General features: G+C 43.8%; 1 protein-coding gene across 1 annotated transcript; it reads left to right on the top strand.

Moving 5' to 3' along the window:
• Window positions 1-23,100: 23,100 nt before the first annotated feature.
• On the top strand, window positions 23,101-33,116 carry LOC134456605 (uncharacterized). Its single transcript, XM_063208022.1, has 11 exons — window positions 23,101-23,254; window positions 23,529-23,725; window positions 27,207-27,284; window positions 27,390-27,506; window positions 27,584-27,739; window positions 27,840-28,049; window positions 28,857-28,976; window positions 29,208-29,324; window positions 30,317-30,367; window positions 30,564-30,615; window positions 32,895-33,116. The coding sequence occupies exons 1-11, from the start codon at window positions 23,101-23,103 to the stop codon at window positions 32,945-32,947; spliced, it is 1,305 nt and encodes a 434-aa protein (XP_063064092.1). The 3' UTR covers window positions 32,948-33,116.
• The last annotated feature ends 38,973 nt before the right edge of the window (window positions 33,117-72,089 follow it).

Below are 72,089 nucleotides of genomic sequence, written 5' to 3'. Positions count from 1 at the left end.
AAGTTGCGTCCTCGCTTGACACTGATGCATGCCTGAACGCAATCAGAAGATTCATAGCAAGAAGAGGACAAGTCAGAGAGATGTATTCAGACAATGGGACGAACTTCAGAGCAGCTGAAAGCGAGATGAGGAAAATGATACGTGAGTGGAACACAAGCAAGATCGAAAAGCACCTGCAACAGAAAGGTGTGCAGTGGCACTTCAACCCTCCGACAGGTTCCCACCACGGAGGAACCTGGGAGCGGCTCATCCGCTCTGTGAGAAAGATCCTGAACACCACAGTGAAAGAACAGATGATGGATGAGGAAAGCCTCCACACCCTGTTGTGCGAAGCGGAGGCCATCATAAACAGTAGGCCCATAACCAAGGCGTCCTCTGACGTCAATGATTTAGAGGCCCTAACCCCTAATCACCTCCTGTTACTGAAAGTCAAGCCTGAGCTGCCTCCAGGAGTGTTCAGCAAGGACGATCAGTACACGAACCGCAGATGGAGACAGGTCCAGTACCTCACAGACATATTCTGGAAGCGCTGGTGCAGGGAGTACCTCATGCAACTACAAGAGCGCCAGCGATGGACAACACTAGAGAGGAACTTCAGCGTCGGTGACGTGGTGCTGATCATCGACGACACATCTCCCAGAAACTCCTGGCCGCTTGGAAGGATCACAGAGGCTCTTCCAGACCGGAGGGGTTTCGTTCGGCAGGTGAAGGTCAAGACCCGGACCAACGAGCTCCTGCGACCAGTAACCAAGCTGGTCCTGCTGCAGGAGTCAGAGACTGATTAATGGACTTTCCCATATCCTTTTCATTGCTGAATGAGTGACATAGTTCTGCACTTTAGCTAAAACTTCCGTGAGCTTAAAGTTAAGATAACGTGATGATTGTGTTATTAGGCTCCTTGTGATTTAAGTTTTGAGTAATTGTTTCAGGGCATTGATAACAATTAGGGGCCGGAAATGTAGGAGCCTAAATGCAGTTTATTTTAGTTAGAATATTTTTTATTTAAAAAGATGCTAATTCATAAGTAAGATAATTATTGTTTATAATTTCATGATTCAGAAGGATTTAAAAAGATTTAAAAATTCTATTTACATATGTACAGTTCATTGATATTGTGTGAGTAAGATACGACTTTTATTGTGACATCTAAAAACCAGCCTTTGGAGGAGATTCATCTTCATGCCAGGGCATGCCAGTGGAGCGTGGTCATTAGGAAGCAGAAGGAGATTGGAGCGCAATAGTTTTTTTGACCTCGCCCTCAGGCTCTCATTTGGACTTTAAAAGATTTCATTTTGTGGATATATTTTATGTTTTTGTAATGTTGCGTTAAGTTTTCATATAAACGGTTAAAATCAAGAAGTGGACTCGTGGATTCATTTTTTTTGAGTGTTTTGATACAAGGGAGTCTGACGAGCGTCAAGCTTAAGTTCCAATTACGACAGTAAGAACCTACACACGTCATCTTGCTCATCATGTTGAAAATGAAGAGGCAGGTGGAATTGTGTGTGCTCATTTGCTTGTACATCTCCCTCCAGTGGGGCATTTCGAGATGACACTTCATCCGATGGCCTACCCGAAATTGTAACACCTGCAAGCCATGCTTGTACATCCTCAATAAACCATTCATTGAATTTAGTTATGCTCACGAACCATTCATTTTGTTTATCTTGCTCCTCTACAGGCATTAGTGGTAACAGGGAGATATGAAGTTCGGTGGCTCTTTTAAGCAGCTGTGTTAATTCATGGAGCTGCGCTTTGACCTGAGATTCATTCTCATCAGCATTCATTAGATCTTTCAGGGAATTAATGATACCTTTCATTTTGTTTACATGTTTTTTCCCTTCTGTTTGAATGTTTTCAATCTTGTTTATCAGAGCCTTTTCGGTGAGGACAATCTGTCTCTTATCTTGAGCATTTTCCATGACAGGAGTTTCTTTAGGCCTACTCGTTTTTGCATGTTTCACACTGAGGTTTTCTTTGTCACACATTTTTGCCTTTGTCATAACTGGGGCTTCTTTATCACACATTTTTGCATTCGTCACAACTGGGGTTTCTTTGTCACACATTTTTGCATTTGTCCCAACTGGGGTTTCTTTGTCATTCATTATTGAAGGCCCATCTTTTTCAATGAGGCATGCAAATCACAGCATCAAATACAATATCGAAGCAACGACAGTAGCCTATTCACAAGTCCACGAACGCCAGACACAGAGCCAACACACAACGCTATGATTCCAACTTCACTCAAACCATCTCTGTTTCAGTGTAGCGTTAGCCACAGTAGCCAGTCCAAACAATGCATGAAAGGTGACGTAACACGACGTCGTCTCCTCATCAAGTAGGCAGCAGCAGCGTTCACCCAGCCAGCGATAATTCAATAAACTTATGTACATTACCGCTGTTGTCTTCTGTTCAGGCAAACGCGTTGATCACGTTGTGTTGGCTGTGTGAGCTCAATGGCGTTTTAGGCTGTGCTCCATTTGCCATCCGAGCAAATGCCGTCTTTTGTTGACAACGTAGTGGCGGCTGATCCAACAAATATTTTAGCCGCCGAGCAGCTATACTGGGGAGAAGTATTTGCCCGACACGCTATTAATGCAAAGAAGCTTTCAAGATCTTCCACGTTTCCGTTTGCTTTATTTACTTATCTTCAAGGGTTAAAGTTTCAGTGTTCCATTCATGACAGTTAAAATCCAGACGTTTGAAGTAACGAAGCCAGGTGTGCAAACTTGCAGGAAAAGTGCTAATGCGCTGTGCAATTTAAGCTCAAAGTGTGCACAGAGTAGCGTGGTCAAGGAGCGGTTCTTGAGCATAAAACCAAGGGGTGTAGCGTGGTCAAGGAGCGGTTCTAAGCATTTAAAGTGCGGTCAACAAAAGGTGAGCACTCCCCAGATACCCACTCAATCTACAACTTAGCTGCCATACCCCCAGCGCCAGGTGATATACCAAATCTAAATCACCACGTGACCCAATCCAAGCACGTCACCACCCCAGCACGCAAAACACATTCCTAAACTAAAATCTGTCCGCAACACCCACAAGTGAAAATATCGCACAGTGTATGCCTGGCTTAAACCTAACCTGTCACAGTTGCAACAGCAACCTGCCCTTTGCCATGTGGCAGCAGTCTACTTGGAAGCAGAGGGGAACATAGAACCCTTCTTTCAAAAAAGGGTCCTATGTTCCCCACATTGTATGTATACGAGTTTTCAAATTGTGCCCTTCCCAAAACCATCCCTAAACCTAACCTGTCAGTAATGCAACGTTTCTGAGTTTTAAATTTGTGCCCTGACCAAAACTATCCCTAAACCTAACCTATCACAGTTGCAACAGGCACATGCACTTTGCCATGTGGTAGCAGTCTACCTTGAAGCAGTGGAGAACATAGAACCCTTTTTTGAAAAAAGGGTCCTATGTTCCCCGGTAGAGGGGAACATAGGTTCCCTGGGGAACTTAGGGATGATCCCCAAAACAGAGGGGCTCACATGTTTCCACAAGCTTATTTTTCTGTCTATTTTCAAGTAAAAATACCCCGTCAGTCGAGTCAATTTTAATTGATACAAGATAGATTTTCTTGATCATGGGTCACTTGGTCAGCATAGCTGGTTATCTAGGTGAAACAGTGTTACAAAAAGTAAAATTAAAAGTGAAAAACTCTGCCACAGGGGGGTCTGCTCGTTTTTCCGACGCCCCAATGTTCCGAACATTTCCCATTGATCCTACAGCACTTCAGATAGGTGAAGTTAGCTGATGAGGCAGCCGTTACGAACGGCACTAACGAGTGTGCTGCCTTGCGCATTTGATGCTACGCCGATTCTATGGCGGGAGTTACGTTCATCACGTTAGCGCTTAGCTTACGCATGCTATTTGAACGGTGAATGATCGTCAGACGGCGGAATCGTAAAATAGGCTATAAATAGATCTAGCGACAGCATATTTAGATACTACAATGTTGATTTATCCATTCGATTTTCAATATCTACATATATAAGTGTCAGAATAAGAGTATGATAAGGTAGTAGCTTGGGTAGTAGCCATGTTTGTTTTTCAGGTTTCCGGTTGAGAGGGAGGTGGCGCACAGCATGTTGGGTACCAAGGCAGCGAAGTCAGCATCTGATGCTGACCTCAAATATCCCCGTTACGCCCACAAATGCAGTCAACTGCCGAGGGAGGAAATAAAGCAATATTTCGTTTCGATCCACACTTCATGACTCGATGTCCAGTTAGCTCACTGGAAGGACAGCTGCCTTCCCTGTTTCGAATTGAGAGCCTCAGTCTCAGATAACTTTTTACCAATTAAATGAAACCCTTTGTCCCGACAGTCCAACGTTCCGACCAAAAGCTGCTTTAGATCACCGTCATCTCTGAAGCCTGCGCAGTGGTCATGCAGCTGTCTGTGACAGGTTAGGTAAAGTTTTGGTCAAGGCACACATTTAAAACTCAGAACCATTGCAATAGCATACTGACAGGTTAGGGTTAGGAATGGTTTTGGGTAGGGCACAATTGTAAAACTTGGCAACATTGCATTAATGACAGGTTATGTTCAGGGGTTGTTTTGGTAAGGGCACAGCAAGACCGACTCAGAAGGCATCTATGTGCTCGTCGCAGCGCATGCAGCTGAAGTCTACTTGGCACCGGGAAAAGCAGGACCTACGACCTGGGATGATGACCAACCCCAAACAGCCATTGGTCGGAACATTGAGCTGTCGGAGCAAAGGGTTTAATTTAATTATTTCGAGTTAGTGGGCTGTAGGATCAATGGAAAATTTTCGGAATATTGATGCATCGGACTAAAGAGATGTCGGAACAATGACATGCTACCGCCACAGGCTATCACTCAGTTTTAGATCAAGAAAATGTCTGTAAAATGCTTGTATTAGCAAGTGTTTTAAACTAGACTTTCGGTCTCAAAATTCTAGTTCTACAATTCTACAAACAATAAGCTTATTTAAATGTGTGGGGCCATCAGTTGTGCCATGTTGACGCCAGGTGGATAGACAGCTGACATTGCTGTTGGACAACAGCTAGAAGTATATTTTTTGGTAAGCACGTAATTCTCCATGTGTTCAAGCAGTTTTGATGCCCCGCATGAAAATAGACAAATCCACGAAAATAAAGAGAATGCATGAATGAGAAGGTGAGTCCACACTTGTGGCCTGTACTGTACATCTGCAAACAGTGTGTCATGACAGACTACAAAAAAAACTTAAAAAATTCCTTCACTCATGAGGAAGATATGCATGTAAAAAGCTCAAGAGAAAACCTATTAGGAGCATGTCACCTGATCTCCATGAAACACTTTCCACCTGAGAAGACATTCACCTCAAGGTAAATAAATTTCTCACTCGTGTGGGCATGACATCGCTCCTCCTCAAGATGAAATACTTGTTCGTTGACAGATAATTTGCTGCTTGGCTAACCATCTCCTGGCAGAAGAGTACAATCAGGGACAGAGACATTGGGAAGCAGAAGGGAGAATGAGTGCTAGAGTTGAAGAGGGAGGTGTAGTACCAGTCTGAAGTGCTGTTTCCACGTAGCAGGATACTTTTTTAGCAGGGTATATCCTCCATTGTAACAAATGCGTTTCAGCCCCCTAAACAGGATATTTTTGTCTCCTGCTTTTTATACCTGGATTTTAAATATCTGCTACGTGGAAACAGAAGGCCAAATCCAATGCAACCAGGAGAAAAAAATATCCACATATAAAAATAACCAGCTACGTGGAAACAACACCTTAATGGCCGAAGGAGCTGTGAAATAAATCAATCTCTTTCTCAAAGCTTTATACATGGGTTCTTAATTTTTTGTTTTCTCCTGACTGCATGAAACTAGCTGCGCACAACTTGTCCTCTGAGTGTTGGAAACTGCTGGTCAAAAATAACCAAGTGACCGTTGGGTTTCCCTGACTATTATAAACCTCATCCAACAACTTCATTGATTTTTTTTGTTAATGTGGCGACTTTTCAAAACTCAGTGACGAAATCAAAATTTCAACATAATTATAACTCTGTGCCACAGCGTTTCCCATGGTTAAGCAGGGCTGCAGATTATACGCAATGGCATGACGTTATCTAGTGTCTTTTTAGCAAGCCAATAGCGACTATGGCTTGAACATTGCTAGTCGAACATGGCTACTGCCTCTCCGTGTGAAATTTCCTGTAATTAGCATAGGTCCATATGTAAGTTTTGGAACATTTCATATAGATTTTTCCATTTGGTGATTTTTTTTTTTTAACTTCTAGCATACCTGCAAATAGTCACCTTTTGGTGACAATCACCTTTTCCCCGGCCAATTAGGTAATTCACATGAATCATGTAGAACCGGAGCAACCTGCACTTTGCCATGTGGCAGCTGTCTACTGTGAAGCAGTGGGGAACATAGAACCCTTTTTTGAAAAAAGGGTCCTATGTTCCCCGGTAGAGGAGACTGGTAAAGAGACTGGTGCACCAGTGGGAGTGGATCTATGTTCCCATAGTATATGGCCTGCTAGCGAAATAACACTTTCACTCTTGGTACGAACGATTCATTGGCTACTTTAACATGGTTTTAATTCCAAATTACTAATTTAGAATTCAATGTTTCAGAATTATTTTCTATCAGGTTTACATTGCACTTTCATTTAATTCCGATGTAAGGACTTTTGCACCTAAGTGAAGTCATTTCCCCTCATTTTACGAATGTCTGCCATTTTGTAAAATACATTACAGACGCCATTTTCTATACTGTACCTGATCAAATTACATACGTGGCTCAGCCCCGCCCCTTACCCCTTTAGGTGTGAATCTTGGCCCGACTCCCTCATCCACAGGTGAAGACAACATCTCGGGACCACAAGTCTCCTTGATGACATCTATTTTAGAAATTATTGAAACTGTAAGTTATCTTGGCCAGGTTAACACTACGGTCGATATATTTCTTCCTTCAACCGGTTTTCGTTTGTGTATCGCATTCCCAGTGCGATATTTCGAGTGATCTTGCGAATACTGCTAGGAGAGCAGTGAGTCAGGACACATGAGGAACTCACGCGCTATAGGATAACTTTTGTACGTGTAGTGGGCGAGACCGTTACAGGAAGTAGTTCGACTACGCCACCCCCGGGGGTGGAGCCCCCGGAGGAAATGAATTAGGGGTAGTTACAGATACCCCGGACCAACACACAATGTACCCGCACAATAGATTACCAGGCAAACACAGGTTCGTGCACAATGGAGGCAGAGACAGTGGTGACCATTAATAATTCAAATCTTTATTATTCTTTGCGTTATAAAAATATATATTCTCACTCTTTGCAATAAATATAAAAAAAGTACTCACAATTCACAAAGTGCAGTGGGGGTGGGTGTGCTGTCGCAATCACCCGCGGATCTATAAACACCTGCCCCAAAGTATGTTCACGTTAACAGTAAAGTGCAGGGGTGGGTGTGCTGCCACCACACCCGCGGATCTGTAAACACCTGCCCCAAAGTATGTTCACTAATTCACAATAGACAACACACCTGGTAGGCCTAAGGCCTTAGAACCCACACTCAGGTTGTCAGACTTTGCCACTAGGGGCTGGCACGGCTAACACAATAGGGCGAATGGCACACCTCAGGGTTAACAAAAGAAAAAGTAAAGAAATAGTTCACAACAAACAGAAATAATTCACGGCAAACAGAAACAACAAGAAATCAGCAAACCATGCAAAATAAATCAAAATCCAGTAAACACATGCAGTTAAATAAGAGATTAGATACTTGAATGAAATAATGAAAAAAAAGGAAATTAGGCACAGCAAACGAAAGAAAACGAAAATCAAAACATGAGGTAAACCAACCCCAGAGGCTCAGCTCAGTGCAGTCCCCTAGGTATCCCCACACTCACTCGTCACACACACACACACACGCACCAACGTACGCACACACTGTGGAATGGCTCACACACCAGCTCACACCGAGCCGAGCGCCCACACACACACACACACGAATGTCCAATTTCCCGAGGCCGGAGCAGCAGCCGAGATACGGGTTCCCGGCTTCCAGAGGCACCACACAACCGGGGCTAAAAGTCGCCGCTCGTGCACCTAAACGCGTGGTGTGTCTGACCACGGCCACACGGATACAACCTGCGAGGGAGGAGGAGAGCGTTAGCCAAGCTAGCAGGACACCCACTATCATACGATTCTGCTGCCGAGAGGTTACCTTACCCGGAGATGAGGGTGCACCGATGCGCGATGCTCACAGTCGGAGTGCCAATACAGAGATACACGGCCGAGGCGCCGGTAGCGACCACACGCTGAAACCATAATAATGGCCGTCGTTAGCAACCATGGTACGAAAACAAACAGTCAGGGCTGGGTAAAGGCACAAGCTAACCCACTATAATACATACCGGCGTGCAGGAGACGGGAAATGCGCAAGGTAACCGTTGGTATTGTCCACCGAAGTCCTTGCCAGTGGAGAAGCAAGAGATCACTCTAGCCAAGTAAGAGACGCCAAGTTGGAATCACAACCTATAGAACAGCAGACGCGAAGTTAGCCACTAGCTGCTGGCTAGCACATAAACAGCGACAAGAAATGGTCCACATACTCACGAGGACAAGAAATGGTCCACATCTCCTAGATCTGAACTGGACACCGCACTCCTCTCGACGGCGAGGGGAGAAGCAACCACAGCATTCGCCGGTGGCGATGAAACGTGCAAAGGGGGACTTTGCAGGCTTACCGAATACTAGCCACTGGCAGTGTTTATGAAGAGACTTCCCATAAGCCTCTACGAGCGGCGTGGTGACGTGTGCCGCAGCGTCAGACTTTCCCTTAAAGGAGCAGCGCTCCACTACAATCTACCCCCCACATGTTGAATCGTCGGCCCGACGATGCAGGTACGCTTTCCCCCCCACTCCCAGATCCAAAATTCCATCAAGAGTTTGAAGTCGCCCCACCAGGCAGCCGATGGGGATTAGAGTGTTGTCCCGCGTTAGACCGGAAAGTCCGGCGTGGGGGCACCTCGCTGCTGCTAGTGCCACGACCGGGTGGCTGAGCGGCCGAACTGCCGGGGGAAGCCTGCGAAGTCCGACGCTGCCCTTCGTTTCCTCCTGAGGTGCCACCCTGGGGTGCATGGGGCTCTGCTGGGACACCCAAGCCAGCATCGCCCACCTGCTCCCCAAGAAGGATATCTTCTTCGCTCGATAGCTCCCCTGAGTCGACAGGGGTAGGTTCGCCTGGTCGGCCCGACCCCGGGGGGGTGTTGGGGGCCAGGGGGCCCACCACTCCTTTCAGCATGCTGCGGTGAACGTGCTTCAGCTTCGTTGGATCGTTGACGGGGGCGATCGTGTACACGGCTCCGGTCTCCGAAGGGGTACGCACCACCATGTGTACCTGGGAGTTCCACACATCTTGGATTTTATTTCGACCTCGCACGCCGAGGTTGCGTACATATACCCGTTGCCCTACTTCTAAAACAGCAGTCTTCACCCGTGCATCGTGTCTGTCCTTGCGATATTCCGCCGCTGCGGCCAAACGCTCCCGAGCCCCATCAAATGCCACTTGAAGCCGGGCCTGATGCTCCTGTATCCAGTCGCACACTCGACCATGGACCGGTGGCCGAACTCGGCCCAGGAGGAAGTCTACGGGTAGCTGTGGCTCTTGGCCGAACATAAGGAAGTGTGGCGATTCTCCTGTCGCTTGATGCGGGGTGGTATTATAACAGAAGATTACGTGAGGCAGGCAAGTTGCCCAGTCGCGCTTCCGAGAGACCGGTAGAGTACGCAGGAGGTTGTGTAGAGTGCGGTTAAATCGCTCACATTGGCCGTTCCCGGCCGGGTGGTACGGGGTGGTTCGGGACTTCTGGACCCCGTACAGCCCGCAAAGCTGCTGAATCAGGGTGCCCTCGAAACAGCGCCCCTGGTCGGAGTGGAGCCGACCAGGAATTCCGAACCGGTAGAACCATTCCACAAGCAAGACCTGGGCGACCGTCGAGGCCCGCTGATCCCGGGTGGGGACGGCGATGGAATACTTACTGAAGACGTCCGTGATGACTAAAACGTTCTCCACCCCCCCCGACGTGGGCTCCAAAAGCGTGAAATCCACAGCTACCACTTCGTTGGGCCGAGATGCCAGTAGGTGGCCCATATGCGCGGCGGCTAGAGGAGGCTCCCCTTTGGACTCTTGGCACCTAAGGCACTTTTCACACCATCGGCGCACCTCCGCAAACATGCGGGGCCAGTAACACCGTTGCCCAACCAACTCCAGTGTTCGATTAATCCCCTGGTGGCCATGGTGCTCGTGGAGCTGGTTTAGGACCTCTGATTGCAGGGCAGCCGGCAAAACCAGCTGGAGGCACTCATCACGGCCACTGGGGTGTAGCACTCTCCGGTAAAGGACTCCATCGTTCTCCACAAACCGTTTCCACTGCCGCAACAGGATCAAGGCCAAGGGTGACAGGGCTTCCCGTTCCTCACGAGTAGGCCGCCGACGCGCCTTCCAGAAGGCCAGAATCGGCTGGATAACAGGGTCTCCTTCTTGCAGAGCGCACAGGTCCGGCAAAGGGTGGGAGGGCAGCACCGAAACAACCAACTGAGAGGCGGTGATGCTACCCCCCGGGACAGCGGCCGGTTGCAGCTGACCACCGGGGTCGCTTGCTTGCCGAGTGCGCAGAACCGGCAAAGCGTGGGGGAACAACCCCGAGACACTGGACTGAGAGGCTGTGCTGCCATCTCCCTGAGCCGCTACCTGTTGCAGCAATCTAGGGACCGCTGTACCCGGAACCAGGTCACTCACGTCTTCTTGGTCTGGCTGATTCTGCCGCGACAGGCCGTCCGCATTACCGTTAGATTTACCTGAGCGGTACTTTAATTCAAAATCAAATGATGCAAGCTGTGCGGCCCACCGGTGTTCGACCGCCCCGAGTTTGGAAGTAGTGAGGTGACTCAGGGGGTTATTATCAGTGTACACGACACACTTCTGGCCCAAGAGATATTCGCGAAACTTCTCGGTGACGGCCCATTTTAGGGCGAGGAACTCGAGCTTCATAGAACTGTAATTGTTCATATTCTTCTCCGTAGGTCTTAACGTTCTACTGGCGTATGCCACCGGTCGGACTTTGCCGTCCACCTCCTGCGAGAGGACCGCGCCCAGCCCGCAATGGCTGGCGTCGACCTCAAGAATAAATGGGCGGCTAAAGTCCGCGTACGCCAGTACCGGCGCCGACACGAGCCTCCCCTTGAGTTCCTCAAAACTTCTTTCGCAATCCTCTGACCATGCATCAAGAAACTGCTGCCCCGAGGGCCGACGGGAACGGCTCCCGTTCAAGGTGGCCACCAATCGATGCAACGGCGCTGCCAGCTTTGCGAATCCTTCGACGAATCGTCGATAATAGCTGGCGAAGCCTAGGAATGATCGGAGCTCCGACACATTGGCAGGTCGCCGCCATGTGGCCACTGCCTCCACCTTGCCAGGGTCGGTAGAGACCCCGTGCTGGGAGATCACATGTCCCAAGTACTGAACCTCCGGCTTAAAGAACGCGCACTTCCCTAATTTAGCCTTCAGCCCCTCCGACTGCAACCGGGTCAAGACCATCTCCAGGCGCTGTAGATGTTGCGCCACGGTGGACGAGAAGATCACGATGTCGTCAAGATACAGTAGAACGGAATGACACTGTTGGTCGCCGAACATACGTTGCATTAATCGTTGAAATGTACCCGGTGCATTGCACAGGCCAAAAGGCATTCTGTTCCATTCGAACAACCCGAAGGGGGTACAGAATGCCGTTTTGGCCCGATCACCTTCTGTCACGGGGACTTGGTTGTACCCACTGGCTAAGTCCATCGTAGAAAACCAGCGGGCACCTGCCAACATGTCCAATGTCTCCTCGATCCGAGGAAGCGGAAAGGCGTCCTTCCGAGTTCGGGCATTTAACAGGCGATAGTCGACACAGAGTCGCAAGCTCCCATCCTTCTTCCGGACTAGAACAATGGGAGACGCGAATGGACTACTGCTTTCTCTGATGACCTTCGCCTGGAGGAGCTGGTTGATATGGGTTTTTACGGCCTCGTAGTCGGAGGGGGCAATGCGCCGGTAACGCTGCCGGACCGGTGTCGGATCCAACAGCGGGATGTCGTGCGAGATTAGGGAAGTGCAACCCAAGTCGCCCTCATGGGCGGAGAAGACCGAAGAGTACCTCAGAAGCAGGGCCCGGACCTCAGCCTGTTCCTCGGCAGGCAGGGGTAACAAGTCCACTGCGCGGATTTGTGTCTCCAAAGGCGACGGGGCAGGCGCCTGAGGGTCAGTAATGGCGGCCACGGAACGGACCTCCACCACGTCCCGTAGCAAGCTGATGATCGACACAGCATTCACCTGTCCGAGTCTAGTACGAGGGTACAGCAGGACGTCCGTACAACCGACGTTAACTACAGGGATCTGCACCAAGCCACGGGTCACCTGCACCAAGGCAGGGGACACCAGCAACCCCCGGTCCGTCGGCTCAAAGAGGGTTCCAAGCCCTGAATGTTGCTCAGGGCAGGTGGCAGGAATCAACTTCATGGTCCCCCCCGGAACCCGCCATGGCGCACGGCCCCGGACATTCACCGCGCCGCTGGTCTCGGGGGTGGGCCGGATTTCAGCCTGATGACAGTGTTGCAGCGCTTTCAGCACCGGTCGAGGGGCAGTTGACACTGATGGGAGATCGAAAAGCGTGGGACCGTGCCGCCCAAAAAGTTCCTTATAACACTTGCCGATAACATTCATACCAAGAACCCCAGGGACCACGGAAGCCGTGCCCCCTGGGGGGTCGCGAACGACCAGAACACCGCAATCAGGCATACTCTTCCCGCAAAGCTCAATATTCAGCTCCAAGTAGCCCAAGTAAGGAATCTCTAGGCCGTTGGCCGCTCGGAGCTGCAGCCAGTGACATGAGCGTAAACGCTCCTGCCCCAAAGATTCGAAGTTGGCAGCGAAGAAACTTTCAGTGACGGTGGACACCATAGACCCAGTGTCAATGAGACAGGGGACCTGAACCCCGCCCATCCGGACGAGCAGATGTGGACAGTTAGAAAGTAACGCCTCGGCGGCATTGGAAGGGTCAAGGGCATTACGTGAGCCAAGAGAGGCCCCCCCCGGACTGTGACTCCTCAGTCCGGTGGGCGTCAGTTTCCCGAGGGCTGGTTCGGTTGGAGGGGCCCGTTCTCCGAAAACCCGGAGCCTCTACGGGAGGGTGCTTGTGGGGGGCCCCACCACTCGTTCTCCGTCACAATCCGCAGCAATATGGCCTATCGCACGACAGCGCCAGCAGGCAAGGGGTCCCTCCCGAGGAGACCGACCTCGCCTCCGTGGCTCCCCCTGTGTGGCCGCACCCCGAGAAAGATGCTGCAACTGAGCCTGTTGATTTTGCACCATTTCCATGAGCTTCGCCATGTCAGCCTGCAACTTCTCCATATCAGATCTGGTCGGCGCCCCACCACGGGGATCCATGCTTACGGCGCAAGAGGTACCAGGGACCCCAAGGGAGCGATCGAGTGAAGATAAGGAAAAGCTACGCGGCCGCTGCGGTTCGGCGGCGCCCTCCCGTTCCCAACGCATGGCTTCCTTACGCACCGCGATCAAAGTGGCTAACGGCGTGGTCCGAATGAAACTCTTCAAGTGACGACGCAAGGCGCCCTCGTTAACATGCTCCACAAACTGATCACGCAGAAGAACGTCAGCGTTAAGAATTCCCTCAGGCGCATTTCGTCTAACCTTATCAATAAGGGTCATTAATGCGATTGAAAACTCTAGCAGCGTCTCTCCCTCTTGCTGTTTTCTCGAAAAGAACGCCTCCTGCAAGGCCACGTATGACTGTGGGCAACCGTAAAGCTCTTGTAAAATTTCAAAAATTTTCTCTGGGTTTTCTTTTTCTTCTCTCGGCCTATAGCGGATCTCATCCCGTGCCTCGCCATCCAAGTGATCGTAAAGAAAATAGGCTCTCTCGGCAGCAGAAAAATGGCGCGCCCGCATACATGCCTCCGCCTCCTCCTTCCACGCCTCGATACTTATGCCCCCATTTCCCCTAAACAATGGGCACTTCTTTTCCCTTGGGACAAAGACCAAACGTTCTGTAGCGGACCCTGCCGGGGCGCTACCATTTACTGTGCTCGTACTTGTGGCCCGCTGGGCGAGGGAGGCCTTTAAGCGCTCATTCTCGGCTCTTACCTCAGCCAACTCATCCCTAATCTCTTGTGCGTCCCGCGACATGCTGCGGAAACCGATCAAGACAAATTTGGAAAATGCAAAAACTCACAGGGATGGCTGGTCCAAATCTCGAGAGAGGGGCGGTCTCCCAACCTCGGCTGCTGCTCCGCTTCTACAGGAAAAACACAAACTCGCAGCGCTTATTCAGTGGTGCTCTCACTTTCAACCAACCACATACATACACTCATTCAACCATTGACCATATGACAAATTTCTATTACAAAGAGTGACAAAACAAAAACCTAAAAAAATGAAACCAGTGTCTCTGCTCCTATGCCAATCCTGCCCGACTATAAGCCAAAATGTAGTGGGCGAGACCGTTACAGGAAGTAGTTCGACTACGCCACCCCCGGGGGTGGAGCCCCCGGAGGAAATGAATTAGGGGTAGTTACAGATACCCCGGACCAACACACAATGTACCCGCACAATAGATTACCAGGCAAACACAGGTTCGTGCACAATGGAGGCAGAGACAGTGGTGACCATTAATAATTCAAATCTTTATTATTCTTTGCGTTATAAAAATATATATTCTCACTCTTTGCAATAAATATAAAAAAAGGTACTCACAATTCACAAAGTGCAGTGGGGTGGGTGTGCTGTCGCAATCACCCGCGGATCTATAAACACCTGCCCCAAAGTATGTTCACGTTAACAGTAAAGTGCAGGGGTGGGTGTGCTGCCACCACACCCGCGGATCTGTAAACACCTGCCCCAAAGTATGTTCACTAATTCACAATAGACAACACACCTGGTAGGCCTAAGGCCTTAGAACCCACACTCAGGTTGTCAGACTTTGCCACTAGGGGCTGGCACGGCTAACACAATAGGGCGAATGGCACACCTCAGAATTAACAAAAGAAAAGTAAAGAAATAGTTCACAACAAACAGAAATAATTCACGGCAAACAGAAACCACAAGAAATCAGCAAACCATGCAAAATAAATCAAAATCCAGTAAATACATGCAGTTAAATAAGAAATTAGATAATTGAATGAAATAATGAAAAAAAAGGAAATTAGGCACAGCAAACGAAAGAAAACGAAAATCAAAACATGAGGTAAACCAACCCCAGAGGCTCAGCTCAGTGCAGTCCCCTAGGTATCCCCACACTCACTCGTCACACACACACACACACGCGTGGAATGGCTCACACACCAGCTCACACCGAGCCGAGCGCCCACACACACACACACACACACACACACACGCACGAATGTCCAATTTCCCGAGGCCGGAGCAGCAGCCGAGATACGGGTTCCCGGCTTCCAGAGGCACCACACAACCGGGGCTAAAAGTCGCCGCTCGTGCACCTAAACGCGTGGTGTGTCTGACCACGGCCACACGGATACAACCTGCGAGGGAGGAGGAGAGCGTTAGCCAAGCTAGCAGGACACCCACTATCATACGATTCTGCTGCCGAGAGGTTACCTTACCCGGAGATGAGGGTGCACCGATGCGCGATGCTCACAGTCGGAGTGCCAATACAGAGATACACGGCCGAGGCGCCGGTAGCGACCACACGCGGCGTGCAGGAGACGGGAAATGCGCAAGGTAACCGTTGGTATTGTCCACCGAAGTCCTTGCCAGTGGAGAAGCAAGAGATCACTCTAGCCAAGTAAGAGACGCCAAGTTGGAATCACAACGAGGACAAGAAATGGTCCACATCTCCTAGATCTGAACTGGACACCGCACTCCTCTCGACGGCGAGGGGAGAAGCAACCACAGCATTCGCCGGTGGCGATGAAACGCGCAAAGGGGGACTTTGCAGGCTTACCGAATACTAGCCACTGGCAGTGTTTATGAAGAGACTTCCCATAAGCCTCTACGAGCGGCGTGGTGACGTGTGCCGCAGCGTCAGACTTTCCCTTAAAGGAGCAGCGCTCCACTACATACGGACAATTGTTAATCTTTTACTAGTACCGAAATCAAAGGAACCTCCATAGAGTCGAAAGAGATTCGGTTGAGGCCTGATGGTCTGTCCCCAAGAGAGTAGACAGCCGGTATAGTTACGCGTGGAATGGATCTGCGTGCACCCCCCCTTTCTCACTGAACCTCCGCAGGACGGCACTGCAAAGATCACCGGATTACACAACGAAATACCCCTTTCCTTTCCCTGTTCGACGAAGCAAGACTCTTTGGACATATCGCAGCCTCGCGTGCCGGAAAACGCGCTTGGAAGTCGGAACCGCTCGGCCACACGACCCGAGCATCTTGTAGAACAAAGGAACTCGCGTGCACGAGGAAGTGCGCATCCATCTTGCCCGGAGAGATCAAAAGGGTTCTCTCTCTTCCTACCAAGGATAACGCAGTAAGCACTGAATTGGGCATAGATATGCAGTTAGAACTGTTACATAGCTTTGAGGAGTTGTGTTTAAATATCCACACTTGTAGAGTGTGATATTTTATTTTGGTTTATTTTGTTCTATCTGTTCTTTCTTTTCTTTCTCTCTTTCTCCCCTCTCATCACCACAAATAGCCACACGCTATTCTTAGTTTACATGCCGGTAGTTGCAGTATTGCCATAGGCCTACATGCACCCACATGTAAATTATCCACTCACAGAGATCCTACACGTACCAGTGTTTTAACCCATAGAGTTATCGAGTCGAGGACGTAAGCTATTGTCGGAAAAGAGCGCCAAGCGCCCCTTTCCCTTCCCCCCTTTAAACAAAGGACGGTATTCTCTGATCAGCTTGAATTCTTATCTCGAAGATTGTACAAAAGCCCATCTGATATCCTTTTTATGGCAATTTATAGTTTTGCATTTTTAGTCAGGCAGTTAGTTGGCCACCCTTAAGGTTTGAAGCCCCCTTTAGGACCCCAGTTTTTGCATTGTCATTTAGAACAAGGCAAGTTAAGATGAACAGCAGTTGGATCATGTCTGCAGTTTCCTCCTAGAAGTTTTCATAGTTTGTGTGCGTGCATCTACTGGTGAGTTAATTTTATCATTATTAGGAACATTTGGTGTTGTTTAACTGCATTAGTAATGTACTTTTCTTCTAAACACCAAAATCGTTTTTAGTGGAATTCTGAGGTAATTATTGCTGTGTCATGCTAACTAGCCAGCACTGTTACATGTAGCCAGTAATTATTTCCATGTTAGTGAAGACAACTATACATTCCTTTTATTTCAGAACCACACACATTCCAGAGACAATGTTTTATTTGATATAAAGAAGAAGAATTTAATAAGTTGTGTTGTGGGTGTGAAGAGAAAATAAAGAAGACACTCTACTTTGAATTCTGCTTCCCTCTCATCATTGTTCTGACCGGACACCCTGTAGAGCTTGCTACCGGATTAGAAACTAGCATTTACCTCCACATATTTTACAAAGATAGTTTCCCGCTTCATCAGTCGAAAGCTTAACGCCCCTCCTTGTAACTCATATTTCGGTTCTGCGCGCCCGAGCTGCGCAGAATCATTTGAGCCATAGTTCATACCGAACATACATCTCTCACTCTCTCTCTCCTCCCACCGCTCTGCACACGCGGTGACAGAGGTGCGCGGCGCCCACGGAGCGCGCGCCTCCTCCTTCTCTTTCTCTTTCTCGCATAGCGTACACACACACGTATAGCGCATCCTCTCATACCCTGTGTATATATTGTATATTTGACCTAAGTTCTTATGCCCTGCAAGTCACATTGGCTGTATCAGTGTTATGACCGGATGATGCTATTACAATAAATGTGCATTGTGGTGAACTGTGTTTGTCTTATTTGAACAATTTGTACGAAGTCAACCAGAAAAGAATTCACACAAAACCTTCAGATTATTACTCAATAATGGTCATGATTTTATGAGACGGGTCATGAAACGTGTTTTATGCAATCATTAATTAGACAATTGACAATTCCATAAGTACACACCTATACATTATTGATACCCAGCGCGAAGAGTTTAACACACTCTTCATGCATCAGTTCTTACACTCTTATTCCTCACATATAGTAACAACACATTACATATTTGGAACTGTATGAGAATGTTATACTTATTAATGTAATTATAATTACATTACTGTACTTCCAGAGTACCTACATTTAATGGTGACCTTGGTGAGGAAGAATATTCCTCAAGCCCATTAAATGCAGGATTCCCTACATTTAATGGTGCAAGCCGTGTGAGGAAGTTATCCACACCCAATAATGTAATTTCGATTGCATAACTGCAATTGACCCTACACCGAAAGCGAAATTAAAAGTTGCATGGCAGAGAAGTATGCTTATTCTGAACTAAAAGAGGAATAAACCACCCACTTTGTTCTGAATTAAGTTTAATTCCAAAATAAATGGGAGTTCATTTGGAATGAAATGTCCCATGTAACCAAGACTATTGTTTCACTTGTGGTGAATAAGTCCCTGGATTTCACCTACCTCAGCAGCAGGGAATTTCTCTTTCACCATATCTTGCAAAACACAAAACGAACAGGAGTAAGCCAGGTAGGGATATACCGGTATCGGCACCCGATACTGCTCATTATGCTCGTACTCGTCAAGCATTTGCCGACACCAGGAACGATACTGCTATTACACAAAACAATGCAAAATCTTGTCACATTCTGTGGACTTGAAAGCAGCATGGAAAAAAGTGCCACCTCATACAATTAAATCTACATGGAAATTGACAATAAAAACATCACAGGTGGAAAAAAACAAGGCCATGCATTTATTTTCATTGTATTTTGGTGGTAAAATGTATCGGTATCGGTACTCGTTATCGGCAAGTACAAACATTAATGTACTCATACTTGTATCGGTTTTCACAAAGGTGTTATCGGTGCATCCCTAAAGTCAGGGTAACACATTCAAAACAAAAATGATCAGCAATTTTCCAATCATGCAAGAAAAGCAAGGTTGTCAAACCACAGGGGGAAAAGTGAAGCTACTGTTCAAACCTGGTGCATTTTGACTCACATACGAATCTCTGAAAAAGTACAAGGTATCAAATTATCTGAGTACCATGTCCTCCTCTAGGACGTCCTCTTCTAGGTCGTCCTCAGACAAGCCTTCCATCGCTGCTTCCGGTCTTCCCAATTCTCCATACATCTTTTCAATTTGCTGGTACTCTGGGTTCCTGCATCCTGCTTGAGTATGTCCACATTTTAGTGTGGGACGTCCTCTTAGCCGGCACCCACGACACACAGCGCCAGTTTGCTGGCTGGCAGTTCTGGGTGCCTTTGGCAATGTCCAGCATGTCTCATTTTCCTTACAGCTTCAGCGTTGCTAGCAGTCAGGTCAAGAGTCAATGCAAGTACTTTCTGAGTTCCCTCAAATACATGAACTCCTCCCACTTTGTTGGGAAGCAAACAATCATTAGCAAGCCAAGGGAGGCCATTTGGGAAATGTTGTGCTCTTTGTCAGACCAAGTCTCAAAGAGATATGAAAGTCGATGATAATCAGGCTAGTAACCAGTGATTTATAAAAAAAACTCCTGAAGCTATATCCATCATTGTACACATCCAGCCACATTCGCCATGCTTCAATCATTTTTTCTAAATGCTTTTTAATAGAACAAGCACAAATATGATGAGTGTGTGACCTATGGTTTAAAAGCAAACCCATTTATCTGATTGCTATGCTGCACTGTTTAAGAGCAATACGCTATACAACCTCTCAACATTACACATTTGACATGGACAAATGAAACTGTCTAACAAAGTTACAGGTAAAAGCATTATAGGGCAGCTCAATTGCTGTGACATTGTCAAAAGATGAATGAGAAATTAAGTGGTTGGCATCTTGACCTTAAAATCTAATGCCTTCATGCCCTCAGAAAGTTTTCAGAATATGTCACCACCAATGCTTGAAGATTAGTTAATATTTTTTCAGTCAGGCCACATTCCATTGCCATGAAAATACTTCTCAGATATATATGCAAATTTACACTTTCCAGTGTTACTTTTCAGTGCTGATAAAATCTGTCCATTTCCAGGTAAATGTATTTCTATAACTGTGTGAGTCTTACATGACTACAATCTTGGTGTCTCTGATCATTATCTCTCCGAAAGCATCTGTATTTTAAAAAAAACAACAACAAAAAAACATAATTTTATGGATGATTGAAGGGAGGAAAAAAACCCTCAGTAGGTCGAAACAAATGCTGCTTTGAACGGCATAGCCCAGCATTAGAGCGCTTGATGCATCAGTTGCTGCAAAACCCTGGCTTAATTGAACTAATCCCACTGCAGCTGAGCTTCAGGCAGCATGGGATCCATCCACACACACACACACACACACCACTCACCTGAGGAAAAACAGACTTGGTTGAGGGGGGGAAGACCATGGAGAGGAGAGAACATGAAAAGGAGTAGGCCTATAGCAGAGGAGAGGGTGGAAGAATGGAGAGAAGAAGGGAAGGGAGGGTAAAAGAATAGAATGAAGAGAGAGAATAAGAGACGGGACAAGATTAAGACTAAAGGAGAAGGAGTATAGTAGAGTGAATAGGGGAGGAGAGAAGAGTCAAAGGCAAGAGGGGGAGAAAGGGAAAGAAACTGGTAGGGAGCGGGGAGTAAGACTAGAGGAAAGGGGGAACAGAAAAGAGACAAGCGAAGGAGAAACAAAGAGGTAATAAAAGGAGAAAAAAAGAGAGGAGATGATGAAAGGAAAGAGGAGAGGAGAGTAAAGGGTGGCTTTCAGGGCGATGAGAGTAAAAGCAGGAAAATAGGGCCCTGGGGGGATGAAACTGGTCTGACACGAGAGGAGAGGAGGTCTGTGTGTGTGTGTGTGTGTGTGTGTCTTGATCAAGGCCATTCATCATGTCTGGAGTAATCACATGCATTAGTCACCACAGCAACCTGCCCAATGCCAGACACCGAGCTGTGACACCCTTCTCACCTGCCTTCCGCCTTTAATTCCAGACCTTAATTCGCTTTTTCTGGCTCACTCTTACAAGACACAAACACACACACACACACAGAGAGAGGTACTGTATATGTTTATAAAACCCAAGCCAAATAAGGAACCAAATAACACGCCCACATACCAATAACACTCTTAATATACATGTATACCTTCATACGTCACATTTCTATTCCATTTGAGAGCACACAAACACACACAGAAATACAAGCAAATTCTCTCTCTCACACACACACAGGCGAATTCTCATATACAAGCGCACACACAAAAATATATTAACGCATACATGGACAGATATAAACATACAGATTCATATCACATACACATGCAAATACAAATGAGTCTGCCAGCTCAGGTTACGTTCAAGACCATGAGCTTTAAGGATAAAAAAGGTTAAGAACCACTGGAGTAGAGTATCATTTATTAATCCTGAGGGAAATTAAGGTGTCAAGTAGCATACACACATAAATACAGAGGACAACACGAAGACATTACACACAGCATTTGGATTATATGTATTTATACAAGGAAGAAGAGACACCTTGAATCCTGTGTAGCGAGCCTTTGGGCAACTTGGCCACAGCAACATGGCACCACGACCATTTTGCCTGCACCAAGGTGCCCATACTGCCACATCACATACTGCCGGTAAGCAGCATGCCGGAATTGTCGCATCTCCTCCTCTGGCTCAGGGGTGTTGGTTAGGCAAGCATGTCATTCCAGAAGGTTCAGGCTAGGCGCAGGACCCCCTCCTCCAGCACGTCGTAAGTCATGTATGCCATGTTGCTGACACACTGTTCAGGGGGCTGGTGGCAGCTGACCCTTTCAATGTCTGTAGGCATATCTCGGCAGTTCAGGCAGACGCACCAACGGAGAGCAGGAGGGTTGGGGTCGGGGCCGTGGCGGGGACCAGGCAGGGTTGACTCCAGCCGGGAAAGCATGTCAAAATTCAGTCCTGGCTAGTGATGTAGTACTCCGCGTATAACAGTCTTGCAAGGGGTCTCATTCGGCTCCAAGGTGTTGATAATATTCTATCGATGACAAAAAAAAAACAGAAATACACTTATAATAGCATTTATGTGGATACAATTTTTTTTTAGAAAGTACGCTGCATAATTAGTATTTTAGGTTAACTGTACTGTAAAGTGTCCTTTGTTACCTTGAAAGGTGCTACACTGTTATTATTATAATTATTATTTATTTTTGTAACACATCGACTCCCAAGTCACGTAAAAATACGTTTTTGCCTCCCATGCGTTGGCTCCCAAAACGTTTTTATGGTTTTTTTTAGTTTTTTTATGGATTCTGAATCTACACATTCTAAGGCAGATTCTGTGTGCTTTCTGTAATAATGTGATGAACAGAACTGACATAGAACAGAACTGACAAAGTCAAAACCCCTAGGCCTACAAAGTCAGAATCTGGATATTTCATCATCTGTGTTATTAACCCTCTGAGGTCTAAAGCCTGATACATAGTCATACTGTACTGACTTGGGGTAAAGCATATGTACTGTCAGCGGGGTGTATATTCCTCATAGTCGTCCTGCGTGCGCATGCAGGAAAGGGCGTGGTGTTTTTTTCCCGCTGAGAATTTAATGACGTCAATTCACCTCCGTGACAACAGGGGGCGAACTAACTCATTCAGTTGAGCCCAGTCCCTAGAATGAATCACAAAGCTAACCAGCTGGCTATCTAAAATGTAATATTCCACTAGTAGCCTACTTCTAAAAGTTGGGGCATAATTAGATGGTACAACATCAGTTTCTTTTTGGTCAAGTATTACATGAGATTAAATGCAAGACAAACGCCGTTTTAAAAGACAATAGACAGCCTGAATGGCCATTCACACCTGGGGCCTAGTAGTAGCTGTAGCAACCCCATGTGAGTAGGCTGCCGGATGTGAGTGCCCGGATATCCGCCCGAGTATTTCCGGATATCCGCCCGAGTATTTACGGCTGTTTCCGGGTATCTGGCCCTATATTTACGACAGTTTTACCTCAGCTACTCGACCCAGGTCCGATTTGAGTCTGCCAGGATGGAAGGGAGTGCGACTACCGGCGCGGAGACATCTGGATACCAGTTTTATGAAAACGTAAAAACATTTTTACAGACGGGGCGAATGTTGCCCCTCTGGGGGAAGCAGGAGAGGTGGAAGGTCCGCCGCTCATCCAAGCGGTTCATAGTGAAAGGTAACCCTAATTTCATCAGAGTTGGAGATCTTTCCAGTTCATGTCAGTTGCTGTCATTAATAGTTTTCTGATATTCTTGATACGATGGCGCGCCAAAGGAGATTATGTGCGATCGATGTTGTTAGCCTTCTCTGTTTTGTCAGTGTCGTTTGTCAGAGTTGTCACTTGATGGTCACTTGGAATGCTTGTAAGAAACTCTGATGCAGTTCATGACAACTTCACGTAGCCTAATAAGAGTGTCTAAATACGACATACCTTTTCCATGTTTTAATAGATCGTCGCTTATTTTACATCGGGCCGAGGCGGCAGTACATGCGGCTGGTAATAACCAGCGACGCGGAGAAAGACGCTGTGTTAAACGAGTGTCACAACCTGCCTGGGTCTGGCAACCACCGCAAGTTCAGGGGTACGCGAAACAAGGCCATTTCTGGGTATTTCTGGGATGGCCAGGCGAAGGACATTGAGAACTGGGTAAGTACTGTTGATTTAATTTCATATAGTCACTTCAGGGGTACCCGAAATAAGGCCATCTCTGGGAATTTCTGGGATGGTCAGGCGAAGGACATTGAGAACTGGGTAAGTAGGCTACTGTTGATTTCATTTCATATAGTCACTAACACATGTGATTGTGGCTTCATCTAGCAATCTAAGTGTAAGCATTTACTAATTTTAAAGGACCAGTTCTGTCAATTTCAATATGCTGATGTATTGCTCACGCTAACCTTGACTTGTCAGTGCCCGGTGATGTTGCAAGGGCTCAGCCCTTTCCGAGATCTGGGGGCTATTTTAAAAGCACTGTTTGTTAGTTGTCTGCTGATGTTGCATAACCTTTTGGATGTTATTGGGAATAAATCCATTTGTTTTTTATGTAAACAAACACCTGGCTCCATTGCAATGACTAGGATCTCGGAAAGGCTGAATTAAAAAATAAACATTCTCTGGTACTGACAAGTCCAGGGTAGTGAGAGCATTAACAGTATGTTGATATTGGCTGAACTTATCATTTAATACAGCTACTGACATTCACGTTTTAAACTTATATGTTACTTTTTAGGGGCAGTGGTGGCTCAGGTGATAGAGGAGACTGTTCGGCAGCCCCGCTCTGTCTGACCCCATCAATGTGTACTTGGCTAAGATACTTCACCCCGAATTGCTCCTGGTGGCAGGGTGGTACCAGAGATACTCTAGACAGAGATAAGTCATTTCAGTTCATTTCTGGTATCCACTTTCTGTAGGGTGAACGCCCCTTTAGGAGACCTTCGGTTAGGAGACCTTCGGAGTCCTCAGGTTGAGAATAAATGGAGTCCCCTTAGCACTGTAGATGGCGGTAGCGCATTTCTTGTGCAAACACCTCAAAAATAGAAGAAGAAGGAGGGGACAACGCCCCCTTAGGAGACCCAACTTGAGCACACACTTTTGCATGGGGTGGGCGGGTTTCGAAGCCTCTTTATTACTCCACCCTCTTTGGTGGTACCCTGCATGGCAGCCACTGCCACCGGTGTGTGAATGGGAAGAAAGTGAGGCATACAATGTAACGATCTTTGAGTGCTCGAAAGAGTGTAAAGGTGCTATACAAATGTAGTCCATTTAGCTTTTTTTTACCATTTAGTGTTTGGAGCCAAAGAGAGGGGTCTGGGTCTTTTCATTTGGGGAGGGAAGCTAATGAAACGTCTTCCAGGCATTGTCGTGATGAGGGCCGCAAGAGAGAGACACCAGCAGGTTACGTGACAAAGCTGGGGACGGGCACATCAAAATGCCTCTTACTGGAAGATGCGCAGCGACAGGTTGCAACTGTGTTAATCTTGACTTTTCCCATGACAGGGTCTGCTGGTATGCATGATGTTATGGTTATGGAGGGGGCTACAGTACCACTCGGGGTCTTATGTGCCGAGGTGGTGGACTACGGCCTAATCAGATAGCTTTTCCTCTAGGCTGAGCTGGTGAATTGCCTTGATGGAGAGGGGCTGAGGGGGTGACACAAGTGGTGCTATGTAGCCTCGTGGAGGCTTGTGTGTGTGTGTGTTTGTGTGTGTGTGCGTGCGTGCGTATGTGAATTAATAATCCAAAGCAAGGCCACCCCGGGGCACTGAAACAGGGCTAGGGCCTGTGCTGTGGATGGCTGATGGTCTATGTGGATGTTTGTGATTCATTAAGGCACAACAGGTAATGGATGTCAGACACAGGACTGACATGACAACATGATCTCCAAAAATTCTGTGCTCCTGGACACGGATGGTAAGGGCACAAAATCTGTGTCCAGGAGCACGGATTTTGCCAAAATTCCGTGCTCCTGGACACGGAATTGTTTTCCATGCTCCTGGACACGGAATTGCTTTATGTGATGGACACAGAAAAGTGCTCTCTCTATAGGCTACTCCCACAGCTCTATGTTTCCACAGTCTTGTGTTTTCTCAGGATTTTTCTAATTTCAAATATTTTTTCTAAAAAAAAAAACATTTCCTACTGACAGGTTAAGGTAAGGGATTGTTTTGGTCTGGGCACAGCTACTTTTCTTTCATTCATTAGGCCTACATGAATTTGATAGCCTAGCAACCAACTGGAAAAGGTATTTCTCAAAAATATGTCTTTAATGACAGGTTAAGGTTTGGGATAGGGAATGTTTTGGTCAGGGCACAACTTAAATTGCTATAGCATTATTTTGTTTAGGATTAGCATTTGGTATGTATTTTTCTAATGATAGAGTTACACAGTGCTGTGGTAATAGCCTATAGAAAGCACTTCTGTGTGTCCATCACGGAAAACAATTCCGTGTCCAGGAACACGGAAAACAATTCAGTGTCCAGGAGCACAGAATTTTGGCAAAATCCGTGCTCCAGGACACAGATTTCGTGTCCTTAACATCCGTGTCCAGGAGCACAGAATTTTTGGAGATCAGGCTGCAACATGAAGCAGTTGTGCGTCACAAGATGAAGATGACCAGATAAAAAGACCTGACTGATTCCAGTTTGTACAAACGGACATAATTTTGGTTACATTCTTTAGTGAAATTATGTTACTATATAATCAATGGGTTCAGGGAGATTCAGTGTTCATCTTTGTTGACGCTAGGGCAAGATAAATTTGAACCCAGAGCTCTGTATTTCATGCTTTATTCACAGACATGTTTCTACAGGAGAAAATAAATAATCTTTGAATTTGAACTGAACTTCAAGTTGTCGGCTCTACTCCTTTCCAAGTGGGTGGTTTTTAAGTGGCAGGTGCCATCAGTACTATATTCAGAGTTTCATTCAGTTACATCTTTTATGCCTTGTTCCTCAGGGATATTGTGTCTGATTTTGTCGTCACACACAGTTAAATATTCTTGTTGGGTGACTTGATTTTTAAGTTGAAAGTCACATGTATGTTCTTATTATTTGTCTACGGTGAGATGCTGTCATAAGTGTCAGCTGGACGACCCGATTCAGACGGATGCCCCAGCCCTGCATCCTATAAAGGTAGTGAGTGAGTTTCTATTCACACAATGTGTGTTACTTTTCTGTATCCTTCTGCAAAATATAGGTTATATCAATATGAGGCATTTTTACAGGTCAGTGAACACTGGACAGTTATCGGGCTGGACCTTGTTGGTCCCCTGAAGGAAACTTTGAGGGGCCACAAGTACATTATGTCCATGACAGACCTCTACACTAAATGGGTTGCTGCTGCCCCTCTGAGATCGAAGACGGCGTGGGAGGTATGCGGAGCATTAATTAAGAAATTATACTCATTTGGCATGGTTCAAAAAATAATCACGGACCAAGGCAAGGAGTTCGTGTATGAGGTGAGAAGCTTTTTACATCAGTAACAGCTTCGGTGTCTGCATCAGTAAAACTGCCTTCAATCCTTTTTTAGGTGCTGCCCTTCTGGCCCATTTACAAACGCGTGGCTCATTGTATTTCTCCCTGAATGAAAATTCATGGAACCATAATCTTTTTACATCATTTGTCCACAGTTAAATGAGAAAATATTTGAAATGCTTCGCATAAAACATTCAGTCTCCAGTGCCTATCATCCCCAGACTAATGGCCAGGTAATTTACAATATATACGTGTGTGTATGTATTATTTTTTTTTATGTCATGTCGTGCATAGAATGTATGCAAAAAAAAATGACTGCTCTTTTTATTTATGTGAAGGATGAACGCACGAACCAGAACATCAAGCGTGCCCTCCGCAAATATGTAAATGATGCCCATGATGACTGGGACCTCCATCTCGATGCAGTCATCTATGGCATAAACACCACTCTGCAGGTTGCCATTCGCTCTATCTTTTTTTCTGTTTCCTGTTGTCTATTTATAATCCTAATGGAAATGTGCTATGTGTCTAGGCATCCACGAGGCATACACCATTCTTTTTAATGTATCACCGCCACCCATTGCTGCCTGAGGTCCTGAACGCCTGTCCCCTGGCAGAATTTGAGATGGGCAAGCCTGACGACGAAGTGGACGATGTGGTCAACAAAATGAAGGCAGTTAATGAGAAGGTCAGTTCTTTAAGACAGTAGGTGATGATCAGATTAGGAGGTGTGTTTTATCCAGTCCTACAATGACTTTTCTATTATGTCTGCTACTACGGTATTGTAGGTTTTGCAGAACATCGAAAGGGCGCAACAACGCCAGATGAAGGGCTTTGCCACCCGCAAAGGCAAAAAATTGCCAGTCCGCCCTATTGGTGTTGGGGATGAGGTGCTGGTGGTGAATAACCCACTTAACAAGTCCCTTAAAGAAGGACTGTCCGCCCGCCACAGAGGGCCATATACGGTTGTGGGCCTGACCGCAAAAGGTGTTGCCACAGTGACAACAGGGCAAGGGACAAAGCAAAAACATAATATTGCACGTCTCAAGCCATATCAACGACAGGAGGGTAAGAGTTATCTTGTCTGTTGAAGCTTAATCTGTGGAGTTGATGGGTGATATGCATGTCATGACATTACTTAATTTTACTTAATGACATTCTCTTTTATTAATGTTTTGTTGGTGTGTTAGCAGGTTTTATTAATGTTTTGTTGGTGTGTTAGCAGGTCACGATTTCCAAAGGCTGGCAGTCTACCATGACCATGGTTATAGTTCCTGCTCCCTGCAGCAGGACCATGGATATGCCTGGTTGGGTGCCAAATGGGCAAAAGACACCGGCCCTCTTCAGGATGCCCTGGGAAGTGACTTCTAAAACGATATTTTGTTATTATTTAATTATTACTGTATATATATTTTTGTCACTGACTTATAGTACTGGCGTGCTGTGTGTTAATTATGGCTTATTCATGTCAGTGGCAGTCATGGGTAAGTGGTTAGGGCGTCAGACTTGTATCCCAAAGGTTGCCGGTTAGACTCCCAACCCGCCAGATTGGTGGGGGGAGTAATTAACCAGTGCTCTCCGCCATCCTCCTCCATGACTGAGGTACCCTGAGCATGGTACCGTCCCGTCACACTGCTCCCTTGGGTCGCCATCGGGGGCTGCCCACTTGCACGGGTGAGACATAAATGCTATTTCATTGTGTGCAGTGTTCACTTGTGTGCTGTGGCGTGTTGTGTCGCAATGACAAAGGGAGTTTGAGTTTCCCAATTGGCCTATCCTTGCCATAACTCTGATATGCATTGTAGCTGAAATATGTCCTGGACACCAGCCGCCCAGGCAATGAACTCCTCACCAAAGAGGGAGATGTCTGCCTTCTCCGTGAGGATTTCCTAAGCCTGGGTCTCAACAGGTGCATGGACTCAACCGTGAGTATGACCTTTTGAAAATGTAGGTATCCTGCATTATAACCAGACCGCAAGGATTATTAGTGTGTTTTCTTTTTAGATTGGAATTCCTGCCTGAAGCTGGTGCGCGAGGCTGCTCTAAAGCATGTAAATCTGGTTTTGATTAATTTATTTATTTTTCTAAATCTTTAGTGCATGTGTTAAGACTGTCTATTTTGTTAGAAGCGGTTATCAGTATATGTCTCTGAGCAGGTAAAAGATGTCCATATTGTGGACATGTTTGCTGTCCCTACCTGGAAAATGGATGTGGACCCCCTGTCCAATCTGCCGGTGAGTGTCTTTGCAGAAGTATGTGTATGTTTTTGTATGTATACACTTCCTCCAACATTCTGACCATGTGTACGCATCTTTCCATATCAATGCCCCATAGGACAGTAAGTGTGTATGTCTGTCTGCAAAATTATTCCCAAACAACAGGACGATGTGCGGTCAAGGGATGCTATCCTTTTTCCTGCTTGGAGTAGGCAACCAGGCCAAGGGGATCACTACTTGCTATGTGTTGAGTGAACATTTGAGTATTTCAGACCCATTTCTGCCCCCTTTAATAATTTACAATTAGCCATGTTGATGGGTGACACCAAATGTATGTCTGCAGGTGTTAAAAGTTCAAGACCGACAGATCCTCTTCTTGGACTCTCTTCTTCCTCAAGGTTTTGGAGATGAGGCATACAGAGCAATATTTAGGTTTATAGATGGGCCTAGTTGGCCTACTTCCACATATATTTTCAAAGTGTTTCAAGCCTTGTTCTATGGCTTTAGGTTTTCAAGCCTTGTTCTATGGGCAGTCATGGGGTTAGCGGTTAAGCTGTCAGAATTGTAGCCCAAAGGTTCGACTCCTGATGCAACAGTTGATGGGGTCCTGTCCCACTGCACTGCTCCCTAGGGCTGCCCCCATGCACGGGTGAGGTGAGGTAATTTTGTGTGAAGGAAGCACTGTGTGCTGTGCAATGCTGTGTCACAATGACGATGGGAGTGTCACAGGTGTGGTTTCATCTTTGGTTTCTTTCACTTTTATGGCTACAGGTTTTTGAGCCTTGTTCTACGGCTTCAGGTTTTCATGTAAGCCTTGTTCTGTAGTTTCAGTCTGTTCTCAACTGATTTTATTGTCCTATTTTAGGAACATTGCACAGTCCATTCAGCCAGGGCAATGGACTGAGAAGACTGGCTGTGCCTTCGACGTAAATATTTAAAATCAAGCTTTTATAGGTGTTGTTGACACATTGTTACTGTATGTGTTTCCGTATCGATTGTACTTTAGTTACGCCCCCATCATATTCACAGTCTGACACTTTGTTATTCAGGGTTTCCCACAACAAACCGGCGGAGTGAACTGTGGAATCTTCATGCTAATGGTAAAATTCAAGTTTTAGCTGGTTCGGATACACTTCAGATGTGTCTTAATATGTATGCTGCCTAATATACATACAGCCGCGGGGGAAAATAAGAGACCACTTTCATAATTTCAAAGTGGTGTCTTAATATTTCCAGCGGCTGTATGTACATCTTGTAAATCACTGTTTGTGTTCTCTTTTTCCCTTTGTTTTGTAGTATGCGCTCAGCTTTTGCACTAGCACTCCGTTCAACTTCTCAGAGGTAAATTGTATATTCATCATTGGAAGACATCATTTACATTGTCCATAGTCTTCACAGATACAAATGTTCACAGTGGTTTCACACAATTGGTTTTATGTAGGGGGACATGCCATCTCTTAGGAAATGGTGGTGTTTGGAGGTCATGGAGAGGTTCTCCATTGAAGGGTAGGACCATTTGAACGTAGATAGACATTTTTACACTTATTTTTGACGTTACATCACTACATGTAGTATACATTGGTTTTCTATGCAGACACGGACATCGCTTCGCGTTTTGGACGCAGGAGGCGAAAGACCTGCTCTGCGGGAGGCTGGAGCCCCTTTACAGGCTTCCTCGAAGGAGAGTCAAGGTACATATGGCCAAACTAGAGTTGTGAAAAGTAAATCCATGGTACAACACTTGCCCATGATATTTCATAGATGTTGGGTGGAAAGGCTTAAGTGTGTGTGCGCACACCTGACCCTTTACTATCAATTTTTGTGTATCTCTCTTTCAACCAGGTGACTGAAAAGGACCAGAGGGAGGCCGAGAACATGCCAACGGTAAGAAAGTTGGCATGAAATTGGCATGTTCAAAGTGTTTTTAGGTCTCAGGGGTGTGTTTTATTTGTTTTATCTGCTTTTATTGTGTATTTTATGCTTTTATTGCCTTTGCTATTGTTTTATTATTAATGTGAAATCAAATATTAGGCTGAGGAACCCTTAACCCTTATACCTACATTGTGAAAATCTTTCAATTTCCCTTTCGTTTTTATGTTTTTGGTGTTTGTTTGCTTTGTGTGCTGTGCTTTGCTGTGCAATTATTATTTATTTCCTTTGTTTCCAGTGTGTTTCTTTTCTTATTTGTGTTGATTTTCTTTGCTTGCTGTGCCTCGTTTGCTGTGAATTGGTGTGCAATTTATTATTTATTTCTATTATTTGGAGTTTGTTCATTTTCTTATTTGTGTTGCCTTTCTTTGCTTGCTGTGCTTCTGTCTGCTATTCTTTATTTCCTTTGCATGGAGTTTGTTTATTTCCGTAGTCTTAGTTTCGTAGTTTTAGTTTTCTTTGCTTAGTTTGCTGTGCAGGAAGTTCATAATGTAGTTTCATATTAACAATTACTGTCCGCCTCTTCGTGTTACGCGTTCCTCAGCCTAATGCTTGCTTGCACAGCTTAACTACCTCATCTGAATCTAATTGCCAGTGTTTTTCCGGTTTGCACATAATATACTTCTGGCACGATTGACTGAATAATGTTGAACCTACTAACCGTTTCAATTGTTCCTTGTGCTTCAAGTTCAGTGTTTCCAGATGTACGATAATTGTTGTATTTGTAACATCATTTTGTCCATTTTGTCCTCGGTACGATCAAAAAAACATGACTTATGATAATTCCAGAGTTGATGCCTTGAAACAAAACTCTGGGTCTTGTATGATCGTTTCCTCCTAAAAACAACCCCAAAAAGATCATGTTGAGGTTTTGGTATGATAATTCAGCATTTTCCATCTGGCAGCACTGTTCAGGTTTGCAATGTGTACTATCACTGATTCTTGAAAGTTTGGCAAAAACATGTCCCTGCAGTAAAATATTAATTCTGTTGAAAATCAACAAAATTTTCACAAACAAAATGAACCCAGGTAATGGCCAAGGGGTCTGTCACACGAATACACAGTTGTTTGAAATATTTAAGTGTAATTTTATTACTTTTCATGGCTATAAACCTGTCCACTCCCTGTAAAAACGCCTGTCCCAAGGACTGGCATCATCATTTCAATTGACTTAAAATACAAAAATCACTAACAGAATTGAACAATATCACCATGATGTGGAAGACCATATTAAAGTGGTTCTACAGATGTGCACATAGTGGATGTAAAACAATATTTACTATTATTTACTGATTGCTCAAAATGTGTCCAGCATATTGGTCACCACCGTCAGATTTTTTCTAAAAGACAATAAAATCAGGTATGAACAAGGTAATTTTCATTACTGAGGACCCCTTTTCAAACCTTTAGCTCTACTGCCTACTTCACCATCACTGAAGCTCCTGTAAGTTTATTATTTTGTCCTCAATTTGTTAATTTGTTTGGACACTGGTACTGTCCCAACCATAAACTGTCAACACCGTCGGGGGTTTTAATAGTATTGTATTACATTAATGTTAATAAATTTAATTTTTTTCAGAAAAGGTATGAAGCACCCAAGAAACAGAGCGAAAATGAAATGGCTAATGTGAACAAACAATGCATAATATTTAAAAGAGTGTTTTTTTGTCTCACACCGTCAGATGTCACCACCGTCAGATTTTGTTCTGCTCATCATGTTGTTCCATATTTTACTAAATTGTGCTGGTTAATGAAACATTACTAGGCATGTTAGTAATAATTGTGATCCAACATGATACTCTAGCCACCACTGAGGTGCATTTGGAGGTTTTTTTGTCAGAAAACCTGACGGTGGTGACATCTGATGGAGTTCACCAAAAAACACATGTTTTACATGTTTTTGACATGTTTTAAGAATATGCATACAATAAGTATCTACAGTTATGTTGAATTGTTAAAGTAATTCACTTTAATACAGTAAAAAACATGTGTTTTTTACTTCTAATTCTGTCTGCCGCTGTTGACAAAACAAGAAAGAGCCCATTTTATGAAAAATGTTAAAACATGGGGAGCTTGGCCAATGCATTCACTGCACAGGCAAGACCTACATCTATGATAATACACCTCTATATTTTGGATTTGAACAACTTAAAAGCTGTTTTTACCACATGTTCAACAACCAGTGGCTTACTTCCTAGATAATCTAACTAATGAAGTAAAAACACATGCTCATACTGTGCACACACAAAAATAAAGTGTTTATGCAAGATGCCATTGACTTGAGAGGGCTATTTATTTTGCTAAATGCAGGTTCTAATTAGGCCACTTTCACCACTCTCAGATTACTGTCACCACCGTCAGTTCTTAAGTCACCACCGTAAGAAGGAGTTTTGGACATTTTAAAGGAATGTGCTTACAACATTTTCCTTAGGAGTTGTTGAAATATCAAAGTAATAGCCAATTTAAGCCTACACGAATATTTGTGAAATTACAAAAAATTGTTTGTTCTATTTAGGCGTTAAGTAAGCATCGTATGACGGTACATATTTTAAAATTAGAACACATGAAACAGTATTAAAATAGAACAAAAGTGAATTTTCAACATTTAAAGGCATATGTGTGAACCAAAAAATACACATAATCACTTAAAAACTCCAGATACATATGCAACCAAATCAATACAGTTTTAATAACTTTTAATTGTGTCTGACGGTGTTGACCAAAAACAAGGTATGATCGGAGAAAAGCCTGATTTCTGAAAAAAATACATAATGGGGAGATTGGCCTTGTGCATTTCTGAAAAGCCAAGACCTTAGTCTACGAGAATATACCATATAATTTTGTAATTCACTTTGTTTTTTTCTGTCAACATTACAACCTGTTTTAGCCACTTTCTCAAGAATCAGTGCTATACATTTTAATATCCAAGTGTAACTGTGCTTTTATGATTCGCCTGCCTACTCTGCACATTTAGAATGTTTATACAAGAAGAAGAAGAAGAAAATAAAAGAAAGTATATGTTTTACAACAGCTGTGTCCTCACGTTCTTTCAAACCTGCAGGGGTTTTTTTTGTGTGTACAGTAGCCCTAGTGATGTCTCACTCTTATTGTGACTGGCATTGTCAAAGTTTTGACCTGTGTAACATCCCCTGGTTAGTTACACACGGACAAGATTTTCAGAAGTTAGACACTTGTTGATTCTTTTTCATCAGTTATGGTGGAATTTCAAATAGAGTTTCAATTTCATATTAGACAGATGGCCCCCAAAAATGTCACGTGGCACAACAACAAGGAGAAGGAGAAAATAAAACTTAATTCTCTATTACACATGAAATGGCTTTTTATCTTTGGCGTGGCTCCGGCCTTTCTCACAGCCAGTGGCCTACCTACAAACTTCCACATGCTCCTCTGCCCTTGGATGGAGTGACTTGAACGGTGTAGGCTACAGTATGTGTGATGCTGTACAATATTCAAATGTTATAAAATCAGTTAGTGTAATGTTTATGTCCCCTTAAATTTGCAATTAAAAAATGTTAAAATGTTATGCGCCTCTTTCTGACTATATTTCAATATATAGCCTAGGCCCTACTATGCGCATTACCTCTTGGCTCATCTTGCGCTTGACCCCATAGATCAGTGTACAACACAAGCAGGTAATTGGAGTGCTTCTGGGTCTCTCAAAGGTGTGTAGTGTAGGGGCTCTCAAACTTGGTCCAGATAGACAGACGCTGATGCCTCAGCATCCGTCTACCTTGTTCAGTGTAATCCTATGTCTTCCAGTCTGCTTGACAGCATGTGTGTGTGTGGTGATGAAGAATTAATTAATTACCCAATGTATTTATAATTAATAACAAAATCGGTTAGACTGCCCCTTTATGTGCTTTTTGACTATATTTCAACATAAACTATGCGCATTTGGCTCATGGTAGATCTTGCGCTTGACCCCCAACATGCTTGACAGCGTAGCCTACGTTATCCGCGTTCTTTGGTGTGTACCAGAGACGGTTTAAATGCAGATTAGAATAGAGAATCTTTGTGTAGCCCTGTGGTAAAGAAGTGTCACGGCGCAGCGCAGCGAACAGGTTGGCCAAATGGTAGACAATAGCACTAAAATGAAAATCGTCTATGGTCCGTGTCTACTTCTGCAAAACCGAAACAGTGAGCCCACTCCATAGCCGTATGCTCTTGCGTAACTCCCATCGGGTAGCTGTGGTGCCGCAAAGCAATCCTGATGTTAGAAAGTATGTAAATACGCGCCCGGATATCCTAAATACTCGGGCGGATATCCGGGCACTCACATCCGGCAGCCTACTCACATGGGGCTACATAGCTACAGTAGCTAGCCAGCTAAATCAGTCATTGCAAACTCAAAGCTAGTTGACTAGCCACCTGAAACGTAATTCTACCACTAACAAAGAGGCTTCTTGCTATTAATTGAAAAAGTTGTGGCGTAATTAGACATGAATGATAGCATACAAGATTCTCTCTTTATTCATGTTTTACAGTTCAGGTGGTTAAAATGCCAAACAAAATCCGTTTTTAAATACAATAGATACATCTAATGGCCATATTAACAGCTAGCTTAGCAACTGTCAGCCAAACCCATTCAAACTCTACAGGACATTAGCGTACCCTGTTTTAGAAGCTAGCTGCCACACTACAAATCAACAAAGAGGCTTATTGCTATTAATTTTAAAAGTTGTGGCGTAATTAGACATGAATGATAGCATACAAGATTCTCTCTTTATTCATGTTTTACAGTTGAGGTGGTTAAATGAAACAAAAGCCATTTTTAAATACAATAGATAGCCTATCTAATGGCCATATTAACAGCTAGCTTAGCAACTGTCAGCCAAACCCATTCAAACTCTACAGGACATTAGCGAACCCTGTTTTAATGAGCTAGCTGCCACACTACAAACGAACAAAGAGGCTTCTTTGCTACTACCACACTACAAACATATCATTTTCATGATGGGCTTTTATGGATATTTCTAATTGATTTTTTGGAAGTTGTACTACTGAAATAAAACACAGTTTCTCTTCTCCCTGTCAAGTAAACTCCAGTGATTTCCTGCCAAGTCAACCGCATCGTTTTTTTCCTTTTCCTTCAAACCTCTGCGGTAGGGTAGAAGAATAGAACACCACTGACCTATCAGGGCTGAGTTCCCCCCGGACTGCCGTAAGCGCATTGACCAATCACCGTCTTTCAGCATAGCTCAGCTCACGGACATTTCAGCCTGGGAGAACCATGCGTGTACTGCAGCCAGGGGTCGTTTTGTCGCTGCACAGGGGTGCGTTCTGTGCAGAACCTCCGTGGACGCGCAACTCTGAATCCCCCTTAACCCTCTGAGGTCTAAGGCCTTTCAGAGGCTTTTAGGCTGCTTGCACCACCCTGACATTTTCAAGTATTTTCAACTAACAGTAAGCATCTATGCAAAAGTGGAATATATGGTTGTATTCTGAAAAGCCTGACAAGATATAATCTGAAAGAAAATTGGATGTCATACAAACATGTTTTATTTAAATTGAGTATAAACACAACTGTACAAAAAACGAGGTTTCAGAGGTCTTCAAAAAGTGCAAGAAAACACACAATAAATAAATCTAGCCAAGACTTTTGAAGTTTGAATCGTGTAAACAAATGTGTTGGCTGCATAAAAGTAAAAAGGGCATTTAGAAATGTTTTGTTGTTTTCATACAAAATGCAAAAAAGAAAGACTATGTCATGGCACTTCCTGTCTCATTTGAATACTAATGAGATAGGTGTGGAAAAACCTCTAATGGCCCACACCCCCCTTTCACTCTCTTTGTCCTGTGGCCAAGTGAGCAGCATGGCTGTGTTTATCCTAGATGAAAGGGGCGTGTTGTCACCTCTGAATAGCCGCTCAAGCACCAGTACTTTACATGTGAATAGCTATAGGTGTGGCTGCTACAGGCAGAGAGTACAGAATATTCAAAGATTTCTTTTCACTTTGTTAAATTGGGCCAGCTATATAAGCTATATTTATTTCATATATATATATGTGAAATCTGAAAGGTCTGAGGTTTCTAATGGTATGACTTATATGTTTCAATGACAAAAACTCACATAGTTACAGATTTGTTTTTGGAGACATGTCAAATTGCCCTCTGGAGGGCACTCAGTCCTCTGAGTGTTAAGGCCTTTCAGAGGCTTTTAGGCTGCTTGCACCACCCTGACATTTTCAAGTATTTTCAAGTAACAGTAAGCATCTATGCAAAAGTGGAATATATGATTGTATTCTGAAAAGCCTGACAAGAAAATTGGATGTCATACAGACATGTTTTATTTAAATTGATGATTATTTAAACTGTACAAAAAAACAGGCTTCAGAGGTCTTCAAAAAGTGCAAGAAAACACACAATAAATATATCTAGCCAAGACTTTTGAAGTTTGAATTTTGTAAACAAATGTGTTGGCTGCATAAAAGTAAAAAGGGCATTTAGAAATGTTTTGTTGTTTTCATACAAAATGCAAAAAAAAAAAAGAAAGACTATGTCACTGCCACTGCCTGCCTCATTTGAATACTAATGAGATAGGTGTGAAAAACCTCTAATGGCCCACACCCCCCTGTCAATCTTCATGTGCTCTGATAGCACACCCCCTGTCACTCTCTTTGTCCTGTGGCAGGACACTGTGTTTTGCCTAGCTGAAAGGGGCGTGTTGTCACCTCTGAATAGCCACTCAAGCACCGGTACTTTACATGCAGGGCTGATAGTATTCAGGCTCCATGCCTGATTTCAGGCTTGACAGAGTTTGCAAAAATAAAAACATTGATAATAATTAGCCATTAGGTTATTCTTATCTCAGAAAGTGTTTCTTCTACTATCAGGCTTGAATAATGGTCATACACAGGCTATTAAATGTTTGAATAATGTGTCAAAATAGGCCTACGTTACGTTACTATGCAGTATCTTGTCGTTGTTAGAGCGGGGGAAAAAGTTCAGGCTCAGGATTTTTTTTCACTATCACCCCTGTACATGTGAATAGCTATAGGTGTGACTGCTACAGGCAGAGAGTACAGAATATGCGAAGATTTATTTTCACTTTCTTTAAATTGGGCCAGCTATATAATTTATTTAATATGTATATATTTGAAATCTGGAAGGTCTGAGGTTTCTAATGGTGTGACTATATGTTTCAATGAAAAAAAACTCACAGAGTTACAGATTTGTTTTTGGAGACATGTCAAATTGCCCTCTGGAGGGCATTCAGTCCTCTGTGTGTTAAACACAGTATTTGAGTTTTATTAAAGCAAATCAAAACACTTCCTGATCACGTCACGTCTCAAATTACTTCTTAGAGAATCAAAACATGTCCTGTCAGTGCCTTGATAGCTAGCCTATTCCTTAACCCATTGAGGTCTAAGTGCCCTTGAGAGGGCAATTTGACATGTCTCTAAAAACAAATCTGTAACTCTGTGAGTTTTTGTCATTGAAACACATAAGTTACACCATTAGAAACCTCAGACCTTCCAGATTTCAAATATATATATATTAAATAAATTATATAGCTGGCCCAATTTAAAGAAAGTGAAAAGAAATCTTCGCATATTCTGTACTCTCTGCCTGTAGCAGCCACACCTATAGCTATTCACATGTAAAGTACCAGTGCTTGAGTGGCTATTCAGAGGTGACAACACGCCCCTTTCAGGTAGGGTAAACACAGCAGACGTAGAGTGACAGGGGGGTTGGGGCTATCAGAGCACATGGGGATTGACAGGGGGGTGTGGGCCATTAGAGGTTTTTCACACCTATCTCATTAGTATTCAAATGAGACAGGCAGTGGCAGTGACATAGTCATTCTTTTTTGCATTTTGTATGAAAACAACAAAACATTTCTAAATGCCCTTTTCACTTTTATGCTGCCAACACATTTGTTTACAAGATTCAAACTTCAAAAGTCTTGGCTAGATATATTTATTGTGTGTTTTCTTGAACTTTTTGAAGACGTCTGAACCCTGTTTTTTTGTACAGTTGTGTTTATACTCAATTTAAATAAAACATGTTTGTATGACATCCAATTTTTTTTCATATTATTTCTTGTCAGGCTTTTCACAATACAACCATATATTCCACTTTTGCATAGATGCTTACTGTTAGCTGAAAATACTTGAAAATGTCAGGGTGGTGCAAGCAGCCTAAAAGCCTCTGAAAGGCCTTAGACCTCAGAGGGTTAACCAGGGTTCCCACTCTAATTCAGATATAAAATTCCATGATTTTCCATGATTTTCCAGACCCAAAAAAAACAGAATTTCCATGACCAGTTCCGTAAAAAAATTACGTTTAAAAGTGTGAAAACTGAACATTATCTTCACCGACATCGATCCATCACCAGACTTCAGTCGCGTCATTGCATTATAGAATGATGCACATTACAGCGCGAAACCAAACCGTCTCTGGTGAGGCGTTGTAGTATAACCAGTAAGATACCAAACAAAAATGTTTATGCCTTTAGACAACTGTTAAGAAAATTCCATGATATTCCATGGCCATGCATGAAAAATGGTAAAATTCCATGATTTTCCATGACTGGAAAAACTTTTATGAAATTCCATGATATTCCAGAAATTCCATGACCCGTGGGAACCCTGCTTAACATATGATGGAAGGATAAGGAGTTTTGCTGTTATCAAGATAGTTGTAAAAAGCTAGTTTCATGGGTTCACTTTTTCAAAGACATCAGCCGCCATTTGTGGTCTGAGTAGGCTTACAGTTTAGCATTATTTTGGTTAGCAATGTTTAATTTCGACCACATTACAAAATCATTTCAACCTTAACATGTTTGTTACTCTATGCTTTCATGAGATCATAATGTAGCACTATCATAACAAAACAACACGTTAGTTCTGGCTAAGAACTTTGAGTAAAGGAGAGCAATTTTGGTAGCTAATCAGAAAAGATTCATTCAATTCATTCTTTGCTTTTATACTGCTTGGATAATTACTTTTACCACATACCGTTGAAGACATAGCGAACCACCACGATCTGCTGCTCCAACACTCTGCTTGTTTCTTGAGAAATGAATCGTAAATTGATTCTGCTGGCTTTACGACAGTCATGCGAGACTGACGCCTATTTTCTACGGAGCTCCCCCTACATCTTTAGGGTGTGTATTGCATGGTAAATAAACCCTGTATTACTGAGCCCTGATTTAAAGTGATATCTTACCCCTACTATCAGAGCTTTCACACATGCAAGGTCTGAAGTTAACTATTTAGAGTTCAGCTCACTCAACTATACACAGTTCACGTGAAGGAGCTCAGTTAGTTCGCGAACAAAAAGTCTGTCAGCCAGCCTGCCTGGCATTTTACGGCAAAAGGAAAAGTGCAACTTGCTTACTAATGCTGCTATGAAATACTAATTTAAAAGTCAGTGTGACCCTATTTTACTACGATGTGTAAGATTTTAAGACATATCCGGTGTAGTGGACATCCAGCAGGATTCATTGTCAGAGGCCGAGTGGAATATGCTGCAAATCAGACAGCTCTGTGGATGAATGTTCAGCAGGACAAGAGGAGGAAGAGGAAGCTGGACCTTCATCTTCTGGCAGCCGCTGTACACTCTGGGGTAAGACTACAGTGTTTCCCACAGAAATTTTGGAAACTATGGGGGCAGCCGGGGTTTATTTTGTCCGGGGGGGGTAGTTCTCACGCGGGCCTTTGGGGGGGGGGGGGGGGGGGGGGGGGGTTGGGGGGGGGTTTTGGAGGGGCTGAGGGGGGTGTTTTGTTTTCTTGCAGCGTAAATGCAAAACGGCAAAACAATGACTACAGTATGACATGGTGGCGCATGGAGAAACTGTAGGCCTGGGCCTATATTTCAACCATTTATATTTTGAGAATTAAGGCTACATAAGATTTTACCCATGACTTGTATAATAGTAGTACATTGTCATTGTCAAAAAATGCAGTACAGTGAATAATTTCTGTTTACAACACAGTTTCATTTGTCCCTCATGCAGGGGTCTGGGAAACAATAATAGAACAAAATAGGAGCAGAGATAAGAATTTAAGAGCACTGTGAAATTGTTAACGCATAGACAAAAAGGGTCTTAGAGGGTAGGCTATGCCTTTTCCCCCACACATATCTGTAGGCGTACACATTCTTCATGAGGGGTGCTGGTCACAGGGCCAGTTTTTTCCAAATTCCTCCATTAAAAGGGCTGAACAACATATTACACATTTATGTCTATATTCACATTCATTACACATTAATTTCTATATGCAGCCCGATGTCTCCTCTGCTGTGTCATGTCTGTCACCAAACTCATTACAACTGTAAAACAAAGCCTAGGTAGTGTTTGTAAACTCATCCCAACTGTCCCTTCTCTGAAGGTTTTTTTTTATGTTGCTCCCAAACCCAAGTTAACTACAACAACTTGACTAGGCTTTTGATCCCTGTCTTTCAAGCACTTGTGGTTCTCTCTATAGCAGGGGTGCCCAACCTTTTTTTTTAACCAAGATCTACTTTTGAAGTTGATGGTCTGCCGTGACCTACCAAGTCAAATTTAAGGATGTCAGTATGAAAATTTAAGACCACCATTTATTAATCACCATTATTATGAACAAAATGTTTTTAGTAGGCTACTATGGCCGTATCTTTTCAGTGTGTTTTTAAAGTGTGTTGAATAGCCTATCTTTACAAAGCAATGCAGCACTGATAGTATGCAGAGATAATTTCAGTCATACACAAGTCATAAACAACTGAAACAATTTCAAAATGATAAACATTTGGTATATAAAAGGCACATAGGCCCTATTTCTAAAATATGATGAAGCATTATCATGCCTTCAGTGGTATAGGCTACAAATTAAAAAGGGCTCAGAAATTCACCATTTGTTATGGGTAAATAGAGAGAGAGAGAGAGAGAGAGAGAGAGAGAGAGAGAGAGCAATGAGAGAACTCATTGGATTGGTTAACACCCCTGTTAAGTGTGACTTCTTCTATGAAGGGTTTTTTTTTTCAGCTCTCTGGGGCAGTAGCACAGCAAAGGCTTTCTATTGTGAGTTTGGCCAATCGTTTTGTCCACAACTGAAGCAAGAAACAGCACAAATTGAAGTGAATTCCATACATGTCAACAACAAACATTTCCTTTACACGCGGCACGCGATGTAAACGCAGAGCGATGATGCATGCGACTAGCGATTTGGACGAAGATCCTCGCATATCGGCGTGTCATAACGCATCGTTGCGCACATGTTCTGTTACTCACCCGATGTTAGGCTACATGTGTGCACACGTGACATGAATGAACTGTAATACCCTTACGGTCACTTCCTAATGCTTTCCCCTGTTACCGTGGGACTACTTATCTAACCAATACAGAGTCTGTAGGATGTATTTACTTCAGGAGGAAAATGCGAAGGAAATCGTAATTCAAATCGGTTTTAACAAAAACGGATATCGTTTAAAAAAATTTTTTTTTTTTTTTTTTTTTTTTTTAACATTTTCGTAAACTATGGCGGCCAAATTTAAACTATGGCGGGCCGCCATAGTTTCCTCAATGTATGGGAAACACTGGACTACAATATGCTGTTTCAGTTTCACTAGCCCCTGAAGAAGACTCAATCGCCGCTACACATGGGCAATTTTGATAAAGTCCTGAGTGGACATGCCATTATAATATAGACAATTTAACAACACTTTTTTCAGTCCCTTGGCAGGCAATCGCTATTCCGACATGCCGCTATTCCGACACTTTTTAGGGGTTAGGGATGTCGGAATATAGGTGGTGGGCCCAGTCTCATATCTTGTCAGTTCGTTGGTGTTAACGAGTGGCAACTTTATTTTTGCTTACATAACCCCCTGACAACCCATTAATCAATATTTTGGCTGTTGCCATCCTCAAAACTTGCACATTGATTTATAAAAATGACAGCAAAAACTAGCCGTCCAAGTGACGTCGCGTCAATGCAAAGTCAACGAGGCAGAATACAGCTAGCGCGTGCATGCTACCCAGAACCGCCAGATTTCATGGCAAAAAGTTACAAGTTGGGGGGTAAGTGGGCTCACTTGTGGTGTACATGCAAAAAAATATTTTCCTCAAACTTTCAGAAGTGCTCTTTTTCGCTGTTAGTGTTCGACAGTCTGACCATCATTCATACCTGCCAACCTTTAAAAAATGTTTTGAGTAGCAACTTATCGCGGCGCGGCAATTCACGGCGCAACAACTTGGCATGGCAAAGCAACGGGGCCGCCGGCGGGCCCATCTGAGAGACTACTTTGTTTTGCATAGTCTGCCCTACACCTACTGCCAAATGTCAATAGAGAAGATATGAGACACTTCATTCAGGCAGGGGGTGTAGGGGTCCTCCCCCAGAAAAAAAAAACTTTTCATGGATGCAATTTCCTGCATTTTAATGCATTTTAGCCTAACATCCAGTGTATCTGGCAAATAGTTTATCTTGCTTTTCACAGTGCTTTGAACTACCATAATTTATTCAACTTTCATGGAAGATGTTTTTTTTTTGTTTCACACCATAACACCAATAAAATGCTATGATATAGAGTGCTGGAATTCAGGCCTCTAAATTAACGTTATTGATCCCCAGCCAATATGGCTGTTAATCTTACTAGTCAAACATACCGCCAGTCTGGCTAGTAAGTGGCTAGTAAGTTACCCTGTACCAGCCAAACAGAGCATTTGGTCACTTGGGGGGTGTTAAGGAGCTGGAATCGAGTATGAAATTGAAGCATTTGCTGATTATGTTTTTGGCTGTAGAAGGTAGGGAAATGCATGATTTGATTATATAATACCGAGGCAATTCAGTGATTTTTATGAAAAAAAGTTGAATTGTAATGATTCTTTCATCTCCCCCAAAATTAATAAATGCTGATGTTGTCACCTACTGTGAAGAAGCATCAGCAGTAGAGAAAAAGATAAAGACAGATGTTACCTAGGCTAGGATAATATTAGGTTAATATTATTACCTTGGGGGCTGACATCAAAATCACACTTGCATTCATTCAGTAAAAGATGCGTCATGTGGCACTACTGAGGGACGGGGGGTTAATTGCTCTTGAAACTTCCACAGTAACTTTTGAGGGGCATGCACACTTCTCTTTTACTTCTCCGCATAGTCTACCCTCATCTGCCGCCCTGAGTTTGCTGTTGTTCATTGTTCGGCACATATGATGATAGGAGAATTGATTTTATTAATAGATTGCCATACGTGATTACGGATAGTAGTCGTGGAGTGATGCATATTTGGTATGACGCACGACCTGTGTTACACCTGTTCACAGAATGGGCCACGACGCATGGGGAACAGTATTCCTATACGGTGTCATGGTAGGTTACGGATGTACTCCGAGCACAACCGTTAGATCGCTTTATTTTCCCGAGTTAAAAATGACCCGGTGCAAAGGGAAACCGAATTTAGTTTGCTGCTAATCTGCTAATTTATAGCGCAGTCATCGACACATTTTCTCATTCGGAAGTAATCTCGTTTCGGTCCAATATCAAAACAAACAACAACATATTGCCGTCAAATACGGCGAAACATTGGGTGAACCATTACGACAGACCTCGGCCTTTATTTATTTTCATAAGTTTACGGATTTAGCAACTGGACGCAATTCACTATTCCCATGCAGGCTACCTTTCTCAAAGTCCATTTACCTTTGAAACGGTGATTTTGACGGTGCTCACTTGTAAAACTACAGCGACAGTACCAAGATGGATAATACATGATGACAGGAGGAGGACACTTGTGTCAGAGATTATAGGAGTATATTACCCAGGCCAGTCTCTGCTTGTGTGACTTCGAAGCAAACTTCCTATCGGCAGCTGATGCCTCTACTCGAGAGGAGCGCAGCACTACAGACCAAGGTCTGTGCGCAGCACAACAAATGAAGACCTCTGGCGCTCTGATTGGTCAATATCCCCCCCCCCACACACACGTTGCTGGCCAATGGAAAGGCTAGCGCGAGACAATTGCAAGCAGAGCCATCTACGGCTCTGTCTGGTTGCAATTCTACAGAGCAATTTATAAGGGCCCATGAACACACTTGCTTTCGGGTTGTCCCGTATTTTGAAGTGACAGCGCCGTAGTTTGATGTCAAAATCCGTATCTGCTACACAAAATGCGTAATGGTCGGCAGGTATGCATCATTGGGCAACGAGAGATAAATGTCAAAAAGAGGACAGGTCTGTTCCCTCAAAGCAATAGAGCAATGTGGTGACGGAGGTAGAATCTACCTGGTAGATCAATTCGCCAAAAAACTACGTGTCAGTAAAGAAATGCAAGCTGTGCTATTTTTTCCAGTAACAGGAAAATGGTCAGGAATGAAATGCCTACGTTGTTCCGATGATTAGGTGAATTATCCGCCTATGAAAAAAAGCCTGATATGCGGATAAATATTCCCTTTTCAACTTTGAGGGGCGGAGACTTCCCATTGACTGTGCATTATGTGACTTTACCCCCAGTCTTTTTTATTTTCGTTATTTTTTAATATCAACGTGCAACTTTTCAACGTGGCAACAGCCAGAATATTGCTTTACATATTGTCAGGAGGTCATATTGGAAAAATCAAGTTGCCACTCGAGAGTGAGAACGAAACTCGTTTTCTAAAGGAGCTACGAAATCTAGCCCACCGTCTAATAGCGGCATGTAGGAATAGCGGCGGACGGTGGAAAACGTGTCTGTATTCCAATAATAGACATTAACGTCGAAATAGCGCCAAGTAACCCCCAACAGGATAGAAGGTGTTTGTCTTGGTATCACCAAATGGGACTTCATCGATGCATAGGACAACAAGCTGTCATTTGGTATAATTATCGTTCATCTGGCAATACTGGAGGTACATATTCATGAAAAAGGTAACATTTGTCAGTGGGCAGTATGAATTCTGGAAGTAAACTACTAACACAGTGCACCTTCAAAGTAATGTTAACTGGTTTTTCATGGTTTATTCTGTTCCTGAAGTGGTTATCAAAAATAAGTATAGTAACTACATTTAGAATATGTATTACTTTGTACATATTTCAGGGACTAAATTAGTCATGATAAGCTAGTTGAAAGACTTGGTTCTGCGGTACATTCTGTTCTTAAATTAAGGTGGGTGTTCGGTGAAGAGATGTTTTTTGTTTGTTTTTCATTGCAGCTCGGGACCCTGAAGAAATAATTTAAAAAATAAGTTCTGAAGCATTACCCATACCTGCAAACTTGTCACCTTTCGGCGTAATTTGCAGTTTTGATCTTTGGTTTTTTTTTTTTTTTTTTGGGGGGGGGGGGGGGGGGGGGGGGGGGGGGGGGGGGGGGGGGGGGGGGGGGGGGGGGGGGGGGTGGGGGGGGGGGGGGGGGGGGGGGGGGGAGACTGGATACGGTAGGCCTACTTATAGAATCTCTGCTAGTTCAGACATTACGGTTGAGTGTCATTCTATTGATCTTTTGTTGGTCTCCCTCTGCCTGTCGTTCCCATTGGCCGGCAACGTGCAGTGTTGCCAGATTGGGCGGGTGCCCGCCCAATTGGGCTACTTGGGATGAGCGTTGGCGGGCAAAAACGGGAAAAATTGGCCATTTGGCGTTTTTTTAAGCCGTTTTGGGCCCATAGAAGTCAATGTAATTTGTTGAATTTGGGCGGAATTTAGCACATTTTGGCGGTTTTTGAGAGCCCTTTGGGCGGGATTTGGTCAGACACATCTGGCAACACTGGCAAGTGTGTCGGGGGAAACATTGACCAATCACAGCGCTAATTCAGACAGCTAGTTCTACCAGAGAGATTCATCATCCATTTCAGCCTGGATTTCTGCACACAATTCTACACCAAATTAAAATAAGAGTGGACGCACTGGAAGCCCACCAGCGGTACGTCACCCTGGTATTTGACGAGATGGCTATTAAAAGGCACTTGGCTTATAACATCAAGAACGAACAAATAGATGGCTTGACCAGCAAGGGTGAAATAGCAGATCAAGCAATGGTCATCATGTGCCGTAGCATATACTCGAAGTGGACGCAAGTAAGTTTTCAATCAAACCCCATAGCAGATTCATAATATGAGCTTAAGTCTTTACACTACGCATTGATAACCATTTCTTTCAGCCAATAGGCTATTTTTACGCCAGAGCCGCTCTTCCTGCTGTTCAAACAGCAGAAATTCTGGTCGAGGCAGTGAAACAAGTGACTGACATTGGCCTTAAAGTGATACTGTCCCATTTTTGGAAATAAGCTTATTTTACACCTTCCCTTGAGTTAAATAATAGGGTTTTACCGTTCTCCTGTACTTTCAACCGTTTTCTTGTTATGACTAGAGATGCACCGGATCCTGATTTTTAGGATCCTGCCGGATACCGGATCCACTGCTTAAGATCCTGCCGGATCCGGAACCGGATACCAGATCCTACGAAAGGGTTGAAACACATAGCCTACTCACACACGTGGGCCCTTTTTATCACGTTGGCTCAAACTATTTTGACTGAAAAGCCTCGGCTACCGGATCCTGGATCCTGGAACCGGATCCGGATCCTGTGAAAAACCCTATTATCCTGCCGGATCCGGAACCGGATCTTGGATCTGGTGCATCTCTAGTTATGACAGTGCAAATTTTACCTCCAAGCTAACAGTTAACATTGAGTCCTATGAGACCAGTTAGCCGCGAGCTAACCCCAAGTAAATTTACCCCAAGAACGGTTGAAAGTACAGGAGAATGGTAAAAGCCTTTTATTTAACTCAAGGGGAGTTGTAAAATAAGCTTATTTCCAAAAATGGGACAGTATCACTTTAAGGTAAAACACTGACTTGTATCTAACAAAGAGTATTAGTTTCTGTGAGACCATGCCAAAGGAACAAGAGAGCGACTTCACTTTTTGGTGAGGTTGTATGTGCGATTAGTCACCTACCAACGTGAAGGCTGTGAAGACATTGGGGGCCTCCCTTAGTGTGAATGATGATGCGGGGAACGTCGCATATCGAGGGAACAGCGATTCCAGTCATTTTCGATGTACCACACCTCATTAAGTCTGTGAGAAACTTCGGAAAAAAACATGGGCTCCAGGTTAGATATTGGTTATGCAAAAACTACTTAATTGACTACATTCAAGCGTTTTGTCCATGCCAATACAGATACAGGATAAAACAGTGTCCTAGGACCACATTCACCTCTTCTACAATCGGGACAAACTAAACACCCTAAGGCTGGCTATCAGAGCGGCATGTCAACTTGCCACCTTTCAGTAATATGAGGGTAGGGTTGGCCACCCAGGTTTTGAGCCACACTGTGGCAGCAGGTTAGTGTGCATGGCATCATAATCACCAATAGTAACTGACTGCTCACTAAAGCTTGTATGCCAAATAAATTCAAATAAGACATATCAGAACTTGACTGTCCCTAGGAATGAGAACAATGGTAGACCTAGGTCAGCTGCCACCAGAGGCTGGAGACACAGCTGACTTCTGTGCCATGGTGAACAGGCTGTTCGACATTTTAAATTCAAGGTACAGTACATACAAAAAGGGGAACTAGCTTGTTTTAGTATTGCATATAACTTCCATCCACTTTAAATAACTGTGTGGAGAACACTTCACATGTTCAATACAGATCCACAAGAGACAAAAACCCATGGCGTCGGCCACTCAACAGCAGGAGCGGTGCGCAAATGCAGGCTTTGGAGGAGTCCCTATCGTGGATTAAGACATGAGGGCTCATTTATAAAACTTTGCGGAAGAAATGCGCCAAAAGATGGCGCACGCACGAAACTCAGGATGTGCGTGCGCAAGAAAATATTCAGATTTATGAAGCATGGCGCACGCACGTTCCACGTCGATTTCCCTTTATAAATCTCAACTGACTCTGAAGTTGCGGCAAATGTGCGCACCTGTGGACACACCCATAATTATCTATGAATATTCAGTGAAACGCCCAAAATGAATATTTATATCTGTGGACGGCGTGCGGAAAGCATGTGGAGCAACATGTGGAGTGTGTTGGTCCTAATGACCATTCAATCATTTGCGTTCATTTATGTGTTTTTCCTTGAGTAATTTTACCAAAGCTTCTCATTCATAGTATGTTAACGCCATCTACTGGCCAGTTTATATACAACAGGTAAAGCTCTCTTCTTTAGTTCTCATTGCGCACGCACTTCTCGTTTGGAACGAGAGTTCCGTTGTAAACAAACTTCAGTTAAAGCAGCGAGCTGTTGTTGGCTCTTTCAATTCACGTCAACTTTAATGTTTCACCTAAAATCTTTTCACTTATGATTTCCCCACGGGGGCAATGTCGGTGAGTTCCTCTAGCAAAAAAGGAATACTCAGACAAAATAACAACACACTTCAAAGACAGCAGAGATGCACAGAGCCTGTGGCAGGGCATACAGGCCATCACGGACTATAAGCCTGCACCACGAAGCTGTGACAACAACACCTCTCTGCGAAACGACCTGAACAGTTTCTTTGCCCGCTTTGAAGCACAAAATGACACTCACCCACAGAAAACTCCCCCTCCCCCCCATGATCAACCCCTTTACCTGTCCTCTGCCAGTGTTAAGAGGACACTGGCCACCATCAACCCACGCAAAGCAGCTGGCCCAGACAACATACCAGGCCGAGTGTTGAAGGATTGTGCAGAAGAGCTGAAGGATGTCTTCACAGACATCTTTAACATCTCTCTGGAGCAAGCAGTCATCCCATCACTTTTCAAAGCTGCTACCATCATACCTGTGCCGAAGAAATCATCACCATCATGCTTCAATGACTACCGTCCTGTAGCACTGACGCCCATAATCATGAAGTGCTTCGAACGGCTAGTCCTGTCACACATCAAAGCCACCCTACCCCCCACCCTAGACCCCTACCAGTTCGCATACCGAGCCAAGCGATCCACGGAGGATGCAATTTGCTCTGCCCTCCATCCAGCCCTCACCCACTTGGACAATAAAGACTCATATGTGAGAATGCTGTTCATTGACTTCAGTTCAGCATTCAATACCATAATACCACAACAACTCATCAGAAAACTGGACAAACTAGGTTTCAGCACCTCCCTCTGCAACTGGCTGCTGGACTTCCTGATGCAAAGACCACAAGCAGTACGGGTAGGGAACAACACCTCGAGCACCCTGACCCTGAGCACGGGGGCTCCGCAAGGTTGTGTTCTCAGCCCCCTGCTGTTCACGCTGCTGACACACGACTGCACAACGACCCACAGCACTAACCATCTAGTGAAGTTTGCGGATGATACAACACTGGTGGGCCTCATCACCAAGGGCGATGAGACTCACTACAGAGAAGAAGCAGACCTGCTGGCCATATGGTGCAAAGACAACAACCTCCTGCTGAATGTCAACAAGACCAAGGAGATTGTTGTCAACTTCCAAAGGGTCCAAAAACAACTGCCACCACTGACCATCGACGGCGATGCTGTGGAGAGAGTGAGCAGCACCAAGTTCCTTGGAGTGCACATCAGCGACGACCTCTCTTGGACCACCAACACTACATCACTGGCGAAGAAGGCCCATCAGCGTCTCTACTTCCTGCGCAAACTAAAGAAGGCAAGTGCTACACCCTCCATCATGACAACATTCTACAGAGGAACCATAGAGAGCGTCGTGTCCAACTGCATCACAGTGTGGGGAGGAAGCTGCACGGAGAAAAACAGGAAGACACTCCAGCGTGTTGTGAACACAGCGAAGAAGATCATTGGAGTACCACTCCCCTCCCTGCAGGACATTTACACCACACGCCTCACCCGGAAAGCACTGATGATCATCAAAGACACAAGCCACCCTGCACACAAACTGTTCAGCCTCCTGCCCTCTGGAAAGAGGTACAGGCGCCTCCGTTCCCGTACCACCAGGCTGGCGAGCAGCACAATGCACCAAGCGATCAAGATGCTGAACACTCAACCCACTCTCCCTCCACTGTCAGCCTCTAGCCAGCAAGGCCACTGACAACCCCCCCCCCATCCCCCACCACCATATCTGCGACTGAACATTCCACCTGCACTACTATACTTGTGACTGAACTTTCAACCTGCACTAACTCAAAACATGCACACACACACACACACACACACACACACACACACACACACACACACACACACAAGCACACTGCACTTTCTGCACTAAACCCAAACATACACACACTGACACACACACACACAGACACACGAACACACACACAAGACGCACACCGCACCTTCTACCTGCACTAAACACATACACACACATACACACATACACACACACACACACACACACACTGCTGCTGGTGTACTTGACAGACCTTTTTAATATTTATTTTTCTTCAAAATGCTACTATTACCATGTCAGAACGCTATAAAGGACTTTTTTTAGGAAAAGCACAAAAGCACAACAAATACCTCTTAATGTATGTCCTCTACAAGTCTTCTGTTGTCCAGTCTTGCACTTTAAATGTCTGTATGAGCACTGTCTATGTCCATACTGTCTTAAGTCCATGTATAAGTACTGTCTATGTCTATACTGTCTATGTCCTTACCTAGATTAGTCTATGTCTGTATGGGAAAGCAAGAAATGTAATTTCAAATTCTTTGTATGACCAGTGCATGTAAAGAAATTGACAATAAAACCTACTTGACTTGACTTGACTAGATTTATGAATATATGTGTTTTATGCTCAATATTTTTGGAAGATTATTACATGTAACAAGATGAATGATACCGTTACTAGCTTGTCTGAATATTAGTTAGCTTCCCGAGACGTTCATTATTTCTATAGATAGAATATGATATGTGTTAAATACGTTTGTATTAGATATGGATGTATGTGTTGGATTTGTAATAGGAGAGACAACAAGAACTAATATGTATTCTTTTCTTTGTTATGATGGTGAAGAGTAATAAAGGAGAGGAGAAATAGAAGATTGAGATGTTTCCTTTATTGTTTGCCTTTCCTGGCTGTTTATGCACTGGATAGCTGAACAAGCAAACGTTTAGCGAGGCCAGTACATGGAGCAAACAGTTTTATTAGATAGGCCTAGAGAACGTTGGGCAAAGTGGAGCTGTTAAGTTTGGGAAGTCGTAAGCTACAAAAATAAAACCTTGAATTGCAGCATGTGGATGGTTATGTTGACAAAAATCACGCTATACCAGAAGTAAAAAAATAAAATAAAATAAGGATGGCATGGACATTAACCTGCCAAGTCATGGACATGTAGGCTAGTATTAATTGAGTTGTGAACAAAGGGAAAAATAGCTGCGTCAAGGAAACATCTCACATGGCATGTCCCCATGTGAAATTCGCCGGTAGAAAATCTATTCACTGTCTCATCGCACCTCATATGCACCGGGTTTAAACTTTTTTCAACAATTGCCGTTGGTCACTGCGCGCAGCCTTCTGCTTTCAGTTCAAAGCGACGCCCCAAATGTCGATCGACATATCCACAGACAGCATGACATATGGGCATTTTCTAGTCTGTATTTATTAAATGTGTGTATTATAAACGTAGGCTACATTATCAGTGTATAAGGCCAGCTGTCAAATGCACACCTCTGCTTTGATGACGAATAACCGCATGGAAAAGAAATGACATGCAACAAGAGAAACGAAACTGTCCATTAGTATGGCACTTGCGCTTGCCTGTATGGCTGAGAAAATCAACCATTACAGATGCACTTGGGACTCGAGCAGATGATTCTGCAACTGGCTTAAATGTTGACGTAATTCCTTGCAGACTCGGAACACTTTATAGCCTACCGATACGATTATAGCCCGATACTGGAAAGGTCCGTGGTTATTGTTAATAAAATGTAGGGTATTTCCAAATGTAACGTAGGCCTATCCTAAACGTACAATTTCAAGCGTCTATTACATGCATGTAGCTATGGATAGGCCAGGTAGGCCTACTTATTATTTTCCACCATTACCAAACAACAAACAACCACGTTTTCGTTGCGAACTGGATTAACTAATGTTAAAGTGGCTATCGTGACACGTGACCTTTGATTTTTTTCTTCAACCAATTTCAGGTCGTTCTTCCAGCTACCTCCCGAGGTCGCGCTTTCCGCGTTTGGTCTTTTGTTTAGTGCCTACGCATGGGTCAAACTTTGCGTGGAGCTGCGCATGTTTACCGCCAAGTTCTTTTTCTATAAATACCAAACCTTGCGGTGAACTTGGCGTGCGCAGTCTTTTGTGCGTACGCACCCGTTATAAATGAGGCCCATGGTCTTTCAGGTGTCTTTGAAACACTAAGAATTGTTTATTGTGACATAACAGATATATTGGGGATAGCCATTTAACTGGAACACATGGTGTATATATATATTTTTTTTTCAGACCCAACTTCATACCACCATGCCAGTGGGGGCTTGTGGTATCAATAAGAAGCATCATCCAGATTTACCAGAGCCTGCCAAAAATGCTGATGAGCTATATATGCACTGCGAGGCTCAACCAGGACTACGTTGAGGTACAGAAGGAATTAATGGCAAATCAAAAAAGAAAAAACATGTTTAAGAAACTTGTCTAATTCTAACTTTTCTTTCTCAACATCTATTGCACAAAGAATCTGTTCTCAGTGATCAGAGGCAAGGGGGGACATCGGTACAACCCTACATGCCAAGAATTCACAGCGGCCCTCAGGAGTGCCTCAGTTGCCAGGCTCTATAGTGTGGCAGGGGGGAACTGCATTGAAGACGGCAGCATCCCTTTCCTGTCCTCTGCACAAAATGCAGCAAACACCACAGAAAATCGCAGTCCAGTATGCAACACTTAAATATACAGGGTTGTAGAAGTGGGATGAGCCATTTTCATTACACTGCACTTAAGTAAGAAAAGGCAATAGAAACTCAATCACAAGTGTTATACTCACAAACAATGTGTTCACCGCTCCCTCCTGTAGGGTTTCATTCAGCATCATGGTCTTTATGCCTTTTATGAGGGAATGAATCAAATGGTTATTCTGAGAGACATTTAACACATTCATGTAAAAACAGTGTAGATCACAGATGTTATCAACTCAATCTCCTCAAAATTCTCCCATGTTTTAAGTAGCACATTGAAATTAATGGGTACACCCCGCCATTCCGACGCACCGCCATTCCGACATTGAAGTCTTATTGTCGTAGTGGCGATGCGTTTGATCTTTATCAAAGGCACTGCCTTGCCGACACATTTTTAAGCAGATTCGGATGAACAGCCTTCAGGGTACTTTTCAGCATTAGCCTACACTATTCCACTGCATATTGCAGTGGAACATTCAATCGACTTCACAAAAAAAGTTTTGTCAGCTTTGTCAATAATCAGCACATATATAGGCTCCACCAAACATGCACAGAACACCACGTCTAGGCATAGCCTAGTAGGCTATAACTAAATGCAAGTGGTAATGAGACGTGCTACATATTAATGTTCGTTTTTTTTTAATTATTTTTTTACTGTAAGTTAAATATTCGTCTTTAAAAAAAGAATGGATTATTACCGAGGTCTGGACCATTGCGGTCAGTCTGGACACTCGAGTCCTTAGCCTAAATAAATAGCACACGCAGTGTAGTTGTCTTTCAATAATTCTGGTTTTATGTTAAGGCTATTCAATCCCTAAATTACTTTTTGGTGGATTACTGAAGTAAACCTTGACAGATTCCCACCTCTTCCTGCGCGGCCGCCTGGAACAGACCTCTCCTCTCGATGGGAGGGACAGAGGAGACGCGTGACAAAGATAAACACACAAACAAGCAAAACAAACTAAGCACTTGTTGTCACTAAAGGGGGATTCATACTTGTCGTGACTGGCGCTACCCTCCTTCATACTTCACTCGCGACCTCACTCGCGCCGTCACGTGACCCAAAATGACGTCACACGCCGTGGCGCGAGCTGCCGTGTCGCGACGTCGTGCACCCCACATTTTTTGTAACTTGTCGTGCGCCACCAGCGACCACGCAGGTAGGCAGACAAAGCAGGAGTTGCGAAGAGAGGCTACAACTACTGTAGGCTACTACAGAATGGATCCTGTATCATTTTGAGGATAATAAAATGTCCTAGAGAGTTATTTTATCTTCTCTCTTAAATGTTGTTCAGTGAAACAATTGTTTACTTTGTTCAGAAGCACGTTCGGCGATCTATTTATAAATTCTGCCGCCAGAACAATGCTCTCACATGGTCTTGGAATGATCTGGCAATGTAGGCTACAACAAAAAATATATGTTTCAATGTGGTAAGTCACAAGTCAGACGTTCAGTAGCCCTACAGCAGCCGTGTTTGGCTTTCTATTTTATACATCCGTAGAACTCACGCTGCGAGTTGCGAAAAATACTGCCGTTTCTCTCATGAACAGCAGAGGGCACTTCCGACAATGCGAGCGAAAGCGCTTTTGAAGTATGAATAGTCTGTCACAAGTGATGACGTCATTAATGGTTCTCGCGCCACACGCGCCAAAGTGCGCACGTGAAGTATGCAGAGCCCTTAAGTAGACTAAAGCGGCGGGACATCTCCAAGAAAAAAAGCATAAACATTTCCATCGAAGTCGGCAAGTTGGAGAGTCCATTTCTCATGCGCGTAGGGATACTCATTGCAATGCATGTAACGCTTTAAAAAGAAAGCATCACCTCTGATATTAGTGTTTGTGCGCTTATTTGGTTGCCTTCTCGTTGCCTTGGTCGAGCTGTCTCGAAAATTATGAGGCCCGGACCTCATATAGCCAGTCAGTAGGCGCACGTCATCTGCTGAAGTGTCTTTCATGTTTGCTTTTATTAGTCTTATTCATAACCCACAGTGCAGTCGCGGACATGCCTTTTTACAGCCGTTAGGATCAGAATTCGACACGAATTGAATATCGTGAGCTGTTGGATGGATTTTGTGATTCCTGTCCTCGAGCAATGTGCCTGTTCCTGCTTTAAACTGCGCACTGGTTAAAGTTATCAAGGACTGGCCGCAGATCACTGTTAGTGTAGAACCCGCTGGAGAACTTGCATCACTACGTTTTTTTTTTTCAAATGCCTGCAGCTATAACCGTGATGAACATCAGGTAATTATCTAGTTTTCTAATATCGAATTCCCAATATGGGGCAACGGGAAATAAGCATCCGATATATAAGGGACCAGATAGTCTGATAAAGCAGGGAAAAGGGACAAATTAAGGCCATTTGGACCGTGACAAAATGATACACTGATCGTAACTGTGCTGTCACTCTCTCTCCACTACTTTCCGCTCGTGTCTCAACATTGTTGCAAATGTCATTGGCGTTAGAATGTTGTTCACGCGCCTAAGCACTTGCAACAATGTTTTAAATGATAGGAAGAGTGGTGTTTTTAAACAGAGCTCTCTATTAATTGTGGGCTTAGAGTCTGAAAAAAAAACACTGGCTGCGAAGGACAAGGCAGAAAAAGAGCAGGGACATCAGAGGCTCGGAATGACATAAAAAAAAAAAATGTCGGAATGGCGGTGTGTCGAAGTGGCGTTGTGTCGGAATGGCGATTGCCCCCCGAAATTACTGTATGAAATGTGCTTTAGAAATAAATGCCTTGCTCATGTTGCCATTTGCTACATGCAAGCAACTGAAATTGGTTCATTTCCATTCTTCCCCATTACCAATATCAACTTGAAATATATAAAACATCACGTTTCCTTGTGCCTAATGAAAAACTCATTTCAATTTTCCAAGAATGTCAGCGATGCACAGCCTGAGGACCCACTGATTACCACTGTGAGGAGAGAGGACTGTGTGAAGGAGAAAGCCCTCCAATATATAGCAGGGTGTCTCCTGAAGTCCATAAAAAACACACCAGAGGTGGGAGAATGCCAGACATGCGAGGAGCTTCTCCTCAGCTCGGGGGAAGCTGCTGCTGACCATATAGGCAGTGGGCCAGGAATCATAGCTCATCTAGAAAATGAGTTTCGTTGTGACCGTTTAGTGGCAACTTAAAAACATGTTTTCTTGATCAATTTGGGGGTGCTGAATCCAAATCTGCCTGTTGCCACGGCGTCAGCCTGCACATTTGGCCACCACAAGGGGCGCTATATTAATTTTTGCTTATTTATGGGTAGAAACAGAGTTTTAAAGTTTTCCTTCCTGTTCAGTAATAACATTTTACAAATTGCTTTGTAACAACATTTTCCATTAAGTTTTGGACCATTTCTTTACTTCAAGCCATGTTTTTCTCCAAACATGACAGTTGATTGGTTGAATTACAGAACAACATGCATTGCATTACAATCTAGACTCAAGATGGAAGAAAATACTAAAATATGACTGTGATGCAGGATATTCTGTGCGCGTCATCATGGCTCCCTATGCGGGCGCCATTGAACATTTGGAACGCCATGCCCTCTTTGAAACTTTCATATCCCTTGCCAGTATTAATTATGGACTTTATTAACTGCTACGTGAAAGTTTACACGTTTGCAATGTGTTTCATGCCTTGTAATCACATTAGAGTCACAAACGCTATATTCATATTCAAACATTCCATGCACGCATCCACACATTCTTAGTTAGAACTATTGTACTACTCCCCTACAAAGGAAAAAATAACTCAACTGATCAAACTGTGCAACTGAGAGAAGTGACTTCCAAGTTTTTTGTTTAATCCTGATAATTTCTTTGAGTTCCAACACAGTAGTAGACGTACAGTAGTTGCTGTTGCCCCTTGTACTGCTGCAGATATTTGAATTACTATTTTCTCAATTGAATAATTATAAATAATCATAATAAAAAAAGACCATGGCTATAAGATTATTGGAAAAATGGGCTCTGCATGGAATAATGATGACATATTGTTACAATTGACAGTATGCAGGCCTATTGATACCAAAATTGACCTTTGACCCATAGTTGGCGCACTATTACTGGATATTCCACCTTGTGTCTATCATTCTTGTGTCAAAGGGTCACGTAAAGACAACATGCAATAACTGACGTGGTGATTACTTGTTTTGTGCTCATAGTTATGACAAGCCATAATCTTCTAACCCTCTACTGCACTACATTGCCCTCTGGCAACCCAATGTTTTTTAAAGCCTCATGTCCAGTGTGTGTCTCTTTACATTATCAAAACCAATCAGAATGTTAGAAAAGACATGAAAGAACAATTTAGAGTGGTTTGGATGACACTATGTTGTAGTATTTGAAGGCGGCACAAGATCTTTTGCATTATTAGTGTAACTAAACATGATAAAATCATGAAATAAAAAAATACTTTTATGTGCACAAGGCTGTATAGAAGACTCTTATCAGGTTTTAAAAAGGGTTTCCCTTTGTGATTGTTTGGAACACTTTGTCTTTGGGTTGCCTCAAGGCAACGTTGTTCGATAAAGGAGTACTTTTTTATTATTGTTTTGTTTGTGTGTGGTTGTGTAACCACATCATCACATATATTTTATGCAGTAAAGACAAAAACTAAATGTTCTGAAGTACTTTTTAAAATTGGAAATATCTTATACATATCTGATATCTTATAATTTATACACATTTTGACAAACAAAATTAATGTAATAATGCTTTATGGATGAGTGCATCAGGATCTGCATGCTAGAGAAATTTCATCTGAAGTTAGGTAGGACAGCAATGTCAGTGATGAACATCTAAATGTAGAAGAGAGGGAGTTATGGTAGAGGAGGGGAAATAGGGTATTAACTACTGCTTATTACTCCTCTAAATATGGGGGAGAATTGCCGTATCCAGCTTCAAACTCAGACCACCTGGGTACTACAATAGTGGTACTGGGTAGGAGCGGAGCCTACCTAAAGAATCAGACTCATTGATAAAGTCAAAGCACACTAACTGTTGTCTCTATATATTATAGTCTCTTACAGGATGTTACTCAACTCTGCCTTCCTGCTTGGGAAGCACATCTTTTGTGCTTTACACACCCACGGTGTTCCCCACGCAACTCCCGCCATACTTCATTTATTCTAGGCTTCACTCATAACTAGGGTCCTGAGTCCAGGGCCGGCCCAAGCCTTAATGGGGCCTTAAGCAAAATTTCATCTGGGGGCCCCTACCACCACCTACTCATCATCAGATGCGTTGTAAGCTTCATTTACTTGCACAAGTGAGGGTTAGGAGCTAAGGACATACAGTAGGCAGGCTGTCTGTAGATCATGTGCCCATTATGCACTGCACTTCTTGGAGCAAAATTTCCCAGAAAGCCATTTATCACAAAGGAATATCTTAGTTTCACTTCAAAACTATTACGTTTAGTTATATTCTGCATTTATTGTAGGGGTTGTACAATTAAATGTGGTACATGAAAAAGGACGTTGTATCCACCATCATTGAGGTGTCCCCCGATATACAGCATAATGGCTCCTGTTTCCATCGAGGCTCAGAAAGAAATTTAGGACTAGGGAATATAGTATAGAGTTAATTTCTTCCTGGAACTTTGCTGCCCCGGGTGGGCTGGTGGCGGGGCCCTAAGCCATTGCATAGTTTGCTTATGCCTCAGGCCAGCCCTGTCTGAGTCCTACAGATTAGGCCTATCCTTGTAGTCACTTGCACGGAATTATGGCTCACATGCAGTGGGGGTGTCTCCAATGGCGTATCTAAAAGCAATCCCACTTCTGACACCAGCAAATGGGGATAACTTTGCTTGTCCAGCTTCAAACACAGGCCCTCGGGGTGCCAAATGTGCAATATGACCACCACACCAAGCAGCCAGTCTCATTAACATGACACTTAGGGCACACACACACAAACCTAGTAATGATCATTCCATCACTGTGCACCTCTGTTTTACGCGAGGTAATTGCGTGTTTTGTTCAATTTTAAACTGAATGAAAATAAGAATATTGGGCTTACAGGATAAATAATAATAATAAAAAATATATATATTATCAATAAAATGTCTCAAAATGAACTAAAAAAATCATGCATAGCCATATTGTGTGCAGTAGAGGGCTAATTATCAGTAATGTCAAGCAATGTATGTTGAGTTCAAATTAATTGTTAACCTGTGGTACTTTTGTTGCCATGCCATCTTCTTATTTTACAACATCAAAAAACTTTTCACAAAGTATGTTTAATAGAATATACACATTAACTTCATCCTTTTTTTCATAATATGAAATACACAGTAGCTGCAGTGATTTCAAGCAGTTCATTCACCTACCACATGGTGGCGCTATGCCTGACTGCCATTTCACACACAGAGAAATGTTGGTAGGCATAATACACAGTAATCTGTGAAGTTTCACACTTGTGAAGCACTCCAAAAGGAGTTGGTGACACATTTCCTGTTGAATGGCCAATTTTAATTAAATTCCCACATTACCAAATGTCGCTATTTCAACCTTTGTTTTTTAAATCAATGTGCAACTTTTGACGATGGCAACACCTAGAATATTGATTTATGTACTATCAAGTACTTATATCAGCAAAAACCAAGTTGCCACCTGATCACTCCGACGAACCTGCAAGATAGGATTTCTGGCCCGCTGCCTAATACATATGCCAGCTCAACTGATGGGCCCTCCTTCATAAAAAGAAAAAAAATACAAGACGCGGGGTTGATGCAGCCATCCCCACTGCTAGCTGACATAGTCAGAGCCATGGAGGCTGCGGTGGCTGATGGCTTGGAGGAATGGTGGGGGCAGTCCAAAATGGTAAAGAAAATTTACCAAAAAGTGGTGGACGCCCGTATTTTGAATCAACTTCTGACTGCCCACTCGTCACACACCAAAACGATCATGGAAACAACAATCCCAAAGTTTATCAAATGCTGTCTCGGGGCCGAGCTCAAGAAAACGAACCAGGCCCCAAGTGTGCGCTCTTCAAAATTACCACAGAAAAGAAAATGATCATGCTTTACAAATTAAAATCCCTTCTAAATATACATTAAACGTGTGTGTCTTTCAATATCGCTATGCGAGCAGTTAACACACAAATACACAAACAAAATCAATACCAAGTATTAAACTACCTTATTATATGGTGTGACGTCATCGGTCGAATGCTCCATTCATTTCAACGGGGCTCCCCAACATTCGCACGTCTGTTATTTTTCGATAACGGACGGGTTGGTCTATAATAGACCGCTGTCAATGGCAACAAGAATTTTCACTGCTAAAGCGACTTTTCAACAAGACTCTAATCAGCTGCTGTGATAGACTACACCTGTTTTCCTGGCTACCTAGCTGTTGCCTAGCGGTGTTCCACAACAGCACTGTTTTGTTATGCGCAGAAACAATCTTAACATTAAATAGGTCTAAAGAACTGTCCCTGCCATGTGTGAATCATTTAAGTATATCCATATAATAAGCGGGTTAACTTTCGGCGAGTCGGTCGCTTTGTGGAATAGCAGCACTTCAGAGAGAACAAGACCCCTCCGCTCCGCGTCGGGGTCTAAAGATTCTCTCTGTCGTGCTGCTATTCCACGGTAGCGACCTTCTCGCCGAACGTTAACCCTTACGTAACTGTTTATCTTATACTAGTGCAGCGATACCAGAGGAAACCACCTCCATGACTAGAAATCTGAACAACCCAAGTCAGAGGAACCATAGCTTTCAACAGATAGTTATTAACGACACACTAGCCCAACATATACAGCTAGAACTACTGACACTAACTAGCATTGTAAAAAAAAACGATAGCTAGCTGCCTTGTACATCGTCAAATAAATACCGACATCGTCTCCAACAGATCACTGCATTCGGTGTAAATTAGCAATTTTAAGACATTATCGTAGCACACAATTTCAAAAGACATGGCATGTTAACCTCCAAACAAACCTCCAAAGGTTTTAACGTTTCCGCCATCATCTTGTTCATCGTTGAGACAACTTCTTTCCCGCCGCTCTGCCTAAAAACTCGGTATGACGTAACGCCATACACGTTAGGCAGACAGGAACTGGCCGCGTTAGGTGCCCATAACAATCTATTATGTTGGCATATCTCTATAGAATATATCTGGTTCTACTAGCGGCAAAACTTTCAGAGGCACCAAACCGGTCGGAGTGAACAGCTGATGAAACGGTGGCCGCGAAACACACGTATCCCAACCGTATCTCTTTCATTTCGTGAAGTTTTCACGAAAAAAAAATTACTTTAATTTTCGTGGTGCATTCACGTTATTGCCCGTTTTTCGTGGTTGGGCAACGAAACGCTGCCTATTTAGGCCGGGAGCCAGCTACACCCCTCAGGATGTTTTTTGCTATGTTTTTTTCACTATGATTTCCTGTTAGCCTATACCCTGGGCCATAACGAGTTGATAGGGACAACTCCCAACTCGGCCCCGTTTGGTCTCAGGGCCCAAAAAAACAACTTTTAAGGAAAATCTGCAGGCGAAATTATGTAGCTGCAAATATTAAGGTACTGCAACTCCAAAAATGGTCCTAGAACCCTGTAAATTTACATGGGTCATCCTGTCACATAGGGGAACCAACCTGAAAAATGTTTCAGGGCTTGGGGCATTTCCTCTGTCAAATATCATCTTCAACATATCCAAAAAGCTCAAAAAATGCTTTTCCGCCTGACAAATTGTCCTCATATTTGATCATTTTCAACTCTGTTATGATATGCATTGGTCCCTCAAATGTAAATAAAAAACTGCCTAACTTCATGCGCTTCAATTTAAGTCCAAGAGGACCTTTCTAGCTAGAGTACAACAGCTGCTATGTCCAAAGTTATTCACTATGGCCTATCCGAAAATAGTCTACTGGCAATAGTCTGCTGGCATTCAGACACTTTCAGGCATAACCATTTCATATGGGACTATGAACATCAATTTCACATATGTTTGACCTTGAGTTGAAAATTGCTATGAATGAAAGTATGATGTGAATAGCATCAAAAGTAGTTAATGTTACCAGGGGCTGTTCACTCACGGAACTTCCTATTAGCCACAATTGGCTAACCCTAACCACGGGACAGTGCAAAATGAATGGGTGTCAATGGAGTTTTTTACCATTATAATTTTTGTGATTTTTAATAATTTTTTGTCCTGAAATATGAATATTAAGTTCGAAGCTAGAAATAATAAGACCCCATTTGAGTAGCGTTTCGATTATTTTGCGCCACTAGATTATTATATACTGGGTCACAAAGCTCAATTTTTATGGGGCCAAACCCATAAACATTAGCACGATGCTAGCGAGTACAGGTTGAAATCTTCTAACCAGCTGTAAAACTACACACCTGAACGATTTGTCAATACAGCCTATTGTTAAACAACAGTCATAGTGCTTACCAGGAATGTTTTGTTGATAATATTTGTGACTGGAAATGGCAGTAGCAATGTATTTAGCATGGGTTCCCCTTTCCATTCCATACATTTTCCCACATGAAGGACTGGCCTACGCTCGTTACTGCAGAATGCATGCAAAGCTAACTGGCTACAATGGGAACCAATGAGACTGAGCCTTCTCCCCTGTGTTCTAATTTCTCTGATGTTACCACCTATTGGTGGACTGTGAACAGTATGCAACACATGGTGCTATTACACAAAACTAGGGCTGTCCCTAAAGATTATTTTCCTCCCGATTATTCTATCAACTATTTTTTTCGAATAGTCGCGATTATTTTTTTTGGAAGGGAAAAACTGTGATATGCCACTTAATTTTGACCTGAAAAATAACAGACAAATAAAGCAGAGTGCACATAGGGCCTATTAGGACAATGATTTCTTAAAAAAAAACTAAAAAAAAACTATAGGCCTAATACATAGTATATGTAATATCTAATATCTATTTGTTTCAGTTCAAATCAAGTAAGCTTATTAGCCTACATTTACTGATGTATAAAGAGGCCCAAGTTATACAGTATTAGGAAAGTGGAAACAAATATGGGCCACTATAGGTTAGGGTAAAGGCTACCAGAGATTATGAGTAGCCTGCAGTCATTCTGTTGACGCACCAAAACTGGTCCCTATCCCCTTTCTGTCGCTAATAGGGCCTATTAGACCCAGTTAGTAATTGCAGCACGACATAATTATGACTTATTATATTATTAGAATAATATTACTATTTATTTAGACCTGCAGTCGCAACAAACAATATTGAATAGTGCGAGGTGAACTTCGTGCAACGTCCGTGGAGGAGAAGGGAAGAGACCTTTCTGAATCAGGCATGCATTCCTCTCACTTCTCCACATCTCTCGCTGTTGGCCGGAATATGCACACTTCTGTTGTCTTCATTTACTTTTTAACTTTGTATACAAGCTCTTCTACAAACACCCCGACCACGGTCACCCTAAAGGTGTTGAACGAATCATTGCTTTATCTCTCTGTCGTTGCTATGCACGCCGCCAGCATAGCGACAGTATAAAGCAGTGTGAAATATACCGCGCGTCTCGATCTGAAAAACTTTCACTTCCTCAATAAATATAGTCTCCTACAGAAACACAACCAGGTCTTGTGCCTTGTCTTTAAAATATCGCCACACTTTAGATCTCTTTGTCCGTTTATTGGGCTGATAAGTGGTGCCACTGTTACCTTCATCTTTGTTTGACACTGACACTCTCGGACGTGCAGCCCCTGTCATTTTCTCCACTTCTGTTTTCAGCACGTAGGCTACCTCGCGGCTCGCACAAATCACTTTTTTCATTGGGCTGATTAGTGGTGCACTGCCACTGCACCTTCATCTTCGTCTGACACTGACACCCTAGGCTTTCAGCCTCTGCCATTTTCGTCGCTTCTGTTTAGCACGTCTACCTCGCGGCTCGCGCAAGTCACTTTTTTTTTTTTTTTTGCGCAAATCACGTAAACGACGGTATGTTGAACACGCCGACTTATTTACGCAATCGACGTAATCGATTACGTCGAATAGTCGGGACAGCCCTACACAAAACAAATGCATCAAGTGAGACAATTATTTAAAGAATGGTTCGTATTGTACAACAGTAGTGTAAAATGTGAATAAGAACTTTTAATCATCATTTAATAATTATCATTATCATCATCCTCCTCTTCCTCATCTTCATCCGCATTTGTATGGATTTCATCAGTGTCCTCCTAATACATCAATAAGAGCTTTTGGGATTACATCACCCTCAAACCATAGTGGTTCAAGCTTCCCAGTATCTGTGTTTATGTGAAACCCATGGTCAAGTGGACTTGGGATACCTGGGTAATGCTCATGGGCCCTACCCCCTAACTCTGACACCATACTCCATCTCAACAATTGTTTCCTCCTCCAGGCCAATGTGCTCTAATTCAGGATGGAAACTCCTCATCATCCCTGCATCAGATGAAACAATATTTAGCACAGACACTTACATAAACTGTCTTCATTACTGTCTTCTTGGGGAGGACCCCCACACCCCCTCCAACCCAGTCTGTCAAGTGTCCCACAGTGGTTCCCAATATGTGGGCCATTGCCCCTTCCATGGTGGTGACCTGCTGGCATTCCCTCATACCAAAAAATTCTAGAAAAAGCCCTGAGTGTCTCTTCTTGTTACACCTATTTTTTCTTGCCATGGCGGGTATAAAGCAAAGTATACTGGGTGATCATTGATGTTGCGTGGTGAGCATGTGTGTTGTTGCGCTTCCCATGATCATCATCCTGATGTGGGCTAACACAACTAATAGGCTACCTACCGCATTTAAAGGTGGTGGAAAGCTAAAAAAAAAAATGTTGCTTGAAGGTGCTTGAAAAGTGCTTGAATTTGTTCATGAAAAAGGTGTAGGAACCCTGGATGAAAACAAGAAGGCATTCATTAATTTATAACTGGATCACTGGAGGTCCTAAGATACTGTATGATGAAAAATGTCCTCCTAAGGCCTCACATCAGGACCGTTAGAGTCAGAGCAAAAGACTCTGACTTTTTCTTCATTCTCCTGTATTATGCCAAGTCCTCAACTGTCAATATAATCTTTGACATGGGTGACAGATTAATTGACATCAACCTACTGGTTAAAGATTATTCCCAGGAACACATTGCCGCTCTTCTGATCCTGCATGCCTGCTGACTGCACGCGTAACGGAGGCTAACTAGCACAGAGTTGGCGTGGAACGTTGGTAAACCTCCCTCCGATAGCTTCATACAGTCTCGTGCCGTTGGGCCGAGAGACTAGTCTCTTGGCCCAGCGGTATCGTACTGTGTCTCCCATTGCCGAACCGTTGTAGTTGACGAGGTCGCACGTTCGATCCCCGAGGGGGGTGAACAGGTGCAAGATGACCTCCGTCACAGTGGTGCCGTATGACCCGGGATGGGAGTGAGGTTTAAGGGGGAGAGTGTAACGGAGGCTAACTAGCACAGAGTTGGCGTGGAACGTTGGTAAACCTCCCTCCGATAGCTTCATACAGTCTCGTGCCGTTGGGCCGAGAGACTAGTCTCTTGGCCCAGCGGTATCGTACTGTGTCTCCCATTGCTGAACCGTTGTAGTTGACGAGGTCGCACGTTCGATCCCCGAGGGGGGTGAACAGGTGCAAGATGACGTCCGTCACACACGTCAGCATTCAAAAGCAAAGGACAGGTGAAACCAATGAAGATATTGAAACAAACATCAACATTCATTTAAGTCTTTGCAGAAGTAGTGAAACTGATCCTCAGTTCCAACAGCTTCTCAATGGTGTTGAGCAGTTCAGCTGCTGCCTGTATGGATTTAGTCACTGAGTGAAAAGCATTGATGAAGCCAAAGAAGATCTCTGGGTCAAACTGCCAGGTTTGTCAGGGTCTCTCAATTGACTCAAGGAACAATCTCAAACAATTCCCACCGTGCAAGAGGGTCCTCAACGGTGCTTTCCCCGGTGCTATTCGCCCTGTAAACCACTGACTTCAACAACAACTCGGAGAGCTGCCATATGCAAAAGTTCGAGATGACACCACCATTGTTGGATGAATTAAAGATGGACAGGAGGGGAAGTACCGTGGCCTGGAGGAGAACTTTGTCAGATGGTGCAGAATCAACCAGCTGCAGCTGAACACCACCAAAACCAAATAAATGACAGTGGAGACAGTCTGCACATGCAAGTACCTGGGTGTACACCTGGAGAATAAACTGGACTGGTCTGCTAACTCACAAGCACGGTACAAGAAAGGCCAGAGGAGGTTCTATCAGTCTGCCATGGCCAGTATGCTCCCATGCTGTGACATGATGGGGTGGTAGCATTAGGAGGAGAGATGCTGGACGCCTTGACTGGCTGGTGAAAAAAGCTGAGTCTTTTATAGGCACAGAACTGGAGGCTCTCACTATCACAGCTGAGAAGAGGACACTAAGCAGACTCAACTCTATAATGGACAATGCACAGTGACTTCTGACACTCCTGAATGATTTTTGTACGTTGATCTTGGGCTGCTCTGTGCCACTCAGCTAAGGCACATGTGATAAATCACCAGTACACTTGTTTGGACACTTTGTTTTTTTGTTTTTTTTGCTGCTCTGTGCCACTTAGCTAAGGAGCATATGATAAATCACTGTTACACTGATATACTTATCACTAACCACAGTTGTGACTAGGTGTGTGTGTGTGTGTGTGTGTGTGTGTGTGTGATAGAGAGAGAGAGAGAGAGAGAGAGAGATCTGCCTGTGCCTGTGTGAATGGAAGAGAGGGAGAGACAGAGAGTGAGTGAGGAAGTGAGATATGCCTTGGACTGAATGTATGTAAGAGTGAGCTATATGGTTAATATATGTGTATCGATGTATGTAATGTCGTGTGTGTAATGTCTTTTTGTATTGATGTAAATATGCACCTTAATTTCCCCCTGGGATTAAAAATGATAATATACTTTCAAGTGCGCATCTGGAAGAGGGCCCATGAGCATTACCCAGAGATCCCAAGTCCACTTGACCATGGGTTTCACATAAACACATATACTGGGAAGCTTGAACCACTATGGTTTGAAGGTGATGTAATTCCAAAAACTCTCATTGATGTCTTGGCAGAGGAGGACACCGATGAACATAACATGTCTGATGAAATCCATACAAATGTGAATGAAGATGAGGAAGAGGACGATGATGATGATAATGAGGATTATTAAATGATGATTAAAAGTTCTTATTCACATTCTACACTACTGTTTTACCATACAAACAATTCAAAACATCTCATTTGATTAATTCCTTTTGTGTAATAGCACCATGTGTGGCATCCTGTTCACAGTCTACCAATAGGTGGTAACATTAGCTACTTTTGATGCTATTCACATCATACTTTCATTCATAGCAATTTTCAACTCAAGGTCAAACATATGTGAAATTGATGTTCATAGTCCCATATGAAATGGTTATGCCTGAAAGTGTCTGAATGCCTGTAGAATGCCAGCAGACTATTGCCAGTAGACTATTTTCGGATAGGCCATAGTGAATAACTTTGGACATAGCAGCTGTTGTACTCTAGCTAGAAAGGTCCTCTTGGACTTAAATTGAAGCTCAGGATGTTAGGCAGTTTTTTATTTACATTTGAGGGATCAATGCATATCATAACAGAGTTGAAAATGATCAAATATGAGGACAATTTGTCAGGCGGAAAAGCATTTTTTGAGCTTTTTGGATATGTTGAAGATGATATTTGACAGAGGAAATGCCCCAAGCCCTGAAACATTTTTCAGGTTGGTTCCCCTATGTGACGGGATGACCCATGCAAATTTACAGGGTTCTATGACCATTTTTGGAGTTGCAGTACCTTAATATTTGCAGCTACATAATTTCGCCTGCAGATTTTCCTTAAAAGTTGTTTTTTTGGGCCCTGAGACCAAACGGGGCCGAGTTGGGAGTTGTCCCTATCAACTCGTTATGGCCCAGGGTATAGGCTAACAGGAAATCATAGTGAAAAAAACATAGCAAAAAACATCCTGAGGGGTGTAGCTGGCTCCCGGCCTAATTCATTTTAATTGCCCGACTGCTGCCTAGCGAACCACTAGTTTGACGCCCTTTCGGTACTGTCACATGGTAATCAAACAAGCAATTTAGGGTTAGGTTTAGGGTTAAGGTTAGAGTAAAGCCGGGCATACACTGTGCGATATTTTCACTCGTGGGTCTTAAGCTTCTGCTCACACTGCACGATGGAATTTCACTGTTTAAAAGTTCACAGCTCACGACTCACATCCTCACACCACTGTTGCCAGATTGGGCTGTTTCCCGCCCAATTGGGCTGCTTTGGATGGCCGTCTGCAGGTAAAAATGGCATTTTGCAGGAAAACCCGCCCAATTTCAATAGAAATCAGTAGAATTGGGCGGGATTTAGTGCTTCTTTCGAGCATTTTTTGGGCTGGAAATCATCAGCCTCATCTGGCAACCCTGCCTCACACTACACGAGCCGACAGTCGGATGCGAGCGAAATGCTTCCACCGTACGACGCTACAGGCATGTTTCCCCGGTCTGCAGAGGAGGGAACATGCGCACCTGAGGTGGAGATGAGGTCGCGCTCAACAGCGAATCGCACGGCCCTATTAATTTGTGCATGTGAAGTGTCAAATCGGGTCGTAGCACTGCTTTAACTGTGCGATTTACGCACGAGCCACGACCAGAATTTCAAACCGTTTTGATTTTCTTGCGACCCTGCGATTGCACGATCGTGAGGCGAAATCGCTTGTCGTTACTCCCTGTACGCTGCACGATGCGAGACTCATGATTGGCCTGCGATTGAGCAAGAAATCGGCCCGACTCTCAAAACGTTGTGCGAGTGCCAAATTGGGGCAAACGTCGCACAGTGTAAGCCCAGCTTTAGATTTAGGGTTAAGTAGGGTTAGGTTTAGGTTTAGGGTCATATGACATAAGGCGTAAGTACCGAAAGGGCGTCGAATTAGTGAGTCCCGAGTGTATCAGCAGTGTTGTGTCAGCACCCCCTCCCCGCTCCTGCAGACGCTTGGATAACCATAGCAGCAGTGGGGCAATTCAAATGAATAGGCAGCGTTTCGTTGCCCAACCACGAAAAACGGGCAATAACGTGAATGCACCACAAAAATTAAAGTTATTTTTTTTTCGTGAATACTTCACGAACTGACAGAGATAGGGCTCCGTATCCCCCCTGTCATAGAGCTCGAAAGTCCCGCCCCTTAGTTCCGCGTTTCACGGGACCTAAGTTGACCATCTAACAACATGGTAGCGAGTAAATATCTTCTGATCTCAGTCATGATATGCGCTGGGCTCCAAATATGCTGTTTAAGAGGCTAGATAAAGATTATTCATGCAGAAGTATCAATGTTTTGTTCCGAGGCCGTCGGCATGAAAAATGTGAAGAAACACAGCTTTCTAGAAAGTTTGGGGGTTCATACAAAAAATTGAGCAAAAATATCAGAAACAACATATATGGAGCTGGTGGCACAACTCGAAGGGGATCGAAATACCATTTTAATACCGCCATTGGATTACATGCTACGATTTTCGGCTAAAAATGCCGTTGAGGTCCCATGAAATCGGGGGAAGTGACGTCACTTTCGAGCTCTATTACCTTCTACCTTAGTACTGTCGCTTTCCTTTTACAAATGACCGCTGTCCAAGTCACCGTTTCAAAGGTAAATGGGATTTGAGCAGGGTTTGGGAATTGTGAATTGTTTCATTTGCTAAGCCTGTCCACTTGTTGAGAAATTAAATAGCCCAACAGCCGGTCTGCGGTCCTAACATGTTTCGCTTTATTTGACTTGACGGCAATATCTTGATGCTTGTTTTGATATTTGACCAAAACGGTATTGAATGCTTCAGAGTGAGAAAATGTGTTCGAATGACGGTAGGCAGGGCCGGACTGCGCTATAAATTGGCAGAGTAGCAGAGAACTAAATTCAGTTCCCTTTGTCAGGTCATTTAACCGGGAATAGCGGGAGGCCCTCTCTACACACTTGATGAAACCTTCATAAATGTCAGAGGAATGCATAGCAATGGCTATTTGTCATGCCCCCGCCCATCAATAGCTATTATGTCCTGTGTACATCAAGCGCTACCAACGCGACCCAGGTAGCTGGGGTGGTTGAAGAAGTTTCGCCATGAATTAGTTTTATTCGCTCTGGACGCTGCACTGACATGTTTGATTCAGCTAATCACATAACGGCTCTGTCTTGACAGCCTGGGACATTCCTCGATATGAACGTTCCAATTGGTTTTCGCCGAACCGCGTCATAGCGAATTCGCTTAAGATTGGCTTGAGTTTAATCGTCAAAATTCGCCCAGGTCGCTCAAGAAGCTTCGCTCCTGCCGAATTCGCTCTGGTAGCTTTATTCGCCTTCCCTCCATAGAGAAACAATGACTTAAGCCACGCAGGTCGCTTAGTTCGCCTTCGATGTACACGGGGCATTATGTGACTAATTTTGCAACGTGTGCCATCATGATTTTAATGTTAGCCACCAAGGCCATAATATTATTAATCTAAATAGCCTATTAACCTAGATGACATCTGTCTTTATCTTTTTCTACAAGCTTCTTCAGAGCACAACACCATTTTATTGGGGGAATGCTGAAATTCGACTATCATTCATTCATAAATAAACTAAAATACCTTGATACTATTTTATATAGCTAATTATATTATACATTTCCCTATTATTTAATCAATTGCAGTGGGGCAGTAAGACAACCCCAAGTGAACATGTGCTCCCTCCTTTTGGCTGGTAAATAGGACAACTCAAAATTTTGACAGGTGGTGAGTGCAGAGGCGCTTCTTGTCACTAGGCTAGATAGGCAGCCGCTTGGGGCCCCCAAACTAGATGGTGAATATCCAAGCAGCAAATTAACGTGCCCAACACGTTTTTCTAACGTTTATTTTTGGTGAGTCAGAATTGGTTCAGAATTGCGTTCAGATATGGTTAATTTGTAGGTTCCCGATTACGTGCCCAACACGTTCTGAAAGGATTCTTTTTTGGTGTCCAACACGTTCTCTAAATGTTTCAAAAGGGTGTCAAACAACACGTTCGGAAAAACACGTCCACAGACGTTCAAATAAGGTGTAAATTTTTATTGCGTGACCAACACCTATTGTTGACACCGAAAATAAAACCTGCCCAGCGCCATATGGGCTTGATTTTTCTTTTAGGGTCTTAAAATTTGGCCTATGCTTTATCCTATAGCATTTATGTATTATTATTGC

The sequence above is a fragment of the Engraulis encrasicolus genome, chromosome 1 (genome assembly GCF_034702125.1).
Source record: "Engraulis encrasicolus isolate BLACKSEA-1 chromosome 1, IST_EnEncr_1.0, whole genome shotgun sequence".
NCBI lineage: Eukaryota > Metazoa > Chordata > Actinopteri > Clupeiformes > Engraulidae > Engraulis > Engraulis encrasicolus.
Note: the sequence above shows the minus strand (reverse complement) of the source record. Positions and strands in the feature narration are given on the sequence as shown.

What these genes read in the sequence shown, in the direction of transcription:
- LOC134456605 (XM_063208022.1), top strand. Translation starts at nt 23,101, where the DNA reads ATGGAAGGGAGTGCGACTACCGGCGCGGAGACATCTGGATACCAGTTT. An exon ending in ATCCCCAGACTAATGGCCAG is followed by an intron (nt 27,285 to 27,389) that starts GTAATTTACAAT and finishes ATTTATGTGAAG; the next exon opens with GATGAACGCACGAACCAGAA. An exon ending in TATGTGTATGTTTTTGTATG is followed by an intron (nt 29,325 to 30,316) that starts TATACACTTCCT and finishes TTTGTTATTCAG; the next exon opens with GGTTTCCCACAACAAACCGG.